A 72089-nucleotide genomic window follows, 5' to 3' on the forward strand; every position below is an offset into this window, starting at 1 on the left:
TTGATACAGAGGTAGTTATAAGGGGTTTTATTGCATTCGCAGTACTTCCCTGTAAACCTGATGGAAATCCACAATGGGCATGGTGTTGAAAGGTTCCTGGATGAATCTCATGGAGGGAGCAGGGAGAGGGAGTAAAAAGAAGAAAAATATCTCAAGAAAGTCCCTTGAAAACTGACGAGAGAGTAGAAAATAAAGTCCAGGAGCTGGTCGAGGTGGTGATCTTCTCGTTTTTGCGTGCTGCCATCTATGGGTGATTCCGTAAGTACACACAGAATTGGAATTCAGGGTTAGCTGCTGATTTCTGTGGTGCCATCTATCGGTCTGTTGCGAAGCTGGCCAAGAAAGGAGATTTAGGCAAAGCAAGGTGTAAGTTCGGATCTTCTGGCAGTATGGGCTTCATTTTATCCAAAACATGAGGAAAGGTAATTAGGAGTGTAAATTCAACATATTGATGGTGTGAGCAGTGAAAAGCCTATTGCAATAGTCATCCTCTATGATTTCGTAATTTAAAATATTTGAAAAGTCCGCTATGCAATTTTGATTTGCTTTTTTGTAGAAATTTTCATTGAGTTTGTTGATGTAGGGTTTCGCATATTCAATTTTCAAGTCGCGGTGAAAGTTATTATTTCTGATGTAAAACGGAGCTCCTGTGATAGTACTGAGGAACTTGTTTTGGATAACTTGTAGTTTTTTAATATCGTTCGGTGTGGCATTTGCCCAGACTGGAGATGCATAAGTAAAAATAGGTCTTATGATCGCCGTGTAAATTCTCTTCTTCCCATTTAAGCTAAGACCTGAGGATTCAGCTAGAAGGTGAAAAAGCTTGCACATAATTCCGAAGATTCTTCCCCTGGTAATGTTTGTGTGTTGACCTGGTGAAAGTTCGATTAAAGGTGATGCCGAGATATTTAGCTTGGATTACAAATGGGATTGGTTTTCCAAATAAAGTACTGTAGCGGAGATGTTATCCAGTTTCTTGTAGCGCCTGATAAGTAGAATTTGGGATTTGTCTGCATTTATGTTCACTCTCCATTTCTTGCACCATTCTTCCACTTGTTGCATTTTATTTTGTAGTTGTGCGATAGCGTTGTTAGGCTTCCTAGGTTTCTGTATAAGCGCGGTGTCATCCGTGTAACAGGCCAGTTGAAAGTTGTAATCTTCAGGTAAGGTTGGAAAATTGTGAACATAATTAATATGGATAATAGGTCCTAAAATGCTACCCTGGGCGAACCCTCACACGATAGGATATGGATTAGTATAATAATCACCTTGTCTAACAGAGAAGGTACGATTTTCGAGGAATGACTTCAGGATGAGGACGAGTTCTCTCGGGATATGCAGTTGTATGAGCTTATAGATGAGGCCTTCATGCCAGACGCGGTCAAAAGATTTCGCCACGTCAAGCACGAAGAAAGCAATACTAAGTTTATTTCTGAGAGCCGATCGTATGAATTCTGAGATACGAACCAGTTGATGGGTGGTAGAAAGTCCTTTCCTGAACCCATGTTAATAAGAAGAGCTCGTTGGCGATCCGTTTATATATTCCTCAGAAAGAGGGGGGAAGAGATAAAGAATGACAAGATTGGTTTGGGAGAAAATTTCTTGAAGGTCATCTTTATACAAGATTGGTGAGGGTTTTCACAATATATATATAAATAGTAGAAAATTTCTCGGAGTTCATGTTTATACCAGATGAGTGAAGGTTATAACAAAATATAAAAAAATAGAAAATTCTGTTGAGAAGTTCACATAAGTTACACGTATGCAAAGTTGGTCTAGGGAAAAAATTGGTCACGTGGTCTTTCAGTATATAAAAGGCGAGCGAACTAAAAATTCTTACTTACCAATGTATTTAGATGTTAAAGTTGAATTAACCTCTGACCATGTGCCTGTAATAGCTATTTTAGGTACCAACAGATGCGATGACAACAAGTTTAAAAAGGTCACCGACTGGCAGCAGTATTACAATCATTTGTTAGAGAACCCCCCCCAATTATCAACTCTCTTAAGAACAAGGAAGACATAGATAATGCAATTGAAATCCTTAACAATAGTATCCTTAGCGCCTACAACACCGCTACCAAGAAAATCCCAGCAGATAAGAACAGTACAAGGTTACCTAGAGAAATTAGAGATACGATCAAACAGAGAAACAGACTGAGAAAGAGGTGGCATATCTCTTGGGATCCAAGGGTCAAGAAGGAATTAAATAGACTAAATAATAAAATTAGAAGCAAACCCCCCTGCAACAAACCAATTTATAGCATCAGCAGAATTGCGCTCACATACAAAGAAAAGGCTGCCCTCATGGCTGAGCATTTAGAAAAGCAGTTCGTACCGAATCAAGACCCTTGTGATCCACTCTTCTCTTATAATACACGGCAGTTCATCAAAGACTGGTTGGAAGATCCCGGGGCCAAAAACCGCACAGAATATACTTCGCCTACTGAGGTCAAGAACATTATCAGAAAAATGAAAAAACGGAAATCCCCTGGTTATGATGAAATATCGAATGTAGCAATTAAAAATATGCCTATCAACACTGTCACAAAGTACGTCAGCATTCTTAATGCCAGCCTGGAAAACAACTACTTTCCCGACAAATGGAAAATTGCGACAGTCATTCTACTGCCCAAGCCGAGAAAGGATGTCACCAAACCCGATTATATCGCCCGATTAGCCTACTGCCAGGACTAGGCAAAATCTTTGAACACGTCATCTACAAGAGAATCGAACCTTATATGGATAAACTCCCACCGGAACAATTTGGCTTCCGTAAAAATCTCTTCACGATTAAACAGCTTGTACGCCTCTGCGAATTCATTGGATCTGCTCTGTTCAGACATCAAAGTGTTGCCTTACTGATGCTAGACGTGGCGAAAGCCTTCGACCGCGTCTGGCATGAGGGGCTTATTCTCAAGCTCATTACGCTTAACTTCAGTAGAGATTTAATTTTATTGATCAACTCCTTCATATGAAACTTCATATTTGTAAATTTTGGCAATGAACACTCCGAGACAAAATACCTTAAAGCAGGAGTAGCACAAGGATCTATTCTTGGCCCAATTTTAAATCTGTTTTACGTCTCAGACTTCTCCAACACTGATACAGATCTCAATACTTACCTCGGATGTTATGCAGACGACACGGCCCTTGCCGTGAAGTCTCATAGCTAGGAGCATGCATTAGTGAAACTCCAAGAGAAAATTCCAGCCATTGAGGAATGGTGTATAAAATGGAGAACAGAGATATTTTTACACCATTGAGGAATGGTGTATAGAATGGAGATAGCCCGCCTGGGCTACCTACACTCAGAGCGACATGAAAAAATTACACATCAGACCACTCGCGGCCTTCCTCACCCGATATTCAAATTTTTCAACGTAACTTTATCATGAGTGCAACGTCGCTGTATATATTACATAGACTTTATTTATTTGTATGTAATTATCTATATTATTACTTGATGTATAATCTCATGTATTTGTTCTAACCTAATAAATTGAAATGTATTATGTGTAACTCTTTATTATACCACCCACTTATCACGAACAACTGAATATGTCAGATTTTCACCCTGCCATCGCCTCTCCTGGTCTTCGGCTGCTTCTGTTTAATTCTCTACACTTGTGACGTCTTGCAGTCACCCTCTCTACCCTCTAACAAGCCTCCTTTCACTTGTCATCGTCACCCACTGTAATGTGCTCTCCGGGTCAAAGTGTCAAGAGCCGGAAACGTTGCGTCAAAACAGCAACATCCCGGCAATATGGATGATGAATAGAATAGAATAAAAATTCTTACTCAATTCAGATCTTTCTCAGAGATGCCTTACTACTTGTCACGATGATTCGAATCCTGTATAACGAAATTCTATCCGTGAGATGTTACGTCGATAAAGGAACACACTTCTGAAATGCGACGGACATTCTACCCCTTCTTTCCTACACCCAGTAAGAGGACTTGGATATTTTAACCATCTTTTCTGAAGAAACTTATGCATTCAGGAGAGTGGAAGATCTAAAGACTAACTGCCGAGGACAATCAGAGAGTTTTATTCTATAGAGCGAAGAGGTGTTATGTCTAGCGGATAAAAATCCAAAGAACAATCAACTCCTGGCTTACGTCTACAGTGTTTTGACCCAGCCATTAGTACGCGTTGTCCCAAACCAACCTGTGTATCGGCTGCTGTATCCGGGAGAACAGTTTCCATCCATTGCCGTTTATGATCTGGGAGTTCGCTTTGTTCCGCCGCATACCAGCATGAATAATATAAAAGACTAATACCCCAAACAATATGCCACTAGACCGTGCCAAGCAAACTGTATTGAAGAGAAGGCCACGGAAACGAAAACTGAATTGCTTGTCCTCCAAATTTTTTGAGGCTTCAAAAACAAACCTCTTTTTTCCCACTTAGAGAAAAAACGAGACAGAAGAGGCGCAAAAAAAAAAAGGGTCTGGAAGGAAACGGGTGCATCAGGAAAAAAAGTATCTTTTTCCTAATGCACTTTTTGCCTTCCAGACCCATTTTTTTTATAACTTCTTTAAGCCATTCTTGGATAGCTAAATGATAAACACTTTAAGACAAATCGTCTTCCTTCTACATTGGATTTGATAATGCCAATCTTGGATAGCTTAATGATAAACATTCTCTTCCGTCTACACGAAATCTTTTATTTTATTTTATAAAACCAATCTTGGATAGTTTTATGATAATATTTTGAGTCAATCTTCTTCCATACTATAAGGGATCTTTATAATTTTGAATTTTAGAACTATAAAAATCTCTCTGTGTTACACAAGATTTTGCAAATGAATGTGTAGCGAAACAAGAATTTATTATTTAACTTATATAGATAGAGGCAACTTCACTTTTTGAAAAATGGTAAAGTCAAATCGGTTGGAAAAAATTTCTCAGCTCAGAGAAAATATCAGATGTAGAACACACACCCGGAAAAAAAAAAAAAAAAAAAAAAAATTATAATATTTGAGGACATTATAAACGAACTCTTCCTCTTTTTCGTTCTAAGACGACATGTTTCTAAAAATAGATAATGGGTTATCCATTCTTGGAAATCTTATTTTTACATAAACATAACAATTTTCAGAAAATTTAAGAGCAAAGTCGGTTTTATAAGGCAAAATAGTAAAATAATAACGACTGTTCTTTTACCTATATGAAAACTGATTACAATATTTGCTTTCTAATTCTTCCTTAAATCTGCTCAAAAACTTATCAAAATTGCTTTAAAGGGAATCAGAAACATATCTGAGCCAGTAAATTCATTTATTTTTTATTGACGGATTTTGCGTACAAAACTATGGAATTCTTCGTGTTAACTTCTTAATATTTCATTGTTTAGAAATTTTTATGGAAATGGATAACACGAAAAATTAAAAGCATACGGTTCAGCACATCCTTCTTTTCCCAGAGCTGAAATTGTTTTCACAAAAATTGTACCCCATTTTAAGAAATATTGTAATCGGATATAAATATCAGATATCAACATTTAAAGAATCAGCCTCCTCAAACACTCTATGTAAAGTATTATAAATGCTTAGATAGCTCCCAATTATTATGGAATATCTGCATTTTTTAATACTTGGAATGATCTGTTACATTTGAATCCACAGGTTTTAAATATAAAAATATATTTAAAAAAAAACTTGATAAAAAAACAGTACAGACATTTAATAAAACAAACAAAATAAAAGGAATGAAATGTATTCTACACTGAGCAGCAAAGACTGCATTCTTACGAATATATTTCATTAACTGCAACTCATTGATTTTTGAAAATTCTGAGGATGAATTGATTATGCAGCACGTAGAGCAGTTCTTGAGCACAATGAACAACAATGATTATATTTCAAAAAGCTTGCAGTGAAGCAAACAAGCAGATTTCACACTTTACTTATCAAATAAAACATAACTTTTCAAGTATTCTGGAATTTTAAGATTCTGAACAGTTTCGATAAAATGAGGACCCCATCCTAGATTTTTCCTTAGTTCAATTCTAGCCAGGTGCATAAGAGGAAATGGTTGAAGAGCTCTGTTCAGCAATAATTCCCTGTGTTCATTACTCATCTGCTGTGACTGTTTAATAAAATTTACGTCGAATTCTTCACAAGCCTCAATTAACAAAGCCATTACTTCAGGATTCAAACCTAAGTGTATCCTGTGGATAACTTTTATGATTCCAAGTGGATGATCTCTCTTTTCTTTCAGCACTATACGAGCTCCATACCTAAGGAAAAAAAAAAAAAAAAAAACTATAGAGAAACGTCTAAACACATTAAAGACATATTAGTGTCTGAAATTGAAAAATGTGTCTATGATCTAGTTTATGCATTATTAGCGAAAGGGGGAGGGAGTTGCACTATGTAAAAATAAAATCCTTTTAAAAGAAAAAATTCCAGTTCCTAAAATATACAATGGAACCTAGGATAATGAATGCCTCTCATCCCTAACCAGAGTTTTTTTTTTTAAAGAAAATACATCGGAAAATTAATATGTCTGGAGCGACCAACATGCAAACTGGATGTGCAAACAATTTACAAGACATTTTGAGAAATCTTTTGGCACAGAATTAACGCTCAGATTATGAAAATATTTTAACATTCTTCATTGCTTAATTTTTGCTGGCAAAGGCAAGTAGTGACTTACAGGACCACGAAATGGGCCTGCAGGAAATTATGACCAGACTATGGAGGGCTTTACTGAGGAATTTTTATTGTCTAATACTATGCCTAGGCAATGACATGAAAATTAAGAATAAATATGTGAAGGAGTTTTTAGAGGACCAGAAAAATTCGCTCAGCATAGAGAAACTCAAAACTTCAGGAGCAGTAACGAAAGGCTATTCTAAGAGGAAAGAATACAAGCTAATCATAGCTTTTTTACACCCAAAAATTTGTGCAAAATGGGAGGATATCACCCTGATAATGGAGCTGCAAGCACAGCAGAAGATTGCAATTTCTGACTACCCCCCCCCCCCGCAACAATTCGAGAAATCACTCAAGATCCTTAGGAGTAGTCACGAACTCACTGGTGACTAATATTTTTGCCAGCTGATGCACAAAAGGCCGAGAACCATTTTTAAAATGCTGCCACACTGAGAATTCCATATAACAGCAATCGATCATGAAAAGGAAGAAACATAATAAAATACCTTCTTGGCGCTGTTGTCCTCCCCATGTATACAGCGATCTGTTTTTCTCTTAAAAAAATTACAGAATTCTATAAAACCGAGTGTTTATGCAACTTTGGCATTGCACACTGGCCAAAACAGATATTGTAGAGTCCATTTGGGCGGCAGAAGTTAAATCTATGGGGCTTCTTGTTTTAGAAAGATATTTTAATGGATCAGGCTGCATGCCAAATACACATCTGACATATAAAACACAAAATGCAAGATACTAATAGAAAACTGCTGACGTCTTACATCTAGCTTTGAATTTTAAATCTTGTCACCAACTCTAAGAAAGTATTCCAAATAACTCTGAAAAATCAGAATAATATATAATTTAAATATATTCAAATTATATATTATTCTGATTTAATTCTAAGCCAATTATTTGATTTTTTATCAGTCCCTACAGTATGTATACTTGGATTGCCTCTTAATTACTTTTTAGCCTCAGATAAAGAATGGTGCCAAAATAGTTTGCCTCATAACTATTTTGGCATCATTCTGCTTTGGCTCATAAATACATTTTTGAGACTTTTTTTGTGAGGGTGAAGATAATCAAAAAGTACTTGAGCCTTTTCAATGGAAATGTCATGTGTTACTTCAGAACGCTTTTCAAACACAGACAAAAGAATCTCATTGGGCAAATGAGACAGATGCTTAAACAGAACAGGGTGACCTCCGAAAAGCTCCTGAACGACAACAGCCAAATATTTTTACGAAAGCAGACTTTCCATCCAAAATAATCCCAAAACAAGTTGTGTGATTTTCCCCTTCTTCACTATCTTAAATTTATGGCATTAACTCTCCTTTGCACAATCACGCTAAAATTAAGTTTTCACAACTTTTATTTGTTTAATATCGTGGTTATCTTAAAAATAAGAAATAGATTTAATGATTTCCATTGATTCTGTATTATGAACCTGCACACGAAGTACATTTATAAAAGTTTGCGAAGTAATAATCTAGGTATAAGAACTGATTAATTCTCTTTACATTAATTTCTATAATGAAAATAGTTTCAGCTTACAAGCACTCTGGACAGTGGCGTAGCTAGGGTGGGGCAAGGGGGGATCTGTCCCCGGGCGCAACATCCAAAGGGCGCCAAATTGATGCTACGAAATTTTTTAATGAAATGTTTTCCATTCTTAACACACAGAAAGGAGCGCAAATTCTTCAGTTGTCCCCGAGCACTAGAAACTCTAGCTCCGCCTCTGACTCTGGGTCTACGTAGTCATCACAAACAAACTACATTTGTGAATTGAGATTTCCCTGTGTTCATTAGTCTCCATAAAGAAAACACAAAGTTCTAATGCACAATATTCACACAGATATAATTAAAATTTTCCCTGAAAATAAGGCATGCAGTTTCAAATTAAATGATGAGCGATAATTTACTCAAGAAAATGTCATCAATCAACAAAACAATAAATTTTTATTCTGTAGCTGCTCCTAAAACTTAGTCTTTGTAATAAGCATAAATCATTAATTTATTCTGAAATATCTCTGAAAATTTTGATCATACAGTTATTTCAACTAGATAAATCTTCATATATATTTTATAAATGAAAATTTTTCTTTTACAGGAGCCATATAAAATGTTAGATATTCTTCTTACAGCTTAATGACTACTTTTATAAGCATCTTTATTTCAACAGGTGTGATAATGGAAACATATATGTTCATATTGAACATTAAAAAAAATCTCCATAACCACATTTCTCAAATGCATGTATGCATATTAACATGTAGCTACTTTAAATATGGCAAATTTTTGAAAGAAAGCATTTATATTTAGGATTTCTAGAAGCTAGGGTACTTTCAGTTGTCTCGTCTTATTTTCTAGATAATGAAAAATGAACACCAAAGTAGTTGAGAAAACATACAGTTTGCCGCAACAACATAGAAGAAAGTGTATGTTATAAATAAAAAAATATATAATAAAAAATGTATAATAAAAAAAAGCATATTAAAAGACAAAGGATAAATATATATGTGAAAGATAAAAATAGGTAAATACAAATTATAGTTTAAATTAGTCATAGCCCCTTAATGCTTAACTTTAATTTGGGTATTTCCCCTCTATCTTCTAAAAACAGTAAAAACTTTTTCTAAACTGAGTCACTTTGAGATCAATCCACACATGATATACACAATGCTCGTAACTTAGCTAATTCGGAACTCAAACTGAAATACTTTCTCTTAATAAGCTTCCATAATGAAATAACTATGCACTTTGCTTCTACGTGTGTTCTCGCTAAGATAGATTTTTGCTGCTTTCAGAACGAAATCAAACATATAACTGTCCTGGAACAGACACGATTACTGTGCCAAGTATTTGTGGCTGCAAAATGTTTAACCACTATTAAAAAAATATGATTTAAATCTACTAGAATTGCATTTATATGACTTCTAAGTTTCTTCGTCATTCCAGATGTACTAAGATGCTTAAACATCTATCTGTGTCATTCCCAAATCATCACATAGACAAGGTGTCTCGAAAATGTAGCTAAAAACTTTTAGGAGAGGTAGGGCACATCGTAAGGATTGAGATATACATAGCAACCCATGACCTGACTGAAACATCATTGATGATGATGCTCACCACCTTCTAGAAAGCGGTAGCCAGCATATAATGAGCATGCAACAGTAGAAACGGTGAGCTCACAAATATGGAATATGGAAGAACTGAGGGCAATGGAGAGGCTGCTGAATGAATTTATCGAGAATGCTTCCCAGATAAACATCAACCTCACCAATGTGTTTGCACGTGTGTATCGAAATTGGTGCGAGTATGAGTCCTTAAAAGGTAGCAGGACTAGTGACAGTAGATCCCAACTGATGTGTTCAATCTCGTTACGGAAGAAATAATATTGAATGCTGTGAAGGCTAATTCCTAACATCAATATACTTCATGCCATTGACTCAGCCTTAAGAGTGCCTTGTTGCAGTATACAACGTATTTTGAACACTGAGTCCTTACACATCTTTCATCTCCAAAGCTTCAGTTGTTTCCCGATGAACATCCTGCAAGTGTATACAGTGGTATCTACAACAACGCGTCTGAGATGTGAATTTCCCAGCTTATGTGTTGTTCACTGATGAGGCCACATTCGAAAGGGATGGCATATTTAATAGCACAATGTGCATATGGAGGCTCAAAAGAGCTCCCATGGTATGCAACATTGTTTCCCAGTTAAATGTATGGACAAGTTTGGTTGCTGACTGCTCAGTCAGGCCGTATCTTTTACCATCCTGTATGATGGCTTGAATTATTAGAGCTTTCTGAAGCAGGTTCTTCCCTGCTTACTTGAAGATGTTCCAGCAAATGTGAGGTGCAACATGTGGTTTCAACACAATGAGGAGCCTGCTCATTTTGGACTGGCTGTTTGCATGCATTTGAACAGGTTGTTCCCGCATCGATGAAGAGAGCGTGGCAAAGCGGTTCCCTGGCCTATACATTCACTTAATTTATTGAGCTTTGATTTCTTTCTGTGGGGAACCCTCAAAGCTAATGTGTATCACGATCCTGGGGAGTCTGAAATGGATTTCGTTGCAAGACTTGTCTGTGCTGCTGCTTCAATAACAGAAACTCCCAGAGTATTCGACCATGTATGGCAATCAATGTTCTGTCGGTGTCAGGCATGTTTGGCATCTGATGGTGAAAACTTTGAGCATGAGCATCTGCTGCAACATTAAAGCTATATTCAACGAATACGTCATTTGCACTCCACATGCCCAATAAAGATTTCAAATTAATAATTCTTTTGTGTCCTTTCCGATCTTCTACCTCTACTACCACTAATCTCTGATGTTTCCGGTCATGGGTTGCTATATAATTATCAATTCTTATGAGCCTTATATATTAAATAAAACAATTGCTTCAGTGGGGAACATCATTTTAATTTGGCTACTTCCGTTTTCCACTTTGCCTTTGCTCTTGCTAACATATGTGGCATGTCTTTCAGTTTCATCCATTGTCTAAGATGTAAATTTCAAAGAATGTTATGAAGATTGCAGGCAAATTGTGCCCATGATAATATGTGGACTTGGTTATGTTATCCAAGACCTTGCGCTTTCAAGAAATAAGATTATGTGATATATCTACAAATACGTATATCTGCAAGTCTCACCTTCATTATGTATCATATAATTAAGCAGGAAAACAGCTGCCTAAATCCACTGAAGCTATTGCCCAATCATGATATTCCACATTATATTAAGACACACACATATATATAAATAGGATAGAAATTCATTTACAAATTAAAACTTAATTGACAATAGACCTTTAAATAAATGATTTTTAATTAAAGCACAACCCCTTCAAGGCATCTGCAATTTCCCTGCAGTATCCATATTGCTGTAAACACTTTCCCAATCGCTATGTAATAGGATTAAAACAAAGCATTCTGAAAATTATAAATACTCTGGTCACGATGTTCGCAGTCTCTTTTACTGCCTACTCTTACTAGGTAAATGATATCTCTTGCTTGGCTACTACCATTAGTTGTTAAAAATGTAATGCATCATAGTCAAAATTGTGGGGTGCAGATAGTCCTGATTGCATTGTGCCAAGCGGTGTAGTAATCAACAAGTAATAACATTTAGCTTATCAAAGTGAATTTGTAATTCCTCTGTTCCCATCTTGTTCTGCTATGTACTATCCGTCATGTTTTATGTATGTATGTAATCAATATTTCAGTGATCTTTTAACTTCAGTCTACTCACGATTGCAGAATAATCGGCGTTTTCCCTTGTCAAGCACTTATCTAATATCAAATTAACTGCAACAAATGTAATGAAATAACTTTCTTCGTTGTCTTTCTTCATCATGTGAATAATTTATATTATAATATAGTTATATTATAATATAGTATAATAACTATATTATAATATAGTTGACTTACCAGTTATAGCTAACTCACTTCACAGATAGTTTCCTTTTTAGATAGCAGTTTCATCAAAAAGAAAATCTTGATGTGATTTACTGACATTTATTAATGTATATCTACTTCTAGAGGTGATAAGCCAACAGACTGAATTTTGGACATTTAAGTGCAGGAAGAAGTTAATAAAACAGTTATAGCAGAATGTGATGTCAGTTGCAAAATGTTAGTGCTAAATCATTTTAAAATTTAAAAAAAAAAAAAAAAAAAAAAAATTCTGTTATGAACACCACGTGACTTTCTTGCATGGCCCATTATTATACACATTTTCGTTGCATTTCATTTAAATTTATTTCATTGAATTTCCATAGAGATATTTTTCTCATTGAATTAATTCAGTTCTCATTTTGCAGCAAAGCAAAAATACATAAATTCTCAAAACATCTTCATTAAACCTGTAAAAGAAAACATAAAACACCAAATACAGTTAAAAATAACTATTTTTGCAATTAAAATTAGAGTTTCTATGCAAAAACAAGCAAATCGGCCAGCGAACAAGGAGGCAGATTTTTCGGTGCACAAAACTGAAAGTTTATTTTCAGTCCCAGTCGGCAACAAAAAGACACTGAAGGTGCAGAAACTGAATTAACTTTTCTACTGAGTTTCAATTGTAAACAAGTGGCGACTTGTTAGGCTTAACCCGCCACTTAAACTTTTAAATTGTTGATAATTCTACAAATACATTGCATGCAAAGGCATAAAACCCTCAACCAGAATGTAAAAAGCACATAATTCAGTCACTTTTAAAGCTTAATATGCACAATATACCAACATATAAGAATAAAAAAACTAAGTTCAATGAGCTAAGTAACAGAGTGAAAATATGTATGTGATTAGTGCAGTCGATTGCAATGAAAAAGGGAACTGCACAACTACTTGTTATAGCAGTCCCATATACATAATCAATGTTTGACGGCTACTCATTCTTGAGTTATGTGAGCTACATACATATGTATAGAAACAGGGCTTAATTTCGAAGTGTCGGAGCCCTATGAAAGACCGTCAGCATAGAGGAACAAGAGTAAATAAATAAATAAAATGACTATGAAACTCATGAATAATTTTTAAATTAAATGGTTAATTATTATCAAATTAATTAATAGCTATTTGATTAATGCTTATAAATTGTTATTTAATCAATAATTATTATATAATTAACTATAATTTAATTGATAATTATTAGATAATTAATTATTATTTATTGAAATAATTAAAATGAATTAAATGTAAAGAGATAAATTAAATTTAATAAGTGATTTTTAATATAATTTTATTGCTAAAAATAAAATTTTGGGATAAAATTTCTACTGAAATGGCTATTCAGCTACTAGAATTATGATTTATTACAAAAACTAAGAAGCATTGGAGTCGGCCCAATTCTAGCTCTGATCGTAAAGGGGTGAAAAGTTCTTTTATCATAAAAAAAATTAAATACCCTTAAAGTATAGCTGATGAAAATTCAGATAATGCTGAAAATAGGACGAAACAGAATGAGGGCATGAGGGTATGAGTGGGTGGAAACATAAAATGAGGGAAGCCTTGGTGAGAGAGAACGTTCTGTTTGACCACGGCTCTCTGCTGATATAATTTTAGCCATTAAGCAGATGTGTGTCGGGGGTAAAATGACTGAATCTGACTTCTAAGGATGAATGTAAAGTTGCTAGTTATGCTTCCCCCCCACATTTTTGGATACTGTAGGATTAGTGGATACTGTGGGAAGACGATGAATATGACGTGCTTGAGCAGTTTATCTCAGCATTTCACTCTTACTGTACTTGCTGTCACTTAAGGCGCATTTCAGAACACAAATTTTCCTTCCTGCGAAGATAATTAACTGTAACCATCAATAACAATACACTAGATTGGTGAGGCATGGTGAGAAATTCATGCATTCCTAAACAAACTTCCCCATATTTATAGCCCTTCTTAAAGGGAAAGGTTTCCGCATGTGAGTGAATGAACTTTACCTGAACGTCTCATGTTCTCCTGAGTTCGTATTTCTAACAAAATACAGCATTTTCCTCCCCTTAAAATTGTGGCTTAGTTTTATAAAAAGAAGTACTGGAGCTCTCTTATTTAGTGCTCCGGTGCACTCCAGCTAGAATTGTAATTTATCTTAAAAATTGAGAAGTGCCACAGCCGGTCTTCGGCGCAATTTAAGCACTCGTATAGACATCAAGGGAAAAAAAATTCTTCTGAATCCATTTTGGCAAAAACAGTCCTTTATTCTGTATGTACGTACAGGTCATGAAAAAACATTATTATATGGTTTCGAGAGCAGTTGAAATACAATACCAAAATTTTTCACGATTACAAGGTCTACCTGCTATTTATTCTTACTACCGTTGTCTTTATTACAGATTTTGTGATGCTTTTCATTTTGAATGGCTGAACACTAAGAGCTCTCTTGTGGCTGACACATTCATTAATAATATTATTATTAACTTCTGTGATTGGTGATCAGTTACCATTCATAGGCTTCAATAATATATAATCTACCTGATTGCAATGTTCAAGAGACAGACAGAGAAAGGAAAAGGAGAGTCTCTAACTAGTTTCTTCCATCTACTGGTTCAAAAGCAGTGAAATCTTATCCGCTGAGATTTTAAACACTCCATGATTTATCATTAAGCACTAAGACTAACCTACGCTATGGCGTGGCACTAGTAAAAGTGGGCAGAACGCAACCAATCTGTAATTCAGTAAGTTTCTTGCTATCCTAGTGACAGTATCGCGAGGAGTAATATGATTTCTTTGGGGGGGGGTAAAAACTAAAAGCGGGATGTTGTGGTGAATGAAGGTGAAGGTGTCACCGTGTTTTGGGATGCTAATGGAATCTTGCTTCTCGAATTCATGGAACGCTGTACGGCAATCAATTCTGAAGTAAACTGTAACACTTAAAAAAAAAAAAAAAAAAAAAAAAAAAAAAAAAAACTGAAAAGAGCCATGCAGAATAAACATCACAATTGGCTAAATTCTAAGGTTGTGTTCATGCACTACAATGCTAGTCCTCATGGTGCTCAGCGAACACAAGGTCTTCTGTTCTAGTTCAACTGGGACATGTTTCAATATCCACCACCCCAACAGCCCAGAATTAGTTCTTTCTGATTACCATCGGTTCCCTGCAATGAAGTGGCTTGCGGCACAGCAATTCGCTGACAATGAGGAATTTCAAGCTGCTGTGACAAGTTAGATGAAGTCGCAGGTGGCTAGTATTATGCAGAAGGAATTGGTAAGTTGGTAAAACAATATGAAAAGTGCTTCAATGCATATGGTGACTATGTTGAAAAATAGAGGGTAGATGTACCTTTCAGATGTAAATGAAAAATTTGTTGAATCTATGTAGGATTTTCATTTAGAGAGAAACAGAGGTTAGTTTTTCAAATTGCCCTCATATAATTAATGATTTTTAAAAAATTTACCTCAAATTAGAGTAGCTTTTATATCAATAATTCAGTACTATTATTAAACTACTAGTAAATATACCAGCTGAGAAGCTCCCCAAAAAGGGAAAAATTATTTATTGATATTTTTAAAACTTACAACTAAATTATAATAAAATAACATTTTAGTTACTTTCATGACTGAGATTTTTTTTATTTGTTTATTTACTTACTTAAGATGACAGTATTAAGGTTACCTGTCTAAGCCGAAAAATGCTTCTGGGTATCACTTTCTAAGGGGTAAGGTATCGTATTAATGTTATGCCGAAGAAAAAAAATGAAAATAGCCATTTAGGCGAAGATTTGACATCAAATCAAACTTCCAGCATTCAGTTGTATTATATAAATCTCTGTAAAATATTATAAATATCTCTGTAAAATATTGTTAACTATCCCATTAAAAGACAGAAAAAAGAAAAATTGTAATTTGAAACATACGAAGAAACTTTTCCCACGTATGTGTAATAAAATTGCATATCTTCCAGACGGATAAATTTAATTATGAAATACAATTATAAAAAGTGAAAAGTATCACGAAATATAGCATCAGAAAAGTCTGTCAATATAATGTGCAAAGAATGTAAATAAAAGTCTCACATCCACTTACGCTATAAATGGCACTCCTACACATTTCTGCCCATTGAAATTACACACTTTTAGGGACTATTAATGAAAAACATTAAGGACCTATAACTACTGCTTTCCAGAAAATGTCAAGATACCTATGACCGTTCTTAATAACCTAATATAGATGCCATGCCACTTGTAACTTTTTTATGCCTATGTTTCTATATAAATCTATTTTTCAATTGTGTATTCTGATTCCATTAATTTTACACGCTCATCCTTTTTTTGCTCCTTCTTCAAGAGCTCCTACTACATGTGTGTTTTAATAATGACCCTATGTGCACCCTCTCGAACATCTGAAACTCTTCCTATGCTAGCAGTGGCACAAGGGGTGGAAATGGGGGACGTGTTCCTGGGCGCATGATCCAGGGGGCATCAAAATGATGTTATAAAATTTCAGAATGAAATATTTTTCATTCTTGGCAAACAGAAGGAAGAACAAAACCTTCAATCCTCTCCGGGAGTTGAAAACTAGCTACGGTTGTGCTTGCTAGTAAACTAATTTTGAAATTTATCATTTTATACCTAGGTATAATTATAAACTTAATAATTAGTTTTGAGAGAGACAACAGGCAGTTAAAACAGAAGACAAGAAAAAATTGTAAAGTCTGTGTCGCTTTAGACACACAAAGTTTTAAAAGAACTCTTAAAGAAAGAACTATATTCTAGCCTTTGTGAAACTAAACAGAGATCAGAAGAAGGGTCTATAAGACACTTTTATTTAAGCAAAAAATTAAAAATTGACCAAACTTGGGTTACAAGAAGCCAACACTTTTAGCCTAGCAAAATTACGTAACAACTAATACCGTAATTTCCGAAAGAAAGGCCGCATCAGCGTAAACGCCGCACTCGAGAAAAATGGCGGGAAAAAAATTAAAATTACACAGAAACGTCGCAATAGATTAAATTGCGCGTGACATCGTCATGGGTCGTATAGATGCAAAACCTCAACCTAAGTCCTGATATATGACATACCAGTTAAGAAAAATGCATGAAATGAAACCATAACTCAAAAATAAATTAAAGGTAAGAAATGTATAGCTTCTGTGCCGTTTAGAGACATTTTCAAAAATTTTCCGCTCCCTAATTAAAAACTATCCAACAAGTACTTGTACCCAAACTGATGGGATCTGTATTTGGTAGAATGCCAAGAAAAATCCATTCATGCTGAAGGGGAAATATGTCAGAGTTCGTTATTTCGAGGCAGGTGGAGTCATGTCCGCCTTTGAAAAAAATTGCAGAAAAGGCAGGGGTGGGGAGAGGATGGGTCCTGGAAGATTCATCGAATGGCAGAGGAGAGAGACTATTCAAACTGATGAGAATGTTGATTTGAAAGGGGGAAGAATGTTATTGTTCTGAGATCTCGTTTAGGGTGGATAAGGCATGTAGGTCCGTTCAAGGCAAAGAATGTAAATAAAATAATGTTCGCAAAAAGCAACTGAGTGGTCTTTTGTGTGGGAACAGCACCAGTCTATGCACAATGACAAGGCCATCCAAACTATGTACAATGACCATAATAGGAAATATTTTATTTTTAGTGCACCTAAACGCCGCATGGGTAGAAATGCCACACCCGCTGAAAATTTAAGTTTTAAACACGTAAACGTCGCGGCGTTTCTTCTGGAAATTACGGTAATTTCAAGGTGTGGTAGGTCAACACTGCTAAAGAAAGTTGCTAATAATTACAGCATATCATGGCCTGGTCCAAGAAGACACGCTCTAAAACCTAACTTCTGAAACTCTTGATTAAACAGCACATCATTCTACCTTAATCTAAATAAACTCTCATTATCTCATTTACATTCTGCTATAAAAAGCGTGTATAAAAAGAGAGTAAATAGGAAAGGCTTTTCAACTTAAAATGAACTATCAGTTAAGACTATTAAAACTCACAGAATATCAAAATGTTTCTAAAAAGTCGCTTTTCCATTTAGCACAAATAAACTGAAACATTTGGATCCCAATAGTTCGAAAAAGAAACCAAAAAATGTTGTCAGCAATTATGTATTTAGATTTTAAAACATATGCACAGTTACTAATTTAGAATTCAAACAACAAAAAGTTACAAACAAAAAGTCTTCACAGTTATTTATAAATTTCATTTGAACATAATTTACTTATCAACACAATTCTCAACAATAAAATTTCACTTAAATTTATTACAGTATCTCAATAACTAACTTTCAATTTCATACGCTGCCATGAGTTTTCTATTATGACTTCATTAAAATAAGTTATTGAGAAGAATACTAAATACAGACAGGACTATGTCTTCATAACTTAATTAAGATTTGTGGTAAAATCAATAAGAATTCTTGGTACTTACGTATTATCGCAACCAGGTTGGCGCGATTTGCAAGTTTGAGTAAAAAAGTATGAATAGAAAGAAAATGTACATTTATTAATTACAGATAATTTTTAATACAGTTTTTTATATTATTTTGTTTTAAAATATAAAATAGCAATTAAACCCTTCCGGTTTCGAATTTGAATAAGCTGCAGAATTATTTTTTCGGCGGAAATCTTTTGGCTATTGCTTTTAGCACTGACTGAAAACCATCTTCGCCATTAACAGCTTGAGCTTGGCGCCATATAAATTCGATAAGGTATGAGTCAAGATGATGATGGGCTCTTCCTCTCTGTTTTTTGTTGCGCCATTTGGCTGAGCCCCACATGCGCTCTACATGTTGTGTGTGAACGCCCGTGTTGGGATCCACAAAGTTATATTTGTGATTAACAGTTCCATGCAGAAATCCAGTATTTTTGAACTCACTTGTATTGTATCCTTTCCAGCAATCCGAATAAATGATGCTTCCTTCTTTGATATTTTCGCAAATCTTTTCCATGATGGTAACGGCGCTTCTGTTAGGTACAGTAACCAAAAAAGTAATTAAAGTATTTCAGGGCATTCAATCTAACCAGTAAGAAAAATAATTTCTTTACGAAAAACTACGTATAACACGTAGGGTTGCCGTAAGTAGGGTCCCCAAATTTGGCGATTTATGCGAATTTTGGCCTGATTGCGTTAATACGTAAGTACCGAATTCTTATGCTCTTCCCTTTTATTTCATATTTTCCAGGAAAAAATAAGATTTTGGTTTTAAATATATAAGTTTATATATATTTGATGTAAATTGTTAAATTAATACCATGGAAATAAAACCTAGTTAAAGATGAAATTTATTTTGTTTAAATAATTTTAAATGTGAACTATCAAATCATAATTTGCTTTGGAGGTATTGTTACGTCGACACATTTAGAAGGGTGAAGGCTCCCATAACAGGTTTTGTCCTAAACCTAATGTTTTATAAAACGGACCCTAACAGTTTCGTAAACAATAATGGAAGCTAGTAAAGAAGAATAGAGTTATAAAATATGATCATGCTCCAAAATTTTCTTAAAATGCATGAAATAACAGCTTTCTCAGATAAAGTAAAACTATAATTTATTGAATTTGTATGGAATGGTATCTAATAGCATAACAGATAAGTAGAAAGGAAAAAAAATTAAGAGCACTATGTATGATATAAAACACAGTTTCTTAAACTGTGGGTCCCAACTCGATAGGAGTCGTGGGACCTGCAGCAGGGAGTTACCAAAAATTTTAGAAGTTTCGATATTTTTTTAACTTATTATAATAATTTTACAATTACCAATTATTTTTACACAATGTATCTGAAAACAGATAAAGATAAGACAAAACAGACAAAAAAAAAAAAAAAGGTTCGACGCATTCTTTTTATAATATAAACGTTCAATCTTACTTGCTCTGCACTTGACGCTTTTATTTCGTCTGTCATTTATTTAAAATTTTCACATTGTTCCATGTCTTAAAACTAGAAACTAAAGCTAATGACCTAAAACTAGAATAGTATATTACAGCAGAACTGTAGTGGCGTAGCTAGCATAACTGGCACTCGGGGCATGATACCTTTCTGGCACCGCCCCCCCCCGAAAAACATATAGTAATGTAATATATAGATTATACTCGTAATAAGAATATAAGACAAAAATAAAATATTACAGTACCTAGCTTGAAATATTCTATAATATATTACGAATAGTCACTGCAAGTACTCGTCAACTGTTTTTCGAGATGTATAGGGATACAGGCTCAGGTTAGGCTTTAAATTTGAAACAAAAGAATCTTGTTAAAAAAACAAGACTGGAATTGGATTCGGAAATCTGTCTGTCAGTAGAAAAATCGGACATACGGTCATCTAGAATAAGTTAAAGATGTTATTTATTTTACATACTTATTTAATTTTAAAAAAACGTACAGTTTTAAAACAATTTAAAAGTTAATATATATAAGGTCGCTATATTTAATAATAATATAATATTATATTATAATAAATGAATACAATTAATTACTATGTATATATTTTTCTTGTATTATGTATATATTTTATGTATATATATATTTTTTTACTCACAGCAAATTTGTCAATTACTTCATCAAAGTTGATCATTTCAAATTTTTCTGTTCTACACTTCAAAATGCTAGATCACTTAGGCGATCTTGTCCCATCGTTGATTGTAGATGTGGCAAAATTAATTTTAATTTGCTGAACGAACGTTCACAGGTAGCAATCGATACTGAAATAGTAAGAAGCATTTGTAGAGTGACTCTCAAGTTTGGAAAAACTTTTTCTCCATACAATATTATAAAGGTAAGAAGCTGTAATGGAGTTTTAAGTTCAATTTCTTTTCTACTGTGGAGTAACATCTTGCAGTCACATATTTCGACATAGAGTTCTGTTCCATTAAAATTTGTATTATAAAATTCACCCAAATTTTTACAATTCTTTTCAAGATCGTTGTATCAACATTACCCTTTTTTAATAAGTTTTCAACGACCAGTAAAAATCCAAATTTGGAGTTAAGATCACTTAGTTGTGTAAATCGCTTATTTATTTCCTGCTGCAAATGATCAAGAAAGCTTTTCATAAAGCGAGAAAATTCACTTTCTGCGGAAAGGCGAACGTCTCTAGACAATTCTCTGGGCATTTTTGGCATCTTCTAACATGGGTTGTTGTAACAATACCCCATTTTTCACAAAGAGACTTAGCCTTTTCTGTTGCCTCTTTACAGCTCTCGTTTCGTATTTCTGCAAGTTCAGTCGCTAATGATTCAAGGTCATGGAACGCTTTTCTAAAATTCATTTTGAGATCTCCTAACCTAAGCTGCACATGATCAATTCTCCTCAAGATTTTATGCCAGAAATGGACTAAAGTTACGAAACTAAAATTCAGCATATTTTGCAATAAAAGTTCAACTTCACTTTTGGTGTCACTTGTGGCAGTACTATGCTCTGCTAATTTTTCTAATAGTTCTACTAATTCTTCCGGTCCTCCAACAATATCGCTAACCGCTTCTGCTTTGGCGCTCCATCGTGTTTCAGATTCACGTTTAGTAGTTTTCCTTAAAGCATTTTTTAATAATTCCCATCGTAATGTTGAACATGAGAAAAAGAGATACATGTTTTCAGTTATTCCAGAGCTTGTTATAACGACTGAATCTTGCTTAGCTGCAGTGACTCCTACTAAATTTAATGAGTGTTTATCACAATTTACATATAATGCTTTATTATTTTTTCCATAATTCTTTGTTGAATGCCAGATATGCAACCTGACATCACAGCAGCATTATCATAGCATTGTGATCTAATATTTGTTAATGAAATCTGGTCGGAATTTAATTTTTCTAAAATTGTATTTTCAATTGAGGCTGCATCTTTAGCATGTATTTCAATAAATCCTAAAAATGATTCTTTGATGGAAACTTTTCTGTTGGTAAAATCAATATCTACATACCTCAAGACTTGCAATATTTACTCTCTATGTGTAATATCAGGAGTCAAACAAATAAAAGTCCGTAATATTTATTTCTTTTGATGTTCCTTATTAGTTGATTTCGAACTATGGATGCCAAAAGATGAATAAATTCATTTTGGGTTTGTGGTGATAGGTATGAGACAGTTCTTGGCGTTTCTATGACATTTTTTAGATGAGTAGTGGATCAAACTGAGCTACAAGTTTAAGTAAAGATAGAAAGTTTCCGACGTATGTACCGTCTTGAAGCGCTAGATTTTCAACATGACCATGTAAAGGAAGAATTTGTATAATCAGATACTTCATACAAGCTAATATCCAATGCAATATATTTCGCCACTGTTCTTTTTCAGAATGTATATTTGCTTCCAATGATTCACCGACTCCCGTTTTATTAATTAATGTTATTTCCGCTTCTTTCCACGTTGTAAACGATTTTGATGAATTTGACTTCTTTCATGGCTAATAAATTTATCTTTTTTCCTCCATTTATTAAAACCAGACACTATTGCGAAAGATGACTGTATAGCAGAGTTTGATTCAACAAACAGTAAACAACAAAAGCAGTACGCTGCATTATTTTTTGATGAATATAATAACCAAGATCGGTTTATTTCAGTTCCTTCTTCTTCATTACCGATTCGTCGGAAAAAAACCAAGATTTCGGCATTAGACGATTAGTTGATGTTGCAATTGCATTTAGATTGGATTCTTTTGAAATATGTGAGATCCATGAATAATCATTTTGGTGCGAAGATGGTTCGATATTATTGGACGATTATTAGAGAATTTTAAATAAACAACATCTTTGAACTCCAGAACGTTCGGAATTTCAATGAGTGTTTCTGTTCCATTTTCTGTACTTATTAGGTATGGACATGGATTTGGAACTCCTGATGTACTTGGGCACCCAACTTCATCATCTTTAGAGTATGTTATTTGTTGTGATGTGTTATCGCATAAACGTTTAGCAGCAATAGAAATACAATTTGAATCTGATTTTAGTTCTTCATCCTTCTTAACTTCTGGTTTTTCTTTTTACGATTTGTTTATTACATATAATTCCATTCTTATTCTGGAGTTCTGAGCTTCTTTTTCTTGGCATTGACATGGTCTAAATAAAAAATAATTTGTGACAGTTGCGGGAAGAGAAGTTATTAAAGAAATAAAAAGACATTAAAGGCAATTACATACAATTAAAAATGGAAAATCTCTGCAACTATTAGTGATAGGCAGGGCTGGATTTAAACTTGATGAGGTCCTAAAGCTAATTGAAAACTGGGGCCCTAAATAAATCTGTTATACTATATTTTAAAATTTTCTGGTGCTCTAAACTATAGCTTGTGTAGCTTTACATAAATCCTGCACTGCTGATAGGGAAATGGGAGTTGCATTTTTGTATAAAGTTTGTAGGATTCTCCACTGTGTAATGCTAATTTAACGTTGAAAGTAAAGATCTTAAGAACTGATAAGCGAATAATCGCTGGAGTTCGTGTGACAGGAACCAACAAGATAGAAGGGCAAAAGAACCCATTATTATTCAAATAAGATTTAACAGAAATTGAGGCACTGGGAAAACAGTGTAACACCAGGTTGCCTGGGTCAAGGACCCTACCCTTGTAGAACAGATATGCTATTTTGAATACTGTCATGAGTCACTAATTAAATCATGTTTTTAACACTTTTTTAAAATTATAAGAATAGAAATACGATAAGAGATAAATTAAAAGATAAATTTCTAAAAAGACTAAAGTGTGCGTCAAGTTTCAATAGACCTGAAGTGCTGTCTGGGAAGTCCGAGAAAGGAGGGATGAGCTGGCTATAGCCTGATGCAGAAAAAACATTCGTATAAATAACAAGCAAAGTAGTGCGAGTTTCTTGGTGCACTAGTAACAATTAAACCTTAAATCTATAACACAATATTAAGAGGTACATATTAGATTAAATAAGTTATACAATATAGGTACTAAGTATGGCCATAGGCCATTTACTATTATTTGGGTCATTAAAGTCATAATCGTAAATCCTTATAACTGGGTTGTTGATATTAACAAGACTGCCATAAAAGTTTTAGGCGAGCCGGCAGTAAAAACACTTAAGTTGTTCTATACCCAATTCTTCATGTAACTTTTGATTTCGAAAGTACCAGAGCGAATTGGTAATCTGTCTTAGGACATAGTTTTGAACCTGTTGCAATTTTTTTGTATAAGATTTGCATGAATATGCCCAGACTGGGCAGGCATAACATAGAATGGGACGCAATACGATTTTAAAAATATGCAACTTGTTGTCTATTGAAAGTACACTGTTTCGAGAAATTAAGGGGTGAAGTGTGACTTTACTAGCTCAAAACTTATTAAGGATACATGTTATGTGTGGGTACCATGATAGAGTTTTACTGAGGATCGTTCCAAGATATAGGACTTGCTTGACCTATGGAATGACTTCTCCAAAGGGTTGCAGGTTTTGGTTGAATTTAATCTTCTTGGTGAACAGAACTGCTTGAGTCTTCCCCAAATTAACTTTGATTTTCCATTTTGTCAGCCAAGTCTTGAGTATGTTTACGTAGTCCTGTAGTCGTTGTATTGCTGGGCTAACAAATGCACTTTGTGAGAGGATCGCAGTGTCATCAGCATACATTACGAGTGTTGTGTTCTGTGTGGTGGGAATGTCGTTCACGTAGATATTGAATAAGGTAGGTCCAAGCAGACTTCCCTGGGGGGACCCCAGCAAGGATTGCCCTACATGTTGAGAGGGTATTTGAGACACGAACGACAAAGTGTCTACCGGTTAGGTAGGATTTAACTATGTTTCTAATGTAACCTGTGAAACCCAGGTTGTGTAGTTCGTAGATGAGTGCGTCCAGCCATACTCGGTCGAAGGCTTTTGCTATGTCTATGAAAAGTCCTCCTGTTACTTTCTTTTTCTGTAGCCCTTCACTGATAAGTTCCCCAACACGGTATAGCTGGTTGACCGTAGAATGTCTGCTTCAGAATCCGAATTGGTGAAGAATGATGATGCTATTCTGTTCCAGATGTTGATTAATCCTGGTTAGTAGTACAGCCTTCTTAATTTTGCTAAGTGACAATAGCAGACTTATTGGGCGGCATGACTCTGGTGAGCTTGCAGACTTTTTGGGTTTCAGAATTGGTGTGATTTGAGGCAGTTTCCAACTTTCCGGGAAATGCTGTCATCTGAGTATAAGGTTGACAACCTTTGTGAAGAACAGTAGGATTTTAACTGGAAATTTCTTGATCATTCTGTTGCTTATGGTGTCATAACCAGGGCTCTTGTTGTTCTTCATCTTTTTAATGTAGGAGCAAATGCCCGATGGCATGACTAGAGTATGTGGTTGTCAGTATGTGGGCTTGGCATATAGTTGTTGTGAAAGTCAGTAATTAACTAATCTGTAATGGGGTCGTGAATGTTGTTAGTGCGAAACTGAGATTCCAGATGCTGTGCTAAAAGTATTTAACAGAACTCCGTTGTCCGAGTTGTACAATAAAGCCGAAACTTGTGTTTGAACTGAAGAACCTAAGAATTAAACTAAGCTAATCTTAACTAAAGAGATACAGCCGAAGCTATCATGATTCTAACGGAGTTGGCCCCTTAAGGCTAACTGACTGCTAAGCTATCAAGGGCCTAAAGTATGGCCGAGCGTAATAATAGCTTAAGAGAGAGTAGCTTAAAAAGGCGGGCACATGCTAACCAGAATCTCTGGTATCTTTCTCCCTCAGACAGTAAAACTTTGCGGTTATATGACGCTCTTCCTCATTAGACGTGATTCTAAAACTATGTTCTGGCCGGAAGTGGTAAGTTGAAGTTAAGAAGTAATAGGAAAGGAAGTTTAACTAGTTTATAAGCTTCTGATATTAATAATCCCTTTGATTTTCCATTGTTATAAAGTATTTGAACTAAGAAATCTTTTGTAGGCTATTTCAACACTAGAATATATTGCATATGCTACATAAAATAACAGTGTTCTTAAATTTCAATAATCAACTAGCATATAGTAATAAAACGTTATAATGCATAAAAGATAGTTTGGGTGATGATAGGCTTTCAACTGATGCAGAAACTGAATGTTAGCTAAGTACTAAATTTACATTATGATAATTATTTGTTAAACAATAATACAACTACTTTAACAGAATGCCAATTAATTATACTATTATAAATTATACTATTATAAAGATAACTTGCAAACAAGCACAAATACTAATAAAGAGTTTCTGAGTATAACATAATATAAAGGTAAGATTATACAGAAGAAGTCAATTAAATATGCCTAAGTGCATAATAATGAAGAAAAGTTAGTGAATGAGTATAATGCTATCATTATTGTCACGCTTACTAAACAAACATGGCTGACACTTTTAGCAGCGAGATTGGGATTAATTGGAAAATAATATCCCTTGAAGAATGGTAGTTAGGGCAGAAATAAAAGTAAATGAGAGTACTAAATAAACCTAGCGTGGCTGTCTTTCTCCGAGCAGAATTGAAGCACTGGTATTTTTAAACTGAAAGTCAACAATAACAATTTCTGGACTTGGAATAGATTCCCATGCATTCTTTGGTCTCTTCCATAAACACACTAACAGCAACACCACCACCACGTGATTTGCTGTGGTGGAATATCCTTCGACGGTGCGGCTGTGAAGAAAACGGGCACAAAACTTTGGCGGAATGTGGTTATCACATAACAATTTCAGACGCACCGAATAATGGAATCGTCAAGTTGATGTTAAAAAACTAAAATGCATATCAAAGATTTCTATAGCTATAGTTTCAGCCTCCGAATAAATAACAGTTCAAGGTCGAAGGGTTATAATATGAGACTGCATTGTTTGAAAATAAAAAGCGGGAGCTATACATGCATTTCGTTCAAAAAAAAAAAAAAAAAAAAAAAAAAAAAAAAATTTTAGAAGAATAAAGTGGCTAAAAGGAACGTTTTGTATACGGAGCTATTTGATTGATGTACTGCAAACATAAACATTTATTACACATTTTATCAAATTAAAAAAAACAATTATATTACAATAATTACAGTCAAAAGTCGTTAATCCGGACTCGTCGGGACTTCGGCGATTCCGGATTATCGATTTTTCCGGATTATAGATCATCAGTTTAAATCTCGCAAGATGGCATGCAGAAATTCTAAAATTAAAAATATGAAACCGTAATTTATGAAATAAAGAACAATTATGATCTAAAAGGTATCAAAATTTACAAAAAAAAAAAAAAAAAAAAAAAAAGCTTAATATTTGTTTACTTTATTAAACATTTCTCTCAATGTAAGTTATTTAAGTTGCTTCATTTTATGTGATAATACTTTCTCTTTAATTCTATAAAAAGACATAATTTCTTGTTCAGTTACAAAGTTCCGCTGTTCAAGTCCCGTTAATTGCTGTGCCGAGAATACCGACTAACTTGTCAATCGAAATTTTTTCGTTTTCACTAACCTCTTTGTCACATTCTTCATGTCTTTATCCATTTTTTGCAGCAATTCCACTTCTTGTTTGTTGGACATCGAAACATACTTTCGTTTTGTAGATTCTTTGGAAGTTCCAGCATCGGAAATTCTATTTGACATAATCGAAAGTTCAAGTTTACTTTTATAAAATTGCTCTTACAGTCTGCAAAAAATAATAAGCGGGATCCAATTCGAAGATTAAGGAACAATGCAATCATTAACATTAACTGAAATAGATAATTAGATAATTTTAGCTTACACCGTCCATTATACATTAAACGCGCAGGTGAAAACGTATTGTGCAGTTGCGCACATGCATATGCGCAGTAGTCAAGGTCTTACGCGCATGCGTAAAACGCCTGTGCGCATGTGCCAACGCGGCGCATGCGCAGAAAGTTTTTAGCTTTGAGGTCCGGATTATAGATCATTCCGGATTATGGGTGTCCGAATTAACGACTTTTGACTGTATTCATTTTAAATACATTTTCCAGAAATCGATCAAAATAAAAACTGAAATTTTCTGGAAAATCTTGTTTGCAGACAATCTGGCACCCCTCTGCGAGCGACGCCTGGGGCTTCATACACCCCCTTGCCGCCTCCCTTAAGCATTTGCGCAATGCTTATGGAGCCCACAAAATTTTCGTAAATATTTTGGGTTCCTGGGGTTGCAAAAAAATCTCGGGGATAGAAAGGGGTGGCAAAAAAAAGTTTAAGGAGCCCTGATATAAAACCAGCGCTACAAAACAAAAATTAGAGGGGAAAAAACTCAAAAAAAAAAATTTAGGCATATGAATTCAACGTAGAATGTGATCTCCCAACTTATATACACACATCACAACATGTTTTAATACTGGAAAACGCTGTTAATCACAGTTTGAGGAATTATGTTCCACTCCTTTAACAATGCAGTCCTTTAAGGGTATTTACATCTCTAGGATGAGGATGTCCCCGAGCAGCTGCTTTTCCAAGGTAGTGTCATAAATTTGCTATCGGGTTAGTATCAGGAGATTATTCTGTTGGACATGGTATTTGATCAATATCTTAACTTTTAAGGATTATGTTAAGGTGGTTTGCTTGATGTGCACGAGTATTATCTTCCACAAATAAAATGTCAGATTCATATTCACCTCTGAAAAGCCTTGCGTAAGTTTTACACATCTCATCTTGACATGTCCTCCCAGTCATAAATCCGCTGTTGTGCATACATCCATGGATCATTATTCCTTCCTACACCATCAAACCTGCACTACTGAAACAATCCTGTCTGATAATGTTTGAAGGTAGATTTCACATTCCTGACTTCCTCCAGGTGTAAACACGGTTAGAATGTGATGTTCAATTAAATCTCGATTCACCAATAAACAGAACATTAGTCCATTGGTTTTCACTACAATTCTAATGTTCTATGCACCAATTAAAGCGATCCCTCTTAAGTTGTAAAGAGTGTGAAACATATACCCCTGGATTTCTGGTTTAAAGCTTTCTGTATACAGTTTGCCGGGATACAACAAGTACAGTTGCAATTGCCAACTCTGAACTTAGCACTCAGCGGGGGACATCCTATTACGACAGGCAGTTATTGAGAGATAATCGATCTTGAGAAGCAGTTGTCATCCGGTTACGACCTTGTCGAGGCCTCCTTACAATAGTTTCAGGGTACTAAAATTGTTTCCATAACATAGACATTGTCGATCTTTAATTATTCACAATACGAAAACATCGTGGGAGAAAAGAAAGCAAAGAGAAAACATCGCAATTCTAAAACATTGTGGTTGAAAATAAAGCATTGAAACACTTCGTTGTCAAAAATATCGTGGTAAAAAATAAAAGTGCCTACAAATCATCGCGGGACTATAGTTAGTGTCAGTAAATAAGATGTGGATTAAATGAGATGGTTACTGATAGTAAACGAGATAAGTGTCAATGTCGAGGTGAAAGTGAACTTGAATGTTGCAGGCAGATTTTGAGTTAATAATGATAAAAAGTTAATTTTTTGTCATATGCTTTTATATTACGATTTCTTTCTAATAGAAGTCTTCTAATCTTTGGTGAATCTTATCATCTGAAGATATAAATATGTCAGATGCAAATGAATTCAAGTGAATAAATATTATATCTTATTTTAGAGGTAAACCAATTCAAGGAATTAAACAGCATACATTACCTCAGAAGCAACTGAATTATTTCAGGTTGAAGATGTTCGCAGCATTTCAGATATTCTTCAATTGGGGGCTTAAAAACACGTGTGTTATCAGATACGGTAATTGCATTCGGGTTGGCTCCACGTTGTAGAAGAGTTTTGACCAATTCTAGCTGATTTCCAGTTATTTTAGTGAGAGCAAGATGCAGAGCTGTACCACACATATTCGACACTGCATTGATGTCAGCCCCGGAATTTAAAAGAAATTCTAGAATTTCCACACTGCCTTGGACAACAGCAAAATGGAGTGGTGGTGGTTTACATCCAAGAGGAACACACACATCAGCTCCATGCTGGATTAGGAGCTGCACAATTTCAAGGTTTCCCTCCATAACTGCATAATGCAAAGAAGTAAAATCTTCTAAATTTACAGCATTAACATCAGCTCCATAACTGCAAGAAAAATAAACAATTTTATTCACTTGCACTGTAAAAAATTTCAGTTCAATGTTACACCATTTAATGGTTCAATGTAAGAAGGTTACATGGTTTACTTGATTTTACGGTTACCCTACAACTTGGTGAAACCAACGAATTAGTGGAAAGTTTCACCGTTTTTAAAGAATACATTGCAGCCAATCAAAGCAAAGCATTCAGTGCATGCCTGGTCTTTCCACAATTCCATGTCTTTGAGAATTTAACAGCGACTGTTCGCATATGTTAGCGGATAGTCAATGTGGTGTTTGATAATTACAAGGTATGTATATTTTTGGTTTGTTTCCGTTTTGATTTATGTACGCATATTAAAATTTGTATATTAATGAAATGCAAGATATAAAATAGTGTTAAATGCATTTGTAGTAACTTTTTAATAATAATGATTTTGTTGGAGTGAATCATGTTAGCGCATAAGCCTATTTTCACCATTTGGTTATTATTACTGTATTCAATGTAGCTGAATAAAACTCCGAGATTTCTGAACATTCCTAGTAACAACATTGTTTATAACATAATGAGTACTTCTGCATATATTTCATAATGTGTAGTTATGTAAAATACATTATATTGATTCTGTAGAAAACAGAATCCTACAATACACATTCTGTGTTCAAATTGTCCTATGTTATTCTATGTTCGTATGTATAAATAACTAGCTGGAGATGTAAACAGTGATAGAATATAAAATATACCCACTCTTATGACCCTGACCAAAGAATGTCTTAATACATTTATTAAATCATTGTTGAAATATTAAAAAATTATGTGTGTGTATATATGTGTATTTCATGTATGTAGTTACCGATTTTAGATTTAATAGTGGAAAAAGTACTTTACAATCATCAAAAAATTTTATTCCAAATAATATTTTGTAAAATGTGTAATGCAGTCAAAAGTTGTTAAACCGGACCTCAAAGCTACAAACTTTCTGCGAACGTGCGCGTCGACGTACGCGCGTAACACCTTTACGCATGCACATAATACGTTTACGCATGCGTGTTTAATGTATAACGGACGGTATAAGCTATGAATATTTCATTACAATTGATTGCAAATCAATTTCTAACCTTATTTTAAGCTAAAATTATCTAATTATCTATTTCAGTTCATTTTGCAAATTGCATTGTTCCTTAATCTTCGAATTGGATTTGGCTTATTATTTTTTGCAGACTGTTAGAGCAATTTTATAAAAGTAAGTTGGAACTTTCGATTATGTCAAATAGAATTTCCGATGCTGGATCTACAAAGGGAAAGCATGTTTCGATGTCCATAAAACAAAAAGCGGAATTGCTGCAAAAAATGGATAAAGGCTCCTTTGTTTCTCTAACCATTCCGAAATCTGTTTATCAATTTCATGCTGCTCTGTGGGGGGGGGCATCGCGGTGCGCAATGAACTGGAAGTTGATCTGTCAGCACTATCCTTATCTTCAGGGCAGATGTTTTTATTTTATTCAGCTTATAATTCCTTACTAAATGTAGTATTTCATCTCGATGTATTCCGTCTTTGATATGATTTAAATCAAATTCCTCGTCATTATAAATATCACGAGTACACATCAAATAGTTTTCTGGTTGCAATTTTCTAATTTCGACTATTCGTAATGTATGCTTTACGCATGCGCGCGTTGAAAGAAATGTTTAATAAAGTAAACAAATAAATATTAAGCTTTTTTTTTTTTTTTTTTTTTTTTGTAAATTTTGATACCCTTTAGATCATAATTGCTCTTTATTTCATAAATTACGTTTTCATATTTTTAATTTTATAAATTCTGCATGCCACCTTACCAGATTTAAACTGATGATCTATAATCCGGAATCGACGAAGTCCCGGCGAGTCCGGATTAAAGACTTTTGACTATATTAAAACTTTATTTTTATCAATTTAACTTTTAAAAAGTGTTCTATAAGAATTCAAATGATAAACAGAAGCCCAAGTAAATTTCTATCAGCATCAGCATTGGAATATAATTGTTGTTCCGGTGTTTGTGAATATGATAAATAAGATACACATAATTTGTCTAAAACATTTAAAAAAACAATTATGATGTGAAAATTTAAATATTGTTGGGAAAAACTAAAATTTATGTTTTAATTTTTCTCTAGATGAAAATCGTGGTGCAGTATCAGTCATCATTGAAAGTGATAGAAATATCAAATTATGACCAGCTTACTATTACTTAACCCGTTGTTGCATCATGTCAACTCTAGTAGACAAAAGTTTAAATTTGTTTATTCTTCTGTAAATGCCTTAACAGATTCCATTCCTGTGTTTATTCATTCTATATTATTATAACTTTCAACTATCAATCATAGATGGCTGTATAGCATCACTAAGTAAAGCATTGTTATTGGAAAATGGCTGCTACTTCTGTTTCGAAGTTAGTAAAATTTCTCATAGTAAACATTATATAATATTGCTTACATTTTCTTATACTGCCATCTTTTATTCATAATTAGTAATTTTAGACATTTTATTTTAAATGTTAGTTTGAGAAAATTGTGGAGTGGATAGATAAAGATCTACTGAAAAGAGTGAATTGAAACCCAAATGTACTGCTTATCAAGCCAAAACACCACTAAAAATGCTTATGTTTGGCAAACAATTTCTAGAACATTTGACATTTGAATCCAATACAGGTTACAAAATCGTAGCAAAATGAATTCAATCACAATCGATGAAATGAAGGTATTTTGAGGGATCTGTATGTACATGTCATTTGTATATTTACCATTGAGAAGATGCTAATGATCACTGCAAACAAGGTAGGAAATGATTTCAAATGCAATGACCGTAAATCGTTGGGAAGAGATTTGTATGCATGTATGTATATGCATGCTGTCCACTACAGTGAACAAACAAACTGTAGCAATTATTTAAAATGAAATTTGAATAAAATAATTTTTTTTATTATTATTACTAAGGTTATTTTAAGTAGAAAAAATAAAAACACTTTCATTCAACTTCTCTACATTATTTGTATGCAACAAAGGGTTAATATTCAAGTTTTTTTATCTCATGATTTCAAAGAACATGCTCTAATAATTTCACAGAACATGCTGATTATGAAAACTTTCCCTGAGGACCCCAAACAAATTAAAAGTAATCAATTAACTTAAAAAAATTTGGAATATTTTGTTAAAGTAGCAATTTTTTTTATTGTTTTGTGAAAAGCTTTTGTTTATTAAATCTTATTGTTTGATTAAAGCCAGTCTGAAATATTATCTAAATTTTCTTTTTATGAGAAGAATGTTTTGATAAAGATACATCGAATGTTTGTTATTTAGCCATATTGCTAAATATTCTGTTTGAATGCATGCTTATTTGGCCAAACTTTGTATTTAAAATTTTTTTTTCTTTATTTCATATAATAATATATATTGAAATTAAACAGTTCTGTTTATTATGCACACTTATGAATGATGCACCAAGCTACTAAAAATGTCAAAAATTTATAGATTTTGCATCGAACTGCCACAAAAGTGGAATTTAAGGAATTCTGCGCATTTTTCTTTGCCAAACTGGGAGTAAATTTTTGTTTTACGTATCGTATACTGCATCCTCATCTGTGCTTTTTCAGATACAATGTTAATTTGTTGAATTTCTCAAAAACAAGAAATATTTTGTCTAACTGGTAATATTTTTAACAGACAAAATTACAAAAAGTAATGATCTCTTAACCGCTACGATTAATCTTGCAAAATTATGTTTCTTTGTAGTTTGAGAATGTAAATGAATTTATATGATTTTTGATTTTAACAAATAACATTTTGCATGCACAAATTTTGCATGTAAATTTAAGAATTTAATTAATTTCATGCAAAGTAATAACAAGACACATTTTCCCTGGAGTGGTTATGATGTGCTACAAGAATTGTATTTATATCTGTTTAAATCTTCTGCAAAATGAAGTTCGACTGTTAAAAAAGATAAGTGATTATTTCTAACCAATTAAAATATGACCTAAGTGTTATTTCTTCATATACCACGTTGTTAGTAATAAATATATATTAAATGATAGAGTAACTAACATTCAGTTTATTTTTTTATTTTGTATCAACAATTCATAGATATATTAACTTCTTTCATAATTGGAAATCGTAACACAAAGATTTAATTTAAGAACTATTTTTTTAACTGTACAGTATAATTTATTGTTGTCAAGGGCAGCAAATACTGATTTCCAAATATTTATTTTATTACTCCAGACTACTGAAATATTCCATTTTTAAGTTGTTATGTTTTTAAAATATGTTACTACAAAAAGTTGCATTTCTGAAAATTTCCTATTCTACTTTCTTAGCTAACAGTGCTTTTTTCAATCATATCATTAAATCAAGGGTTCCAAGTGTAATCAGTAGTGACCCCCTTGCGAGCGTGGAAATTTTATAGGGAGTCGGTGAAAATCTGGGAATTGACAGCCAAATTTACAGTGGCAGTTAATCATCAAGATTCCATCGATTCCAGAAATGCACATGCATGATAAATTTCAGAATTTAGAGGAGAAGTCATACAAGAGTAATATCCCAAAATAAAAGTTGTTACCGAACCAACATTGCCCTTTTTCCTCTTCTAACCCTAGTATAAGTAGGCTTGAGTCAAGTCAGTAATTTACTATGGGAAACACGAAACAGGTTGAATGTTTCTGATAGAAGTGATTTAAGAATTAAGCACTTTTATGCCAAATGTTAAAAAAATTACATGCATACATTGCATTAATTATTCACAATTCTGTGCAATTAAAATTGAAGTTTTGTGCAGTTAAAATCTGTGATTTTGTTTCTGGAAACTTGTTTATACTTGCAAAATTATAAATAATAAAGCATAAATTCAATAAAAATGTTTTAAAAAATCATTATTCAAAATCTGCTAGGTTATTTTTTTGCAATTGGTTTTATTTTGATTATACTGCATGCAATATATTATAGAGAAAAACGTAAGGTGTTCCATGAAGAAAACCACTTTCTAAACTTCTATTAAACGGAGTTGATATAAGAAAAAGGCTTGAGAAATTCACAAACAAAATTTTCTAAAACCTAGCTTCTCTATTTTTACCTTAACTAAATTGAATTATTTTTAAATGTAATGTCATATGACATATAATTTTTAAAAACTTTTTTGGTATTTTCTGATTATTCACCTTCCCCCCCTCCATCAAAAAGTCACAAATTGATGGCTGACTTTGGAGAGTGATACAGTCAAAAGTCATTAATCCGGACTCATCGGGACTTTGGCGATTCCGGATTATCGATTTTTCCGGATTATAGATCATCAGTTTAAATCTGGTAAGATGGCATGCAGAAATTATAAAATTAAAAATATCAAAACATAATTTATGAAATAAAAACAATTATGATCTAAAGGGTATCAAAATTTACAAAACGAAACAGCTTAATATTTATTTGTTTACTTTATTAAACATTTCTTTCAATGTAAGTTGTTTAAGTTGCTTCGTTTCATGTGATAATACTTAAGTTGTTTAAGTTGCTTCGTTTCATGTGATAATACTTTCTCTTTAATTCTATTAAACAGACATAATTTCTTATTTAGTTACAAAGTTCCGCTGTTCAAGTCCTATAATTGCTGTGTCGAGAATACCGACTAATTTGTCAATCGAATTTTTTTCATTTTCAGTAACCTCTGTGTCACATTCTTTACTATCGGAAGCGAATTATGATGACAAGGTATTTGATTTAAATCATATCAAAGACGGAGTACATCGAGATGAAATACTACATTTAGCAAGGAATTATAAGCCAAATAAAATAAAAACATCTGCCCTGAAGATAAGGATAGTGCTGGCAGATCAACTTCCAATTCATTGCACGCCGCGTCGTTTCCCTCCCCCCGCAGAGCAGCGTGAAATTGATAAATGTATTTTGGAATGATTAGATAATCAAAGGATATACCTTTATCGATTTTTTGCAGCAATTCCACTTTCTGTTTAATGGACTTCGAAACATACTTTCACTTTGTAGATCCTTTACATATTAGTAAATATATATCGGAAATTTTATTTGAAATAATCGAAAGTTCAAGCTTATTTTTATAAAATTGCTCTAACAGTCTGCAAAAAATAATAAGCCGGATCCAATTCGAAGATTAAGGAACAACGCAATCTGCAACATTAACTGTATTAGATAATTTTAGCTTAGCTTATACCGTCCGTTATAGATGAAACGTGCATGCATAAACGTATTATGCACATGCACACATGCATATGCGCAGCCGTAAAGGTCTTACGTGCACGCGTAAACATCTATGCACACGCGTCAACGTGATGCATGCGCAGAAAGTTTGTAGCTTTGAGGTCCGGATTAACGACTTTTGACTGTATTTGTTTGAATATCCTTATGTCTAGTTCAAAAACACATCCTGTGCTGCCTATTTTTTTACTTCTTTTCTTTTTCATATATGACATGTACTCTTCTTGGTTTCTTTCCACTCTTCTTTTCACGTACACAGCGATCTCCTTTCACAGATGAAACCACCAATGAATTAGAGAAACTTAACATTTTAAACAACAATAGCATCAAAATCCTAAAATGAATCACAGGAAAAAAAGGCACATGATGCCTTTAACCTTTTGAGGCCGGGGCTTTGGTAGCAGTAAAAGCTACCAAAAGGCGGGAAATCTTGAACCGAATGCTTTCCCCCCGTTCAGAAATCACCTCCTATTTGCAACAAAGATTAGATTCTTGTGTAGTTTAATGGATTCTCAGAGGGGTGCATCTATGTCGCAAAAGGGAGATCTTTGAAAGAGATAAGTGGTTGAAAACCCAGGGACGTCAAATTTGACATTTCACCCCACTTTTCAGCCTGTAAAATGGGGGAAAAAGACATGGCCAATAAAGTGGACAACCCCGTCCATTCAAACAGGGAATACAACTGCCAATATATTGGCCATCCGTCTACAAAAGGTTAAGCAAACCTCAATGTGCTGCATGTGTGCAAAAAGCTAAGTCTGAAATTTTGCCGATGAAAGCTGCAGTTTGAGGTTAACCGCTACAATAAAACACAGAAATTCCCATACAAACGATCATATTCTGTCGTCCTAGTGATGAAATGTCTGGAACGGCATTTGGGGTTACCATGGGCACACCTAAATTGCCACATAAATATATTTTGGCAACATTGTAAGTTTATAATAATAAACACTTTGGTGCTGGTATAACATGGAATCCAGCTAATTTTCTCAATGTTTTGTATTTTTAATAGCTATACCTTTAGATGTGTAAGCATATTAATACAATAAGTAATGTAAGTCATATATTTGATTTTTTTTAAAATACCGGTGGACTGTATACTCTACCAGCACCAAGATGTTTTCGTTAGTAGTACATAAACACACTGCAACATAAACATTTACACTTAAAAACACTAAATATCAGTACACTTTTGTGCTTCTTTAGTGGGTTTGGGTATAGTCAGAAAATACTCCCTTTCTTTTTAAATAAAATCTTGAATATATCAAAATATTGATTATTCGACCAGCCATTGGTATTCAGCCCCAGTAATTGATAAAAATTGTGTTTTAATGCATCTTTTTTTTTATTATATTTTTGTTTCTTCTACAGTTAGTTATTCATTAGAAAGTAAACTAACAGATTACTACAGTCAAAAGTCGTTAATTCGGACAACCATAATCCGGACCTCAAAGCTACAAACTTTCTGCGCATGCATCACGTTTACACGCATGCGCATAGACGTTTACGGCTGTGAATACGCATGTGCGTAATACATTTACGCATGCGCGTTTAATGTATAACAGACGGTATAAGCTAAGCTAAAATTATCTAATACAGTTAATGCTGCAGATTGCGTTGTTCCTTAATCTTCGAATTGGATCCGGCTTATTATTTTTTGCAGACTGTTAGAGCAATTTTATAAAAATAAGCTTGAACTTTCGATTATGTCAAATAGAATTTCCGATATATATTTACTAATATGTAAAGGATCTACAAAGTGAAAGTATGTTTCAAAGTCCATTAAACAGAAAGTGGAATTGCTGCAAAAAATGGATAAATGTATATCCTTTGATTATCTAATCATTCCAAAATATGTTTATCAATTTCACGCTGCTCTGCGGGGGTAGGGAAACGATGCGGCGTGCAATGAATTGGAAGTTGATCTGTCAGCACTATCCTTATCTTCAGGGCAGATGTTTTTATTTTATTTGGCTTATAATTCCTTGCTAAATGTAGTATTTCATCTTGATGTATTCCGTCTTTGATATGATTTAAATCAAATTCCTTGTCATCATAATTCGCTTCCGATAGTAAAGAAAGTGACACAGAGGTTACTGAAAACGAAAAAATTTCGATTGACAAATTAGTCGGTATTCTCGACACAGCAATTACAGGACTTGAATGGCGGAACTTTGTAACTAAATAAGAAATTATGTCTGCTTAATAGAATTAAGGAGAAAGTATTATCACATGAAACGAAGCAACTTAAACAATTTACATTGAAAGAAATGTTTAATAAAGTAAACAAATAAATATTAAGCTCTTTCGTTTTGTAAATTTTGATACCCTTTAGATCATAATTGTTCTTTATTTCATAAATTACGGTTTCATATTTTTAATTTTATAATTTCTGCACGCTATCTTACCAGATTTAAACTGATGATCTATAATCTGGAAAAATCGATAATCCGGAATCGCCAAAGAGTGCGGATTAACGACTTTTGACAGTACCAGTAATAGTATGGTTGAGACTGTTTAACACTGGCATTTTGACCTAAGTTTGAATCCACGCAAACAGACTGCCTACATGTTTGGTTTTCCCCATGTGTAACATGAATGCAGCCCAGTGCCCCCACGAAAACACATATACCCTAGTCAAGTAGCAATCAGGTGGCTTGCTGCATCTAAATAACCAATCAAAATTACTGTATTTATGCGAATCTAATGTGCCATCGAATCTAATGCGCATCCCCATTTTAAAACTTTAAATAATAAAAAAATTGTTTGTCGGCGAATGTAATGCGCATCAATGGTATAAGGAATTTATTGAATCTTATTTTATACAACAATGGATTTGTATATAAACTATCAATCAATGGTATGATAATTTTATTTAAATTTAGATACCATATTTTATACAACAATGGATTTATACATAAAGTAACAGAACATAGAATTAACCTATCAGCGGGCTATTGTTATGTGAAACAATCATTGTTAATTACCACTACCGTATATATCGTAAAGTATGAACATGAAATAAATGGTAACATTTCTATCTAGCTAACAGTTTCTACAATCAGTGATTAATAGTAAACGTCTTTATTCACTATTTTGATGATAACTTTTTTAGTCCCCTTCTCCGTAATGGTGTAGTTACGAGGCATATCAAACCAAATTGGCGTCTCGTCAGCGTTGCCAATTTGCCCCATTGAAAAATTCTTTTCCTTCCGAAGTGTGATGACATACCGCTAAAATGTTAGTAGTTTTCCCTCAAAATCTGCAGGAAGCTTTTGGCATATTGTTGTACGGCGTCTTAGAAATAAGCCCATCCGCTTCATAAACCGATCCATCCATCGATGGCTAGCTTTAAACTCTCGTTTCGGTATTCCAAGAACTTCAGCCTCCTCTTTTGCTTTATTTCTTATAGTGTCGCTAGTCACAGGTTGTCAATTCTTCCTCCTTTCACATACAAATTCCAAAACCTTTTCTTCAATTTTAGGGTGTCTTCCTTTGCGAGGGCCAGTGAATTTCTTTCTACTAGTTTTAGTTGCAAACAGTGCCAATTTCTGTTGCCGCCACATGCGAACATTGCTCTCAGCTACGCTGAACTCTCTCCCAGCCTTTCTATTGCCATTTCTTTCAGGATAAAGAATTACTTTACGTTTGAAAGTAGCGTCATATGACATTCTTCTCTGCTTGCCCTCCATTTCGTGACTACGTACTCTGCAGTATGTAATGTAGTATGCAATAATGTGTCAACGATAAATGTAACGGTAAATGTAGTCGAGAAATACAGTAATCCATTGTTACGATTTAAATTCGGTTGACGTCATCGGCGAACTTTGCACTCGAATCTAATGCGCACCCCAATTTTGAGTACTACATTTGGCCAAAAACGATGCGCATTAGATTCACGTAAATACGGTAATATTTAAGTATTTATTAATTAAATTTAATACATTATGCATATATTGCAATATCACATACTTTTTATAATTTATAATAGTAACATCAGTCATGATACAAGGGTGAGAATTATGAAAGAGAAATAAATATAAAATTAATAGTTTAGATAATGCATGATATGTAGCTGTGTATTAATGATTCCTTTTTTTTAGGTTTCCAATTATGTTGATATAGAACTACAAACAGTATCTAAAAGATATCTTGAGAATATTCCTAAGAGTTTCAATCACTGCTTGTGATTGTGTGACTCAAGACTACTTCAACAAGAAACCAAGATTTTCCCTCGGACAGTCTTTGCTGGAATGCGCCATCACAATGCATGATGAAAACATACTTGAATTTTGTTTGCTCTACAACACGAAGACTTGTTGTGTCGGATGATGTCGCTTCATGTGTCTCCTTTTAGACAATGCTAACGCCGTATAAAAACCAAGTTCAGTAATTGTGTTTTAACATTATTACGATGTGAAATTTGCTTGAACTTCTTAAACAGAGGGATGTATCCCAAAAATATGCCTGCACTTTTGCGAGAGAATGATAAAAATCTGCTCATTAGTAAACAGTTCAATGGAGTTTCTGCATACTTTCTTTCACCAAAGTTTACTGTCAGTTGTCTTGAGGGAAAAAAAAAAAAAAAAAAAACCTCAGGTAGAAATATCGAGATTATTGCGGTCTCTTTTGTGGAACGAACTAATATTTTCTTTCTAAGGGAGGAGACTTATCTCACTTGTGTGACATTAACATCAGAACAAGCCCATGAAATTCATTTTGGCAAAGAGTGCAGTCACCAAGTTGTACATTATGAGGTGCCAACAAACACTGTGATTGGCACTAATATACTGCGCCCAATGACCACCAGTTCCATTTCCCCATACAACCAACAGTGTGAGAAATCATTCACCTAATGTTGAGTACCATGCATGTTTTATGTTTCTCGTTATGAACTGCAAGAACAGTTTAAGTATATAAGACTAAATTGTGAAACAATAATTCTAAATTTGGGTTTCATGATGTTAAATATTTCATATAAATTTCCGAAAACTTTTGTATTAAAATGACTACTGCATACATGTGTGCTTTTGGGGATTTATTGGTTGAAATACTCCAAAATGTGAACCTGCAAAATGTTTTTTGTTAACATTGTAAGTAATTGTAAATATCACACATACCTTACAAGTAAATTTATCTTTTAAATTTATCCGTTTCTAAATAAGCATAATAATGTATGCTAATTATTCAGAATTATTATTAACTAGTTATTAAATTCTGAAAAATAAGGATTAAAATATGTATAAAATATACATAATCATTTGACAGGTTATATGAGTTAAGTTAAATTTCTTAAGCAGAATATAAGTGATATAATTTATTAAAGTATGCTTACAGTGCAACATTCAGCATAAAATATTTCTTAAGTAATTAATTTTCTTATGCAGCATTTGCACAAAATTTGTCTATTTTGATTTAAATAAGTTTTTCATTAAGGATTCAGGTATCTTAATTTTAAGCTTATGTTTTTTTCTCTAACTTATTTTATATGAAATGTTTACATTTCTACATAACTTTACCAAGAAATATGATATGAAATATGACGAGAAATATGATCTTCAGAAAAATGGAATTTGCTTTGGAATTTATTGAACAATTTGAAAGCTTTGGAAAAAATTTCTTCATTGTATAGGTACATAAATATAATAATTTATCATGCTTCATAATACATTTTAACATATTGTAAATAAAAAATTACCATAAACGAAAATTATGCTATAATAGTAATCAGCCGAACATTTCTTAATTACACATTAAACACAATGTATAATTTCAATTTTATTATGAGAAAGCAATTTCTGTTGCGGGTTTAAATACTGGAGAGCTTGAATCTCAAAACTATGTATGTCTGTAGAATAACAAATCAGTATGAGATAAAAGTTGTGATTTAGTTGTACTGTTTAAATACCGTTTGTCAAGACAAACTGTAATAAAGCATTAGAATTCTATCAAGGAATGTGATAATATTAAACAAGAAAGCTGCTAGTTACAGATCTTTCACATGAGGATGTTAAAAAAAAAAAAAAAAAAAAAAAAAAAAAAAAAAAAAAAAAACTTGTATGAAAGTAATTTAAGAATGTTTCATGAGTATGTTAAATCTGCTTTTCTGATGGAGGGCATATTTAGTGGAGTTAAACAACAAAGATAATAATAATAATAATCCTTGCAATTTAATTTACAAGTGAAGGTATATCAAACATGAATTTTTATTAAAATTCAGCTCTTGCAATGAGCAGTTATATTTTAGCTCATTTCTGTTGATGTGTAAGGCATTTAATTAAAAAAAATATATATATTGATATACATGCTAATATACTGCAAAATATGTATTTTAATGATACATATTTTATACTTTCATTCTCTCAAAAATGAATCATAACCTTATGCATATAAACCAGATTACTATACTAGCCATATTATCATTAATTATTTAGGTATAGTGATTTGCATAAGTAATTTCCGAATTGCTTACCTACCGCAGTAACGAATAAAAAAAAAAATACCGGGAGAAGAGAACCACAGCAGTAATTGAATAAAAAATACCAGAAAAAGGCTAATATAAAATTTTATGCCCGAGCTCTCATATAACTTCCCATAATTTACAGTTAATGGCTCAAAATAATTAAGAGATAATGGTAAACATAATTCTAATGGTTTAAAGCATTCTCAATCCATATTGTAATAAAGTCCATTTAACGCATTCCTAATTTTTGGTTCAACCTATTACCAAATAATGGTTCAATGTTTTACCATTTTTTGGTTGCAACTTTTTCAGTATTATAATTTGGTGAAACCTTGAACCAAATTTTTAAGTGTATTTGATGGTGTTAATATACTATGAATACAGCAAAACGGTATTTAATTGAAAAAACTTGCAAAGTGAGAATACTCTGTCTAAATAGTATTCACACCTCAAAACTTAGTGATGTATATTCAAAACTTGGTGACGAAATACAACAAACAAATCGAGTAAAAAATAGTGAAGAGACACATACTTTTATGACCAACAAGCTAAAAATCAAATTTTCTACATATCATCAATAAAGTTCCACATTTGCTTAATTAAAGATGGTCCGAAGTACGAAGAAATGAACCAATTATGTTGCTTAAATTAAATCTCGTTGGATACATTTGGAATACAGTCAAAAGTCATTAATTCGGACACCCATAATTCGGAATGATCTATAATCCGGACCTCAAAGCTAAAAACTTTCTGCGCATGTGCCACGTTGGCACATGCGTACAGGCGTTTTACGCGTGTGCGTAAGACCTTGACTACTGCGCATATGCGTGTGCGCAAGTGCAGAGTACGTTTTCGCCTGCGCGTTTGATGTATAATGGACGGTGTAAGCTAAAATTATCTAATTATCTATTTCAGTTAATGTTAATGATTGCGTTGTTCCTTAATCTTCGAATTGGATCCCGCTTATTATTTTTTGCAGACTGTAAGAGCAATTTTATAAAAGTAAACCTGAACTTTCGATTATGTCAAATAGAATTTCCGATGCTGGAACTTCCAAAGGATCTACAAAACGAAAGTATGTTTCGATGTCCAACAAAAAAAAAGTGGAATTGCTGCAAAAAATGGATAAAGACATGAAGAATGTGACAGAGAGGTTAGTGAAAACGAAAAAATTTCGATTGACAAGTTAGTCGGTATTCTCGGCACAGCAATTAATGGGACTTGAACAGCGGGACTTTGTAACTGAACAAGAAATTATGTCTGTTTATAGAATTAAAGAGAAAGTATTATCACATAAAATGAAGCAACTTAAACAACTTACATTGAAAGAAATGTTTAATAAAGTAAGCAAATATATATTATGCTTTTTTTTTTGTAAATTTTGATACCCTTTAGATCATAATTGTTCTTTATTTCATAAATTACGGTTTCATATTTTTAATTTTAGAATTTCTGCATGCCATCTTACGAGATTTAAACTGATGATCTATAATCCGGAAAAATCGATAATCCGGAATCGCCGAAGTCCCGACGAGTCCGGATTAACGACTTTTGACTGTATATTGTTATAAATTTTGTATATATATAGGTGATTTTAGTGCAATTATATGTGAACTTGTATTTTTTCCATATAATGTAACATGAAAATCTAAAAAAAGAATGCTCTGCTGAAAAAATAGAGGGGCAAGTTATCGCCAAGCTGGAGACAGCCTTGGTAACTAATTTGGTTGCCAAATATGGCAAGAAATCACCAAAAGGTACCAAACTTGGTGACCATTTGGTCACATTTTGGTCTGGTCTCTGTACAACTCTAATGGATATTATAATTGAATAACTGTAATTCTAATGTATTCGGCCCTCATGGCTTTCAGTGATTTCGAGAAGAAAGTACTAGAAGTACTATATGACGGCCAGTCGAAAACTCTAAATGACAGGACTTAGCATCAGTTTCTCAAGTGTTAGGTCAGTGCGAGTTTGGAATACTGAGATATCTCCGGATTAGCTTCTCTCCCTTGATATGCACTGCACTGTGTTGTGTTGTGTTTAACGTTCTTAGTAGTTTGAAGATCAACTACTGATTGTACTCTGTGATACCATGAAGAATTGTGTGATTATTTTTGTGGAAAATTCCACAACTGTAAAGCATTTTCTTTGAAAAAATTTTTTTTGTCAACCTATCATGGGATGTGCGTGCATTCAATCTATTACGGACCCATACGCGAGCAACAATATTATATTAGTGCAGAGGTTGCCAAAGTGGTCTATTTAGACCCCTAGGGGTCTATTTAACAACAGTAGGGGTCTATCTGACCCAAGGGGTCGAATGGGGGGTCTATTGGGACTCGAAGGAAAAACAGTTCTTAATACGCAAATCACACATATCTAACTGCGTACGTAAAAATTAAAAATATTTTTATAATTGACTTATTATATTCTTTATAGAAAATAAAATAATAAATCAGAAAACAATATGCCCCTTTTTTCTGTATGGGTTTTCGTATGTATACCGTCACAACTTGACCTTGTAACCAATTTGTATTTTGCACGACTCATAGTATGTAGCCAGAAGAGCGATTGAGGCTTATCTGTGTCTCTTGCTGGCGAACCCATCAACCAATTAGGAGCCTTTGGCGCAGACTTGGCGAGCGACGAAATGCCGTTGCCTTTCTACGCATTAAACGCAAAGGGAATCTTCAGTACTCCATTTTCTTTCTTCTGATGTGTGTGGTTTTAGTTCTTTTACTTTTTTTCTTTTTTATACGGCAGTTACGCATCGTGTCATTGGTTCGCCCTTTGTCTCCATCGTAAACCATACGAGCCTTGCATATGAGTCAGATGCATATGTGCGCTTGTCCAATTCTACACTGGATGCTACAAACGCAAATATCATATGCATTTTCAGCTATCTTTGTGAACTGTGAACAGTATTAAATGCTTGTAGTGTCATTATTACTATTATTATATCTACCATTGGATAATTAGTTATGTTCTCTATAAAACTATTCGTTTAGTTTTGATATCAATTTTAATTATTGTTATTTGTGAAAAGGTAAGCTTTAATAATGTGGATTAGTATAATATACCAACTTAATTTTAACTTATTTACAGAACACTAATTTAAAAATGACAGCTTCAGTATCTAAAAAGAAATGTCGGTATTATTCATTGGATTACTTAAAATTTGGATTTATTTGTTCACCGACAAATGAAACTATTCCTATGTGTCTTATATGTGAAAAAACTTTTGGAAATGAATACATGAAACCGTCAAAAATGAAAGATCATCTTGAAAGGCTTCATTCAGATAAAAAAAAATGAAGAATTAGAATTTTTCAAAAAACTCAAAGAAAAATTCACGTCGACCAACTCTAAAAAGTTTTATGAACCAGTCTACTGAAAATGGAGGAGGATTAATTGCTTCGTATAAGATTTTGCTTAATATAGCAAAGAGGGGAAAACCTTACACAATCGCAGAAGAAATTGTAGTACCTGCAATTAAAGACGTCATTGAGAATGTGATGAAAAAAGACTCTACTAATGTTTTAAAGTCTTTGCCATTAAGTGCAAATTCTGTAAAACGGCATATTGACGAAATGGCCGAAGAAATAGAAAACACAATAGTTTCGGAGCTAAAAAATTGCAAGTTCTCTATACAATTTGATGAATCTGTTTTTGGCGTTTCTGCTATTCTTATGGCATATGTTAGATATTTCAGTAAAATTAAAGGAGAAGTCATTGATGAATTTTTATTTGCTAAATATCTTGAAACCGATGGGGAGTGACAATTTTTGGATGTTTACAAGAATATTTAAATAAACATGACATTCCGCTTGAAAATATAATAGCAGTAGCCACAGATGGCGCACCTTCTATGGTAGGGCGTTACCGAGGTTTTGCTGCATGCCTCGAAGAAAAAGTGCCCGGTATTCGTACTATTCATTGTGTGTTGCATAGACACAAATTAGTAGCAAAATATCTGAGTTCAGAGTTACATGAAGCTTTACAGCTTTGTATTAAATCTATTAATCAAATTAAAGCTCAACCTCTTAAGTCAAGATTATTTGCCAAACTTTGTGAGGAAAACAACGAGTTATTTAACCAATTACTTCTGCACACCGAGGTTAGATGGTTGTCTAGAGGTGTATGCTTGCAACGGCTCGTCAATTTATTTGACTCCACGACAGAATTTCTGAACGAAATAAATCCTGTTCTAAGCAATGAACTCCAAAACAATAAGAACCATATTTTTTATTTAGCAGACTTATTTGGAAAATTTAATGACGTTCAAACAAAACTGAAAGGAAAAGATGTAACAATTATCCAAGCTCGGACAATACTGTTAGGCTTCCAAGTAAAATTAAATTTATTTAGATCTTCATTGCTACGTAAGGATTATAAGTATTTTTCAAATCTGCAACAATTAAAAATAAAAGAAGACTTGGAAATATATACAAATCATCTTCAAAAATTAAGCGACGATTTTAGACTGCGCTTTGTTGATTTGGAAAACATCGACATCCTTGATTGGATTATTGCGCCATTTTCGGCACAAATTGATAACGTTGACATCAACATACAAGATGAGCTTGCTGAACTATTGTCCGATCTTGAAGCAAAAACGCTTCTTAAAATTTGACAATACATAAATTTTGGGCTAATATAAATATAAAGCCAAAATATGTGAAACTTTACGAAATGGCTCAGCCATTTATGCTGGCGTTTCCAAGTTCATATATGGTTGAAGCCGGTTTCAGTCACGTTAATTCAATTTTAACTAAAAACAGAAATAAATTAAATGTGGAGCTTCAAGGGGATTTACGGTTAAAATTGACTAATTTCGAACCCAATATAGCGAACCTTGCCAAGAAACACCAGGCATACTCATCTCATTAAGAAGTAAAAAATCTGTAGTTACTTTACTTACTGTTTCTGATTTATTAAATATTTAGCCTAATATATAATTTCATTTTAATTACCTGAAAATTACCTTTGTGGGGGGTCTATGGAGATTTCGAAAAATTATATAGAGGGCGATGATCAAAAAAGTTTGGCGACCCCTGTATTAGTGTACAAATAACGAAGAGGAGAAACGCTTTATATTATATTTGTGCATCAATATACAAAAACTAAGCAGATGCTTAAGCTGTGTTTCATGAAATAAGTTCTAGTAAGGATCGACATTATCAACCAAAAGCAGTTATAGGTATTTAATTCTACGAGGTGTCGCAAATCACATTTGAAATGGGGTAGTTTCCTTACAGAAAAAATTGCAGTGATTCATTACATATTTTTATGTGTGGATAAGATTAGGAAGTAAAAGTTTCTCATTCAAGCTCTAATTTTTTTTGGAAATGAGCTGTCCACCAAGGCTATTCTTTTATACAATTCAATTGGTTAATTTTTTTACCCTTAGTTTTGACAAATATTGTCACTAGTCATTCGTATTTAAAATGATTCTGCTAACGATTAGAGACCTTAGCTTATAAAAAAAAATATTTTGAGATATTGGCGTAAAAATTAATTGATGGGATTTTTTAAAAACAGGTAAATTAGGCCTGACGTTTCGAAGCACTGCTGACATATCAGTGAAGATAAGATACTGTTTATAGATGAGCTCCATAACAAAAGTAAATTTTTTGCAATGTTAAGTACTAACCACTAGGCCACTTGCTTTCTGCTGCTGAGATGAAATAAAAACTTAAAAACTTGAAAAGAGGAGATTCATTTTAAGTCATGTAAATAACGACAAGCAGTTACACTGTATCTGAGGAGTAAGTGACAGCTCTTTTCCATTCTAAAAAAGTGAAAGCTGTATTCCACGGAGAAATAAGAAATGTAAACTAAAATCTGATTTTTGTTTAAGTTAGATAGTAGCAACAAAGAGAATTATTACAGTAAAATCTTAGTTACACAGCTACTCTAACACTACTAACAAAGACGTTCTCCCAACTTTGAATTCTCAATTTTTTTTGACAATATATATATGAATCTAAACATGTAGAAATGATTAATATTCTATAAATAGGTAGTTAAAAACTACAAAATAAAATAAATAGGTTTGTTGAAGCAACAGCGTTTCATAACTTTCAGAAATTTAAAAATGCAGGTTTGAACATTTGGGAAGTTGCAAAGTTAATCAATTCATGCAACAAGAATGTAAAGACCGAATGAAGACATAAAAACAAAATAAACCCATTTTGGAAGTTAAAGCACTGGCTGTTATTGTTTTTACATTTTGTGTATAAAAAGTAATAGAATTTATTCTGAAACAGCTATAAGACATTCAACATATTTTACACAAGTTTTAGACATGTTATTTACACAAATTATTTAATTAAAAGAAAAATTTTAAGGAATTCAGTTGAAATTATAAATTTTATATTCAGTTCTAGCCTTAAGGTTAAGTGAAAACTAAGCTCAAGAATAACGTCATAGCCTAATGCTGCTGCTAAGAGATGTAGGCAGTTTGATGACTGCTAAGGAACAGCAAGGTTTTAACTAGCAGTGGACATTGTTCTAAAACATACGAAATCCGCAGTAGGAAAATATGGCATACTTATCAAACTGAAATGGATGAAATTTTCGAATAAGGGAAGAGAACAAAACAGTAAAAAGAAGATACCTGCAGAGATTACTGTAATCATAATAAAATGCAACCTTTAACACGAATGACAATTGATCTCACTGTCAGTATGAATTCTGGACTCCTTGAACTCAAAAATACATAAGTTATCATTTTGCATATTCACCACAAAATCTCTCAGATGTGCTGTCACAATATTTTGTCATTCTCCTTGCAAGGAGTTCAAAGTCAACTATTTATTTTGGGACAGTAACCTCCTCTGCAGTACATGACCACAAAGAGCATCCCAGGAGAATTTTAATGTTGTGCCAGGCATGTTCGATGGTACTGAGGTACGGAAAATATGCAGGCCACGCTGTACAGGTTGACAATCTCGCTCTCCAATTCCTCAGATCATGCCATTTGTCCCATGCAAATAAGCATTCTCGTTTCCATGTATCAAAATTCCGGATTCACTGCTTCCTAGAATAGACAAACGCAATGTAGAAATATCTTTGTAAAAGATTTAAAAACATTATCTTTCTATCATAATGAATTTTGCTGTAAAGATATGCAATGGTTTTGGGGGTCAAGTGCGATTCCTATTGGCAGCATTACTTTACGAACATAAAATTTAATTATTTGAGAGTTATGTGATAGTAAAATATTTCTCACTCCCGCCAAATCTTTTGATGCCCGGAGTTGCTCTTATCAATGATTAAAAATTATATATGAAGTTTAGGATAGAATAGGATATTCCAATATGTCAATGTACATGAGAGCTATATGCTAGGGCAAATGATGCCTTCGTGGAAGCCTTTTTAAGAAAAATTGTATTCATCTTACAAATGTTTAAAACTACATGATGGATGAAACCAACCTTGCAGCCAGCTTGTTTGCCTCAGATTGAACTCCCAATCAACCACTGGCGGGTACAAAAGTGGAAAAGACATGTACAAACAATTAAGCATTAGGAACCCTGGATTTCGGTGGTAATTAGCTGTAGCTGGTTTATTAATCTGTTGTTTTCTGACACAACATTTGTATTCTTTAAGGGAACATTTTAACATTCTTTCAATCTAGTCAATGTATGTTAAATCACACTCAAAAGGAATTTCATAACTTCTACAAAATTAAAATCTAAAGTAAGGTTTTTATGGACTTGCAGAAAAATAAAATTGTATGAGAACAAGTTAATAAGTATTGCTTTTATGGGAAATTTTTTTTTATAATGATAAGGAGAAAATATTGAAAACTTTGGTTGATCTTTACATTATGGTAACTTGGCGATTTTTTGGCGAAAATTTGGCAACCAACTCTCCTACAGCAACCCTCTATTTTTTTCCCCCCGCCACCATTTTGTCTTCACGAAGTAAAGACATGTTTCTTTTCTTTTTATCTACTGAACACTTCTTCCAACAATCTACTAGCCGAATTACACTTATGCTAGAAATTTTATCAAACAAAACTGCTTAATCATGACAAATATTCACTGCAAAATTGGGAAAAAGTGCACAATACCATACTCCTTACGCATTTTTCAAAATAACACATACACATAAACCATGTACACGCCGACTTATTTTTACTTAAAAAAGCATCCCAGAATTGCACAAAAATGGCATTGCGCACACTCTTCACTATATCCATGTACACTGCTTTTTTCTCATAAATTAGAAAAATTTCACGAAAATACATGACAATTTTCTCAATCTTTAAACCCGGTAAAAAGAACATATATGAAATTACCTGATCGCGAAAAAGTATTTACCCTTTACAAATATGAACATTTCCACATATAAAATAAACAAAATATCCAAAAACTTTTACCTCTAAATCATCTATTACATTATACACGTCACCAACGAATTCATACCGCAAGCATTACAAATACTTAGTATCAAATATTTAAATTATTTCCATGCACGTTTACTTCAACTTAAACGTATACCAAATTCCTACAAACATAAAATTCACAAAATAACTATCATTTAATTAAAATATCACTAAACCATGTACACGTCGACTTATTTTTACTTAAAAAAACATCCCAGAATTGCACAAAAAGGCATTGTGCACACTCTTCACTATATCCATGTACGCTGCTTTTTTCTCATAAATTAGAAAAATTTCACGAAAATACATGACAATTTTCTCAATCTTTAAACCCGGTAAAAAGAACATATATGAAATTACCTGATTGCGAAAAAGTATTTACCCTTTCCAAATATGAACATTTCCACATATAAAATAAATAAAATATCCAAAAACTTTTACCTCTAAATCATCTATTATATTATAAACGTCACCAACGAATTCATACCGCAACCATTACAAATACTTAGTGTCAGATATTTAAATTATTTCCATGCACGTTTACTTTAACTAAAACATATACCAAATTCCTACAAACATAAAATTCACAAAATAACTATCATTTCATTAAAATATAATTAAATTCAAAAACACTACTTAAAATATAAATGAGCACATACATTAAATTAATAAAAAATTACCTTACAATCCTAATTACTTTAAACTAAATCATTGCTAATAACAATTTTCCCAATAATACCAAATTCCTTTCCACCTTACATTTAGAACAATGCATGAAAATAATATCCTCAAATAATTAAAAATACTAACTTACCTAATCTTCTTCAGAATCTTGATTATGTGGCGGATACACTTTTCTAATTCATTCAATAAAATTATTGAAAGATTTTTTTTGCGAATTTTTCCTCCATACTTTCTCCGCTAAATAAAAAGCAAACTTCTCTTTATCACAATGCCTAAATACCCATTTCGAATTCACTTTAGTTAGGGCCATGGGATCCAAAAATTAACCAACACTGTTTCACACAACACAGAATAAAGCTAAATACAAAATTTCCAGATTTTTTTCCCGATTTCCCCCCTTTTCCGATTAAAGAACCGTAATTCGTCCATTAATATCACATGACATATCCCATGCTCTCTCATTTCCCTCACGCAAAATAATGCGTAATCGGAACTGAGTACTGCTCACATTATTACCAAAGTCCCAGGTAGTAACCTTTATCGCCTCCAAAATGTCGCCAAACTACCAGTTACCATATTGTAAAGATCAACCAAAACTTTTTATGAATAATTCAAGGAGAAAATTTTCTTCTCAATAGCTACAGCTTGCAAATAATTGAGTTCTTTAGCAACAAAGATAATGAAAATTTTAAGGATATGGAAAATGTAAGAGTAAAAAAAAAATTGTTTAAAAGTATGATCTTTATTGCCATTGGATAATATGGCAAACAGGAATGGTTTCTCTTAAAGTTAAATTAAATTTGTTGTGCATTATTGCAATGGAAAAAAAAAAAAAAAAAAAAAAAAAAAAAAGAAAAGAACACGAGACAGTTTCAAAAGTGAAATAATTAGATTCATAATTGGTAAGACATCTAACAATTCAATTTTCTTGACAATTGAAAAGGTATTAATTTAGAAGTCAAATAACAAAAATCAGTGTTATATTTTCAAATTTTCCCAGGACTAGGAAGTGATGTTTTTATTGAACCATCATCTTCAGCTGGCAAATAGCAAATGAAAATGAGATAAGATAAGAATGGCTGGACAGGAGTTAAGCTACTGGCGCCATCCATTGATGAAATGAGAACTAAAAAATAATTTCCTTAAAGGCTGAAGGCAAAGAGGGGATTAGAATTAGGGTCGTTAACTAGAACAGATATATTTTTTTTTAATGTGAAACACCTTTATAAAATCTAATTCACCAATCGAAGATTTTTTTTAATATTGGTTGAAAAATTAAAAGTGTAACTTTCGGACCAACAATGCTGGGCAACAGATGACTTCTGTGTTTCCTTTTTCTAACATATGCCTCATGCTTTTTAACGTGAAATTCTTAAACCGCAAAAACTTTATTTTTATTGCTTTTATTAATAAAAATGAAAATTTGGGAGAGAGCATCAAGTCTAACTACTTTAACAGGTAGAACTAAGATTTTTTCTTGATATTTTGAGAGAATATGAAATGATTTAACAATAGATTTACCAAGAATTTAATAATGGTTCAGAGAGTAAGAAACCTTCAAAGATAGAGTAGTATCGACTTTCAGCATAACGTTTTGACCTCATTTATTAACACTGAATGTAATTCTGTTTGGAATAGAAAGAATTTAACGTAAAGCAGTTCATTTCCTATTAACAAACATATATTGCGATATATGTTCACATTATGAATGGTATGTGATAGAATATTCCTATTTGAGTTTCTGAAATTTTGTGGAACTCCGAAGTTTCTTCTATAGGAGGAATGATTTTTGGGCACAAAAGGCTTAGATATTTTCATTTCACAGACTGGATGGTAAAAAAAAAAAAAAAAAAAAAAAAAAAAAAAAAAAGAAAAATAACCTTATTGCAAATTTACAATTTATCGTTATCAAAAAATCAAACTTATGATTTAGACCTAAAAATTATTAGATACAACGTGATTTGTATATAAATACCTTAGTAATAAGGGAACAGCTTGCGGATTGGAGCGGCACGCGTCCATTAGAGGTGTATGTCCTTGTAAGTCTCTTGTGTTAGGATCAGATCCCAACCTCAACAGCAGTTCAATACATCCCAAATTCTCGAGGTGGAACTCCATATGCTTTATTATTAGGATTAATCTTTAAAACAAAGAAAACACAATGAGTTTAATGCAATGCACAAGTTTAGGTTAGATGATACTAATTAAAACTTAACATCATGCATTAAAAATGATGAAAATCCTAACACGAGCAATAAGCTTGTAAGTATCACTACATAGTTTTGTCAACTACAGATTAATAAAATTAGTGAAACTGAACAAGGAAATTCCAATAATTAATAACTCAATAAATTTTAATTGCCATTTTGCTAAGTTGGTTTATGAAGATTAGTAGGTTAATCTTTGGATTAGGGTAACTTGGCAACCAAATCTGCTACAGCAAGCTGCTAGCTTTCATTAGGATGCCATTTTGTTTTCACGAAGTAAAGGCATATTTTTTTTTTTTTACTCAACATTTTTTTCCCAACAATCTGCTAGCCGAATTACGCTTATGCTAGAACTTTTATGGAACAAAACTACTTAATCATGACGAAGATTAGGTGCGAAATTGGGAGAAAGTGCAGAATCGCAAACTGCTTGCCGCGTTTTTAAGAATTGCACATACACGGTATCAACGTACACATCCACCTATTTTCACTTGAAAAAACATCCTAGAATAGCACAAAAATGGCATTGCGCACACTCTCGACTTTATCCATGTACACTGCTAAAGTCCTAGCTCGTAATCTTTATCTCCTTGCCAAAATGTCGCCAAACTACCTGTTACCATATTCCAAAGATTAGCCGATTACAGAAAACAGTTATGTAAGCAGAACATATTTTTCTCATGTAAAATCCGAAACGATATATCTGTAATAGTTATTACAGCAAGTAATTATGTAAAAAGAACATGTTTTTCCCATGCAAAATCCTCACAGATATATCTGTAACTGTTATAGGTTATTTGCTTGTATTATTACAGAAAGAAATTATATAAAAAGAATACGTTTTTCGCACATAAAATCCCAACAGATATATATCTTTAACCATTACAGGTCATTTGCTTGTATAATTACAGCAAGTAATTATGCCAGATGAACATATTTCTCTTATGTAAAATCCCAAACTATGTTTCTATACAGGTTTAGATATTATTTGCTTTCAATATCACACTATGTAATTGTGGATTTGATAAAAAAGCCAAATCGAAACTAATCAGCCAGAGTATTTCATAAATGAAATAAATGCTTATTTTGGCCTTAAAAGAAACATTATATTTATTTTTACAATTTCCATTGTTTGCAATATGTTACTTATTTTTTACATAAAAATATTACAAACTTTTAAAAAATAAAGCTTACGCAAGGCTTATAAATGAAGACTCCAAGTAACGTTTTCAGCTTGACATGTTGCCACACGGCGTAACATGACATCATGTTGCCACTCTGGAAATCTTAATAATTATATAAAAACATTAAATTCCGTTCCACTGCATAATTATACATGTACTAGAATATATTTGTTACAACTGACATATTAAAGGACATATCTGTAGATAATAGATTTTTTGTCTAAAGTGATGCCTATTATAATAAAGTATGGCTTAATTCAGTATTCAATATGTTTTAGTAAAAGAATGTATACATATCCCGCACCACAACTTTACAGATGAATTTTATGAAAAAAAAAAAAAAAAAAAAAAAAAAAAAAAAGTGCTCCGCACTCCAAAAACTAAAAAAATTCTTACTTTAAAATATATTTTTTTAACGTCGCCTTTTTCCTTTTAGTCTATAACATTGTCAATAAACATCTCTAAAGGAAGAATATGCGTTTTTGTCTTTGGTTAGCGCCAGGATGGAAAGCAGAGAATTGAATTGTGGTGCAACTGTTATTCAGTTGTGGGCAACAATTATTATTGGTCATAATAACTACAACTACTAGATAATAACTACTACTTGATGTACGCAACAATTATTATTGGTCATAATAACTACACAGTCATAACATCGGCGCCAGCAATCCACTTGGCAGATGCGGTAATAAATAAAGGCAGTCCAAACAGGTTTTTACCACACTGACTTTCAGTAAATACTGTTTTGTAATGAAATTACTTCCCCCTCCTTCCTCCTTTGAGCATTTCAATATTTCGAGCTTTCTCTTTTATTCATAGTAGCATCTGGGATTCGTGGTAGTTAGCAAGTAGCATGCTTGAAATGGGAGTCTTAGAGGTTGCGCAGGAAAATTTGAAAACGAGCAGCAGCAAGCATTATAAGGTAGACGAAAAGTGTATCAGCAACTGGAGCAAACAGCGTCATTAACTGACGGCAACGAACAAAACAAGACGTGCGTTTTGTACTTCAAAATACAAGTTTCCGGAAAAAAGTAGTTGCGTACATTCGTGATATACGTGCTCTAGGTTACGCTGTAACACGGGAATTGTTCCAAATAAGAGCGCTTGCTGAGGCCATGAGAATAAGACATTCCTGCATCGCAATTCAAGGCGAGTGAAGGCTGGTTGCGGCGAATGCAAGATATTAAAAGAACCAACATTTGTTTAATTTGTGTAAAAGTAAATATTGCAAGTGTTGATTGATTTATGCCTCTATATTGTGCTTCTGTGCGAACTAATACGCGCCGAGTGTTGATAACGTAAACGGGGTAATTTATATTATATATTTTGATGGGAAAAAGTGAGTTTCTAAATTTTAAATAGCTATTTAGACAACTTTAAATTTCATACTTTTATTACTTACGCCATTTTCTTCCAATTAGAACTTAACTTGGCTGTTTGAAATGAAATTTACACACATTTTTTTTCCCAATGGCAGATTGTGAACAAGTACAAATGTAACCCAGTCCATTAATCTATACAAGGCCGGATGTGGTGGTCTCTTTATTATGGAGGCATCTAATAGGTGGGCCACCATCGCCTTTCCTATGAAGGGACGGACAGTTAACCCATGCCTTCTCCGGGATTCGAACACAGGCCCTTCGGCATCGCAGTCAGCTTCCCTGGCCACTATACCGATTGGGAGATATTTACACCCAAAATTACTCATGAGAAAAAGCGCAACATTTGAACAATCTGTGTAATGTCTGGACCTGCATTTTAGTGATGTAATTTTAGTAAAAAAGTGCGGACTTTACGTGAGCGTATACGCTATATACCATTCTTTTAGGAAGAATATTCTGTTGCAGAGTACTTTTGTTTTATGAAGAGAATTTTATGTCCGAAATAACTGAAAGGTCTTTCAAATTATTGCCAATCTGAAGATGGATTTTGATTAATTTAAAAGTTCCAAATTGATGTGCTTCTCTTTACATTAAATTCCTTGTGTATCCTTTATATTACATAACAGAAGGGGATCTGAAAATTACATTTGTCCTATAAAATTGCTTAAAAATATCAGTATACCTCATTTTAGTATCAATTCATAAGGTATGTTCTAGAACTTTCTTTTCTGTTCAGTAATCTTAACTGAAATAGACAGATAGTGCTTTCTTTAGATTTAACCTATTTGAGTAAATGTATTGCAAGTGCGGGATATAATTACATTAATACGTATAAGACATTTTGCAATGTATTTCTATTAAGAACTCAGAATAGCCTTTCTCCACGCTTCAAAGAGATTGTACAGTCGGTCACAAAAGTATTCGAACACCGGTACCCTATCAGAAAAAGACAAGATGGCGTTTTTTTTCTCTTTTCCTCTATGTGTCGTGTTATTCCATCCTAGGTTTTCTTCCCCCCATCTTGGAAAAAACTGGAAAAAATTGGTTACGATCTCTTTTTGAATGGGGAGATGCCATTTTGAGCAAAAGCTGACGACCCTATCTTGGAGAATGAACATGACCGCTCTACACACCCTTTCACTCTCTCTCTCTCTCTCTCTTTGAATTGGGAAGCCATTTTGGGAAAAAGCAGACGACCCTATCTTGGAGAATGGAAATGAACGCATCTCCCTCTCTCTTTGAAATGGGAAGCCATTTTGGGACCCTCTATTCTTGGGGAGGGAGAAAAATTGAAGTCTGCATTTCGCTGTCTCTGAATACGGAAAGGCCTTTTGGGAAAAGCGGACTCTCTTCTTCTGATCTCGGAGAACTGGAAATGAACGCTCTACACGATCTCTCTTTGAATTCAGAAGGTATTTTGGGACCTTCTAATGTTGGAAAACTGAAATGAACGCTCTACACCTCTCTCTCTCTTTCTTTCTCTGAAATGGGTAGCCATTTGAAAACTCCCTAACTTTGGAAAAAACAGAAATGAACGCTCTACACCATCTCTCTTTGAAAATGGGGGGGTGTCATTTTGAGACCTCCCTCCCCTAAACTTGGAAAAAAAACTGAAATGAACGCTCTACACTTTCTCTCTTTGGACATGGATAGCCCTTTGGGGACCCTCTCCTCTTGGTAGGAAAAAAAAAGAACTGAAGTGAAGGCTCTACACAATCTCTCTTGGAATGGGATCCATATTTCGGGAAACGTGGATCACCTCATGCTGGAAAACTGAAGTGAACCACCAAGATTGGACTCTATATAATATTTTTTTTTAATTGACATCATGACCCTCCTCCAATTTGTTATTAAAAATTTTTTTTTGTTTTGGTTTTTATCCCATTTCCGATGTGATTTCAGAAATGCAATTCCATAACAGTTCAATTTCATTCGAGGTTAAATGATCTAAACAGTCTCTGACCCACCCATCCGTATGATTATTTTCTTCTCCTTCCTGTTGCACCAAATTTTGTAAGTCCATATAATCATTCCATACGGGAAGGGCTGGATCCTCACAAGGCTGTCTTGAAACACTTGGAGTCTCTTTGGGATGAGTGGAGGGATCTAGGATGTCTGGACCCGGCTGCGATTCTACCTCCATGATTTCTGGACCCGTTGGAACTTGTTTACCCGGTTGAAATTCTACCTCTACGATTTCTGGACCCGTTGGAACTTGTGAACCCGGCTGTGATTCTGCCTCCATGATTTCTGGACCTGTTGGAACTTGTGGACCCGGCTGACATTCTACCTCTACGATGTGGGGACTTTTTGAAGCTTGTGGACCCGTCTGACATTCTACCTCTACGATGTCGGGACAGGTTAGAGGAGAAGAAGAGGATACTGGAAGAGGTTCTGTCTGTGAGGAGTCCGAAAGAGGTTGCCTGTTTGAACAAGTCGGGGAAGAAGAAGAAGAAGAAGAAGCTTCTGGGTTCTGAAGCGGATCTTGCACGCCAGGTAGGTTCCGGTAAGTCGACCGTTTTTTAAGAGGTAATTTTTTTCTTCCTCCTCATCTTCAATCGTGATGACTTCAATTTCATTCCGTTGCCGGGTCGATTTTGTTTCGGGAAATAACGGTTTGGTCCAGCTTCTCTTATCATCTAAGGAAGGGATGGGTAAAGGTGGCGGAGGGTTTTCTTCTTCTTTTTCTTGAAACATCATCGGCGATTGGAAAGAAATCTCCTCTTTCAATTGTTTCCAAAGCGAGTACGAGCACCGATCGACGAGAAAGAGACTCTTCTGGGTTGTGACGATGAGATATTGCGTTTTCGGGGGAACGACATAGTTTTGAAAAGGTCTTAGAATATATTTCTTATATTTCATCCTGTCGCTGACTTTAAAACTTCTTTCCTTCAGATTGGGGGACGATGATTCGTAATAGGCGAGAGGAGCGGCTGTGGTTTGAACAATATGAACTTCGTCCTCAGCCGTCGTTCTCACTCCAAACGTAAAATATCGTTTCGTGAGAAAAATATTCTTCCACCGAAAACTCGTGCGCGGATCCGTATATCGCCGGTCTGTTTGAATGGGCCGTCTCAAAGCTCGATCCATCCGATTCCAAGAGAAGGGAGATTCCTCTTTCGTTTGTTGCGATTCGAATAAATTTCTGTATATATTCTGAACGAGCAGGTTGGAGGATTCGACATCTTGGTTGAAAGAAACGATCGCTTGATGAGGTGGTAAATGCGGAATAAATGTCGCACAATGACACGCCAAAAAAATTTTCAAGTTGGAGATTTGCTTTAGCGTCTTCAAATCCTCCCCGTTCGAAATCCGTTGAGTTGGAAAAACATCTAATAGCGACATGGATCCCAATGGAAAAGAAATGATCTCGCCCAGTACTCTCGCGTTTTTATATATAGACACACACAGACACACATAGAGGCTCTATGACGTCCGTTTTATTTGTTTTTTTTGTTTCTCTCTCTCTCTCTGTCTCTTCTTTCCAAGAAATCTTATCTCCACGACCTCTTTTTCTTTTCTTAAAAGATGAATGTGTGTGGGAATGAGGAAGTGAACGTAATAATTTAATAAACAAAAAATTATCCAACCATGACCTTCTTTTTTTTCAAAGTCATCCTTTCCAATCCAAGGACGTCCAGAGATAGAGGAAGCAGGGGGAGAGGAGGAGGGAAGGGAAGGTCACACTCTCTTTCTCTTTATAAATAAAAGGGGAGAGCCCCAAAGTCGTATTTTTGTCCAAGTGGATCATGAGGAGGCATCCCCAGCTCACTACGTGTATTCCTTTCAAATATAAATATGTTGATCTTTCCTTTTATATCATCCAAGGAGTCGTTTACCTGAAAGCCTCCGATTTTTCAAAATGTGCGGGTTATCATACCGTGGGGAGTTATCAAAAGATGCGGGACGAATTTTTATCCGACGAAAACGTGTTGATGGCTCGTGACATTCCACCTTTGGATGCACAAATTTTGTTAATGAAACGAGCCAAATATTTTTGCACGTCCCACTTTCTAACCGTCTCGCAAATGAATAGGATTATGGATCGTCTTGAGAAGACAAAAGGGATTCTCGTTCATTTTAGTGAATGGTTGCACAAATGTTTGCACGAACCTCTCTCGATCGAGAAGACTGGGAAGAATACCTATTATATTCTTCTCGAGGACTCTCCTCCTTCGTCTCATCTTAGAGAGGCCACGACTTTTGAAAAAATCCTCGAGCAAGAAAAAATAGAATGGTGGAACAAGTACCCCATCCCTCTCCCCGAGCATCAAGAGGAGCGTGTTCAGAAGAAAAAGAAAAAACCTTTCCAAAAGCCTATCCTCATCCTCCTCGATAATGATGGGGATGAGGAGAAGCCTGTTCAGATTCCTCTCAGTTTGTCAAAACCCGTCGAGGATGAAAAACCTCTCCCTTTTTCAAGACCCCTTGAGGAAGAGAGACCCCTCGAGAAGGAGAGATCTCTCCCATTGTCAAACCTCCTCGAAGATGAAAAACCTCTCCCTTTCTCAAGACCCCTCGAGAAGGAGGGACCTCTTCCTTTATCAAACCCCCTCGAAGATGAAAAACCTCTCCATTTATCAAGACCCCTCGAAAATGAGGGACCTCTCGATTTGTCAAAACCCCTCGAGGATAAGGGAACCAAAACTTCTCTCTCTTTCGAAGAGGAGGGACCTCTCAATTTGTCAAGACCCCTCGAGGATAAGGGAACCAAAACTTCTCTCTCTTTCGAAGAGGAGGGACCTCTCAATTTGTCAAGACCCCTCGAGAATAAGGGAACCGAAAATCCTCTCCCTTTCTCAAGACTTCTCGAGGAGGAGGAGGAGGAGGAGAGACCGCTTCATGTCTCAAGACAGGACCCCCCTCTATCTCTTGAGGATCCGAGGGAAACGATTCCTATTGAAAAACCATCTATCGACGATCCCCAGAAAAGGTCTTCGGAGATTAGACTTCCATGTAGAAAACGAATCTGCCACAATCATCATCATCATCATCATAATAATAATATACCCCCTTCTCAACAACAGAATCCTACAACATTTTCAGATAAATAATAAAACCAATCCCTTTATAGTAACCCTTTTGATTGGAGAACCCGTGCATTAGCCTCGAAAAAAATGAGATTGTAGACTGTTTCTATGACCAGAATGTTAAGCCAATAGATAGGTCTAGCTCAGAATTTTTTTTTAAAAGAAAATAAATAAATAATCCAAAGACTATTCGTAAATATAAATGGTAAAGTCTCGAGTCGGCTGGAAAAAAATTTTCAGAGCTGAGAAAAATTTTCTAACTCAAAAAAAAAAAAACTTTTTGTTAATTTTTATCATGTCTTAGACATGATAAAAATTAACGACCCCCCTTCCCTTTTCGTCTGGGAATGTTGTCTCACTCTTTTGAAAAACAAATCGTGATTCATTCATGGAATGATTGCCATTAGCGAAAGGATGAGTCATGGTCTATTTTTAGAAAGGGTGAGACATCCTTCCCAGACAAAAAGGGAGGGTCATTAATTTTTATCATGTCTAAGACATGATAAAAATTAACCAAAAGTTTTTTTTTTTTTTTTCATTAGAGAATTTTTATCTCAGCTCTGAGAAATTTTTTTTTCTCCCAGCCGATTCGAGACTTTACCATTTTATTAAGAATGATTTCTCCCTGATCTATTATTTCAAAATTCCAAGTTTCGCTTCAGAACCATCTGTGTTGTTGAAGATTTAACATGATATATGTATTTTTTAATGAGTTCTGTCAAGATTGAATTGTGCAGGATCGACCTTGCGAATTTTTTCTCTGTGTCTTTAAATAATAATGATACCGAACCGCTTTTTGTAGAGCGCAATGGAAAAAACCTTTTGTATGGTTAGGACAATTCATGTGTTCGATCCCATTGTATTTGAGAATCTCTTGCGTCGATCCCGAAATGCAATAAATGGATCTTTGCAACCATTTCTCTAAAAACTGCCGTTTCATTTCTCCTCGCACCCAAATCATGGAAAAAGGTTCCGTCAACATCGTTAACACCCATGGAAAATAACTGTACGGAATTTCTCCTTCGTACCACGACAAGCCGTGATAATAATCACTCGCCCACACAGCGGTTCGTTTTTCTTTCTCGGTGAGCATTTGCCATGGAAACGGGGGTTTAAAAACAAATACCCCTCGAGAAGTACCGTCCAATGTGACGTAAGCCAATTCTTTCACAATAAAGGCTCCTTGAGAATCGTAGAAACCTTCAAAGTCGAGCACGAGTTCCATGTTTTTTATTTCTTTTTCTTTCCAAGGTGACCTTTATTATTATGATGATGGATGTGTATTGAGATACGCACGATATTATTCAAAAAACAAATATATATACGAATGTGACCTTTCCCAGAATTCATACGACCTGTCACGTGCAACCTTCTCTCTCTATATATATAAAAGAGGAGACGGCGAGAGAACGCTATCCATTTTTTCCTTCAGGACACACAGCGAGAGAGAGAGAATTTTGTTTTCTTTTTTCCTCAATTGAAGAAGATGGACATTTTGAGTGCCAAACCTCTCAAAGATTCCTACATTGTTCTGGACATGGAATACTTTCATTGTCATGATCCAAAGACGGGAAATATATGTTTCATCTTGAAAGAACTGGGCTACATCACTTGCGATTTAACCTTATGCGGATCCCTGATTTTTCTCCCTCCTGTCCATTACGATGACTTATCGTCCCGCAATCAAGCTGTGGTCAACCAGACTACAAATAACCGACACGGCCTGCAATGGACCGAGGGTCGTCTTTCCTACGAGCATCTTCCTACGATCCTGAAAATACTGACCGAAAATGTGGAGGTGATCTACGTCAATGGATACGATAAAGCCGAATTTTTCAGCAAGCTCTGCCAGCGATCCGTTTACGAGTTTTACATCCCAGGGAAAACCGAGTGGCGGAACAAGTCGAAATGCACGCGACACCAATATTTCCAAAAGATGATTCATTGTGCCGAGAACAAGGTGAGAAATTTTCGATACCATTTGATGGAGGGTAGTTACGTTTTCCGGAAATTACATTGTTACCCCTCCGAAAGCAAAGCTGTCGAAGACGAAGAGGAGGCGGAAGAATCTCCCCAGGAGAACTCGTGCGACGATGAGGAGGAGGAGGAGGAGGAGGATGAACTTTCTAATAATAATAATAAATGTCTAAGTTGGGATGCTTTAGAGACCCAAGAATATTGGTCTCAACCCTTATCTCACCTAGACCTGAAAGAGGATCCTCAAGTGTACTCTTTGTGGTCCTCTTCTAAAATTTGGTCTTGGAGAGAACCCTTGAATGTTCATGAATGAAATGGTATGTAAATCCCTAGAGGAAAAAAATAAAAAAAAAGTTCTTTTTTTTTGTAATATGTTGATTTCTTTCCAATCCCATTTCTTTTCCATAACTCCAGCCCAATCGACGAGAAGAAGAAGAATTTTCCAAGTTACACAAGACGAATCTTCCAAGTTACACAAGACGTAGAAAGATTTCACAAGGATTTATAAATTACACGCTCCCACATGATATATGTATAGAGAGAAAAAGACCCTCTGTTCTCTAGCCAATACGTCAAGACTAAGAGAGATCATGAGTACCGAGGAAACCTTAGCAGAGCAAGTGGAAAGACTTTCAAAGAGATTAGAAGAGTTAAGACGGGATAGATTTACAGTTCCGCCGACTAAAGAGGAAACTATCATCGATTTCAACAAACCGCTGTACTTTCATCCCCTACCCCAAAGAATGAGACAATTGGACTCGCCGTTGAACAGTTCCAATGAGAAACAAAATGTCACTTATTTGAATAGCCAATTTCAACACATGAATATTTCATAAGTATTTTTTTGTTTTTTTTTCCTAAAGCGTAGGGAGATCGGATCAGTAGTTTTTCCCTTTTCATCGTCGAAAAAGATTGGGAGGAAAAATCTTTCTCAGCTCTCTCAGAAAAATTTCAGCCTTTAAAAAAAAAAAAAAAAAGAAAAAAAAACTTTTTGTTAATTTTTATCATGTCTTACACATGATAAAAATTAACTCTACCCCCCTTTTGTCTGGGAATGTTGTCTCACACTTTTTAAAAATAGACCATCACTCCTCCTTTCCTAAAGAATAGAATTCCAAGAATGGGATCTGGTCTATTTTTAGAAACGGTAAGACCCTATTCCCAGACAAAAGGCGGGTAGAGTTAATTTTTATCATGTCTAAAGTTCAGGGTCCATCCATCTTCTTATGTGAAACGGTGACCCTGACGAGATCAAGATAAACAAGTCCTGTGAGTTGTTTTGTAATCTTGACGCGATCCAAGAAAGACTTTTTATTTTTTTTTTGAAATAGGCGGGGGGGGGGGTGGGGAGAGAAAATGTTCTCACGACCCTCAGATATCTTTTCATAAATATATTTTTTATCAAAGTGTTTCTTTCATTCCGATCCTTTTAAGAGGTTGGAATGACCCTGACATTTAGATGGGGTCGCGATCCCGACAGATGTCGCGCGAGTATAAAAGTGTGTGTCCTCCACGAGATTTCTTCAGAGAACAGAAGAAGACGTGAACTGAGCTGGTAAGTCCCTTTGGTCCTATGAATATGGTTATCTATAAAATCGATTTGATTCTTTGTTTCTTTTTTTAATAATCATAATAATCATAACTTCATTTAAAAAGAACTCTCTTCTTAACCCTTTGAAAAGAAAAATGTCTCTTTCAAGACGATGACTCTAAAACGTTTTATTGTTTTTTTTTCCTTTCTAGATCTTCTAGATCTTTCTAGATCTATACCTTTTCGACTCTTTTTTTTTGCTCCTGTTTGTGGGAGACATCACCGTATTCATCGCCATGGCGTGTTCAGAAAACTTTATCGTGCTCGATCTAGAGGGTTTCCAGTCCTACAACCACAAGAAGGGTGAATTTACCTACGTTTTAAAAGAATTGGGCTATGCGAGAAAAGATTTTTTGACCGTGGGATCGTTGACGTTTGCTCCTCCTCACCCCTTCCACCAACTGAGTGAAAAAAACCAAAAGATGAATGCCTGGCTGACGAGAAACCGGCACGGACTTCGTTGGAACGAGGGTCATATTCCCTACAACCATTTAGGACGCATTCTCCAATCGCTCACTCACAGCTTCTCCACGATTTATGTGGTGGGATGCCAGAAAGCTAAATTCTTTGCTAAAGCCTTGGATTATCAAAAACCGTGACGGAAATTTATGTGCCAGATGGAATCATTTGGAAGTATCTGGAAAAATGTGCCCGACATCATCAAAGGAGGAAATATTTCCATTGTGCCGAAAACAAAGTGCGCAACTATCGATGGCATATTACGGAAGGAGATTTTCATATCAATCACGTCTATCCAGACGGAACGGAGAAAGAGGAGAGGATTCAGGAGGAAGCAGACAATCCTCTGCAAGCTTTTGATAAGGCCTACGATCAGTTAGAGAAGGATCCGTCCCCAAAAGCGTACGATAACCTCATCCAGAAATGGGATAATCTGTCCTGTTTCCAAGTGATGGAACATCCGGATGAGCATACGCCTTTCCACTTGATGGGCTCTTCTACTTCGTCAACTTCCTCCAATAACTCGAGGAAGACGGAGGGTTGGGGAGACATACCTGAAAATATTCCCCATTATGATCCAGCAGCCTGTTGGGACGAACCTTCCAAAGAATCTCATGAGACCCCCAAAATATCTTCAGAGGATCCAAAGACAAAATCCACTGAGTGTTGGGACGATGAACGGACAACTCATGCTCCAAAATCCACTAAGACTATGTCCACTGAGTGTTGGGACAATGAACAGACGACTCATGCTCCAAAATCCACTGAGACTATGTCCACTGAATGTTGGGACAATGAAACCGAAAAGACGAATAAAGAAATAATAAATAAATAAGTAGGGAAAGGTTCTCCGCTTTCCCTATATTTATGGAAATGGACTGAGAAGAGAGAGAGAGAGACGAATCAGGAGACCAAAAAAAATGGGTCTTGGAAGGAATGAGTGCAAATGCATTCGATTCCTTCCGAGACCCATTTTTTTTGGGTCCCTCTCTCATCCAATCTTGGAAAAGAACTTTGTCCTATTTTTCTAGGTCCATTCAGAAAGAAATGAATCTATCCATAAATTTTCTTAAAAGAAAGAAAAAACAAAAAGATCCATTACATCTTGACGGTCCAAAGTCGAGAATCTTGGAAAAAGTCATCCACTCTCCATCCAGTCAAGCTTCTCTGTAGAAAATCTAGTAGGTGCATCTGCATTCTTGAACACCCGGCAATTATTATTGGACGCGAAACGTCGAATGCTGAAATAGTTAACAGTGAGCCCATTCTTAAAGAAACGGGGACGTTTTATTCATCCAGTCGAGTGCGGAAAAATTTCTGAGAGCCGGAGAAAAATTTCTCTGGCTGAAAAAAAAAAAAAAAAAAAAAAAAAATACCCCCTTTTAGTCTGAAAATTGATGTCTTCAATTTTTCAAAAATTGAAGACATCAATTTTCAAATTTTCAGACTAAAAAGGGGGGTAATTTATTTTTCAGAAACTTTTCCCAGCCGACTCGATGTGAATAAAACTTTACTGTTTGTTAAGAATGTTATTTAATGGATCGATTTCAACCTATCGAGTTTCGCTTGAGTTCCGGCCGTGCTGTGGGCCCACCTGGATACAAGTTTTCCCCTTTTGGAATAGAATAAAACTTTACTGTTTTTTAAGAATGTTATTTAATGGATCGATTTCAACCTATCGAGTTTCGCTTGAGTTCCAGCCGTGCTGTGGGCCCACCTGGATACAAGTTTTCCCCTTTTGGAATAGAATTTCCGTCAAGGTAGGCTACTTTTCCTCTTTTTGTATTTTTCATGTCATTTCATTTGTATTACAATATACTGAAAACGGGCGTTCGAACTGATTTCTAGGCTATTTCTATAAAAATGGAGCTCGATCCAAGAAAGAAATGATGTCTTTTTTTTATTTTGTGGACTGCCAATTTGTATTGGAATATACTGAAAACGGGTGTTTGAGTCGGTTTTCAGTATATTTCAATACAAATAGAGCTCGATCCAAGAAAAAAATGATGTCTTTTTTTATTTTGTGGACTGCCAATTTGTATTGGAATATACTGAAAACGGGTGTTTGAGTTGGTTTTCAGTATATTTCAATACAAATAGAGCTCGATCCAAGAAAAAAATGATGTCTTTTGTTATTTTGTGGACTGCCAATTTGTATTGGAATATACTGAAAACGGGTGTTTGAGTCGGTTTTCAGTATATTCCAATACAAGTGGAGCTCGATCCAAGAAAAAAATGATGTCTTTTTTTTATTTTGTGGATTGCCAATTTGTATTGGAATATACTGAAAACGGGTGTTTGAGTCGGTTTTCAGTATATTCCAATACAAGTGGAGCTCGATCCAAGAAAAAATTATGTCTTTTTTTTATTTTGTGGATTGCCAATTTTGTATTGGAATATACTGAAAACGGGTGTTCACGTTGGTTTTCAGTTTATTTCAATACAAGTGGAGCTCGATCCAAGAAAAAAAAATTATGTCTTTTTTTTTTATTTTGTGGATTGCAAATTTTGTATTGGAATATACTGAAAACGGGTGTTTGAGTCGGTTTTCAGTATATTTCAATACAAGTGGAGCTCGATCCAAGAAAAAAATGATGTCTTTTTTTTATTTCGTGGATTGCGAATTTTGTATTGGAATATACTGAAAACGGGTGTTCACGTTGGTTTTCAGTATATTTCAATACAAGTGGAGCTCGATCCAAGAAAAAAATGATGTCTTTTTTTTATTTTGTGGACTGCCAATTTTGTATTGTAATATACTGAAAACGGGCGTTCACGTTGGTTTTCAGTATATTTCAATACAAATGGAGCTCCATCCAAGAAAAAAATGATGTCTTTTTTTTATGTTGTGGACAGCCAATTTTGTATTGGAGTATACTGAAAACGGGCGTTCGTTGGAATATACTGAAAACGGGCGTTCACGTCGGTTTTCAGTATATTTCAATACAAATGGAGCTCGATCCAAGAAAGAAATGATGTCTTTTTTTTATTTTGTGGACTGCCCTATTTGTATTGGAATATATTGAAAACGGGTGTTCACGTCGGTTTTCAGTATATTTCAATACAAATGGAGCTCGATCCAAGAAAGAAATGATGTCTTTTTTTTATTTTGTGGACTGCCCTATTTGTATTGGAATATACTGAAAACGGGTGTTCACGTCGGTTTTCAGTATATTCCAATACAAGTGGAGCTCGATCCAAGAAAAAAATGATGTCTTTTTTTTATTTTGTGGACAGCCAATTTTGTATTGTAATATACTGAAAACGGGCGTTCACGTTGGTTTTCAGTATATTTCAATACAAATGGAGCTCCATCCAAGAAAAAAAATGATGTCTTTTTTTTATGTTGTGGACAGCCAATTTTGTATTGGAGTATACTGAAAACGGGCGTTCGTTGGAATATACTGAAAACGGGCGTTCACATCGGTTTTCAGTATATTCCAATACAAATGGAGCTCGATCCAAGAAAAAAATGATGTCTTTTTTTATGTTGTGGACAACCAATTTTGTATTGGAATATACTGAAAACGGGGGTTCACATCGGTTTTCAGTATATTACAATACAAATGGAGCTCGATCCAAGAAAAAAATGATGTCTTTTTTATGTTGTGGACAGCCAATTTTGTATTGGAGTATACTGAAAACGGGCGTTCACGTTGGTTTTCAGTATATTTCAATACAAATGGAGCTCCATCCAAGAAAAAAATGATGTTTTTTCTTATGTTGTGGACAGCCAATTTTGTATTGGAGTATACTGAAAACGGGCGTTCGAGTCGGTTTTCAGTATATTCTAATACAAATGGAGCTCCATCCAAGAAAAAAATGATGTCTTTTTTTATGTTGTGGACTGCCCTATTTTGTATTGGAATATACTGAAAACGGGCGTTCGAGTCGGTTTTCAGTATATTCCAATACAAATGGAGCTCTATCCAAGAAAAAAATGATGTCTTTTTTATGTTGTAGACAATCAATTTTGTATTGGAATATACTGAAAACGGGCGTTCGAGTCCTTTTTCCGACTATTTCTACACACATTCCACTATATTAAAATGACGTTATGGTTGAGTCCAAACAGAGTCGTCCCCGGACAGAGTCGTCTCCGGACAAAGTCGTCCCCTCTTTTCCTTGAATTCTATTCTTTAAAATGATGAGTCATGGTCTATTTTTAGAAAGTGGGAGACAACATTCCCAGACAAAAGGGGGGGGGTGAGTTAATTTTTATCATGTCTAGAAGACATGATAAAAATTAACGAAAAGTTTTTTTTTTTTTTTTTTTACATCTCAGAATTTTTTTTCTGAGCTCTGAGAAATTTTTCCTAGCCGATCCTATTTCGTTTTTCGACTTTCACTTTCAACTCTTCACTTTTCCTATCCACTGTCGTTGGAATTGTGTTCACTGGAGGCTATTTCTTTTTTTGCAATCTCGCTTTTAGTTTTCTCTGAGATTCTTTAGAAATGGCTATACAAATTTCACCATCTATATAGAGATGATGTCCAAACAAAGTCGTCCCCGGACCATCTTGATGACCGAATATGTATAGAAATAGTCTGAAAATGGGCTTGAGGGCCGGTTTCTGGACGATTCCTCTACAAATTCGGCCGCATCCAGAAAAACAAAAATACATAGTTTGTTTTTGGGTGGACAGGAGATGATAAATTTCTTTTCTCTCTCTCCCAATATTGGAGGAGAGAGTGGCCCAAAAAAATGGGTGTCGGAAGGAATCGAATGCATTTTGAAATGCACTCATTCCTTCCAAGACCCATTTCTTTGGTCTCCTGATTCAACTCTCCAGTCTATGGTATAGGGAAAGCGGAGAACGTTTCCCCTTCTTTAAGCGACTGGAGACCATATCGCATCATCATCATCATCATCACCATCATCCTCTTTCTGATACTTTTCAACGAAGGCTTGATGTCTCTGGATGATTTTGGGGAGATGATGGATCCCGAATTGAGTGATGAAAAAGAGAGGACTCTTTTTCCTTTCTTGTTCGTCTTGCACAGTCTCTCGGAGGGTGATATACGTTTCCCCGTCCTCCTCAATTTTCGTCAGAGGTCTCATGAATATTTTACACATCCAAGGGAAGAGCGACTTGTTATGCAGGGATTTCGAAGCGACGAAGGCCGCTTCATTCGAAGTGAGGACAATCTGGTTCGGTTGACCCCATTCTTTGGAGTAGTTGTCCAAATCGCCTAGTCGAAGAAAATGGTGTCGATTAGGAAAAAAGACTTGGAGAACACTCGTCGTATGCGAGACGTTCGTAGGCAAGAGAGTCAAGATATCTTTGGCATTCCAGTACAGGAATCCTAGATCCACATACGCGTGCACGTAATAGTCATCGTTATATTCCAGGTTGAGCAGCATGGCTTTTGTGTTTTTTTTCCGTTCTCAAGGCGAAACACTCGTCTGATATGAACAAGAGCTCGCTGGCGATCAGTTTATATAGACTCCTCAGAGAGAGAGAGAGAGGGAGAGGGGGGGAGGAACAAGGTTGATGAATTCTAAAATTAAAAAAAAATGATAAAACATGAGTGTTTGTGAAGGTCATAGAGAGATGATTATAAAGTTGTTTTATTTTTTATTTTCTCAAAAGAAAAAACCAAAAGGGTCCCATTCCATACGACATAACCTTTGAGAAGGTGACGGGGTCGAAATGGGTGAAGATGGGTAGCGTGAAGCGGGGGACACCTGGATCAGGATTCCCGATTAGGGTAGAGATCATTTTTTTCTTGGATCGAGCTCCATTTGTATTGTAATATACTGAAAACCGATGTGAACGCCCGTTTTCAGTATATTCCAATACAAAATTGGTTGTCCACAACATAAAAAAAGACATCATTTTTTTCTTGGATCGAGCTCCATTTGTATTGGAATATACTGAAAACCGATGTGAACGCCCGTTTTCAGTATATTTCAATACAAAATTGGCAGTCCACAAAATAAAAAAAGACATCATTTTTTTCTTGGATCGAGCTCCACTTGTATTGGAATATACTGAAAACCGACGTGAACACCCGTTTTCAGTATATTCCAATACAAATAGGGCAGTCCACAAAATAAAAAAAAGACATCATTTCTTTCTTGGATCTAGCTCCATTTGTATTGAAATATACTGAAAACCGACGTGAACACCCGTTTTCAATATATTCCAATACAAATAGGGCAGTCCACAAAATAAAAAAAAGACATCATTTCTTTCTTGGATCGAGCTCCATTTGTATTGAAATATACTGAAAACCGACGTGAACGCCCGTTTTCAGTATATTCCAACGAACGCCCGTTTTCAGTATACTCCAATACAAAATTGGCTGTCCACAACATAAAAAAAAACATCATTTTTTTCTTGGATGGAGCTCCA

General features: G+C 34.5%; 1 protein-coding gene across 2 annotated transcripts; it reads right to left on the reverse strand.

Moving 5' to 3' along the window:
* Window positions 1–5668: 5668 nt before the first annotated feature.
* LOC118200816 (uncharacterized) lies at window positions 5669–55458 on the reverse strand. 2 transcript variants are annotated; one of them, XR_004760148.2, is made up of 5 exons: window positions 55302–55458; window positions 53876–54040; window positions 29678–30106; window positions 20236–20426; window positions 6107–6245 (listed from the first exon to the last, which is right to left on the reverse strand). XR_004760148.2 is itself a non-coding variant. In XM_035372786.2 (4 exons), the coding sequence occupies exons 2-4, from the start codon at window positions 54016–54018 to the stop codon at window positions 5909–5911; spliced, it is 909 nt and encodes a 302-aa protein (XP_035228677.1). In that variant the 5' UTR covers window positions 54019–54040; window positions 55302–55458; the 3' UTR covers window positions 5669–5908. The 2 variants fall into 2 exon arrangements, 1 of the variants encoding a protein (XP_035228677.1); XM_035372786.2 differs by lacking the exon at window positions 20236–20426 and having other exon boundaries at window positions 5669–6245.
* Between the last annotated feature and the right edge of the window lie 16631 nt (window positions 55459–72089).

The sequence above is a fragment of the Stegodyphus dumicola genome, chromosome 12 (assembly GCF_044657685.1).
Source record: "Stegodyphus dumicola isolate Sdum_Otavi_A_Nest chromosome 12, ASM4465768v1".
Classification (NCBI taxonomy): domain Eukaryota; kingdom Metazoa; phylum Arthropoda; class Arachnida; order Araneae; family Eresidae; genus Stegodyphus; species Stegodyphus dumicola.

What these genes read in the sequence shown, in the direction of transcription:
- LOC118200816 (XM_035372786.2), bottom strand. Translation starts at nt 54,018, where the DNA reads ATGGAGTTCCACCTCGAGAATTTGGGATGTATTGAACTGCTGTTGAGG. An exon ending in GCTGTTCCCTTATTACTAAG is followed by an intron (nt 30,107 to 53,875) that starts GTATTTATATAC and finishes TTTTTCTTGCAG; the next exon opens with TTATGGAGCTGATGTTAATG. An exon ending in ATAATTCAGTTGCTTCTGAG is followed by an intron (nt 6,246 to 29,677) that starts GTAATGTATGCT and finishes TTTTTTCCTTAG; the next exon opens with GTATGGAGCTCGTATAGTGC.